At 46.4% G+C, this 72,089-nt stretch overlaps 1 protein-coding gene across 1 annotated transcript; it reads right to left on the bottom strand.

Annotated features, from left to right (window-relative positions):
• Window positions 1-10,538: 10,538 nt before the first annotated feature.
• Window positions 10,539-44,549, bottom strand: CDCP1 (CUB domain containing protein 1; the record flags this gene model as incomplete). The annotated part of the gene is made up of 9 exons (XM_080934753.1): window positions 10,539-10,962; window positions 14,052-14,136; window positions 15,678-16,043; window positions 17,781-18,161; window positions 19,551-19,772; window positions 21,153-21,521; window positions 22,787-23,149; window positions 27,139-27,348; window positions 44,468-44,549. The coding sequence occupies 9 exons, from the start codon at window positions 44,547-44,549 to the stop codon at window positions 10,539-10,541; spliced, it is 2,502 nt and encodes an 833-aa protein (XP_080790879.1).
• Between the last annotated feature and the right edge of the window lie 27,540 nt (window positions 44,550-72,089).

Genomic DNA, 72,089 nt, shown 5'->3' on the forward strand with positions numbered 1-72,089 from the left:
TAGCCAGTTGCTGTACTCCACATTTCTGGAGCTTTGAGTGAGCCAGCTCCTGAGGATAAGAGTATAGGAGACCTAGCCCCACCACTCCTCTCCTGTGTGGTGGTGTGGATGAGGGAGGGATACCCTTCTCCCCCACCTCCCCCTTCACAATCTGTAATGGGAGATGTGGTCCTGGGGTTGTGAGAGCAGCAGAGATGTCCCTGCCCCTTACCAGTTGCAGCACTTGGGAGAGCAGGCCCTGTACCTTGTCTGCTATGTGGTGACATGGGCGTGGGAGAGATGACCGCCCTTCTCACCCCTTGCCACCTACGGCAGGCAGGAGAGTTGTCCCCAAGCCTCACCTGCTGCAGCACTTGGAAGAGCAGGCCCCCCTGCACCTTGCCTGAACTGCACAGTAGAGCTGGCCCTGTTGTAGGTGAACCTGCCTAGAGAGAGTGAGTGTTTAGTCCTCAGGGAGTGGCACTACTTGGAAGGATTTGGAGGTGTGGCCTTAGGGTAGGTGTGGCCTTGTTGGAGGAATTGCGTCACTGGGGGTGGACTTTGAGATTTCAAGAGCCCGAGCCAGGCTCAGTGTCTCTCTCTTCCGGTGGTCTGCAGATCCAGATGTAGAACTTTCAGCTACTTTTCCAGCACAATGTCTGACTGCATGTTACCATGTCCCCTGCCATGATGACAATGAACTAAACCTCTGAAACGTTAATCAAGCTCCAATTAAATGCTTTCTCTTATGAGAGTTGCCAAAGTCATGGTGAACCTTCATGGCAACAGAACTCTGACTAAGGCTGTGCTCTTCTGCGTTAGCCACGTTAGTCTCAGCTGGTTAGGTGTGGTCTTACTGTGACAGGGTTCTAACATTGCATTGGCCTGTTAAACTGGAGATATAGCTCAGTTGGTAGTGTCTGCCCTGTATTTATGAGGCTCTGGGTTCTACTCCCAGCACTGCAAACACAAAGTGAACTATATGTCAGCGTGTACCCATATGTAGTTTGCGTCTTGTTTCCTACTGACCTCATTAATAGCTCAAGGAAGTAGCTCATGGAATGGAGTCAGCCTCACCTTTGGGCCATTCTTGGCAAGTGGATGAGCACTGTTACTGCCTAGAGCTTACAGTTCCCCTCCTGCCCCCCCCCTCCCCGTGCCTTTGCACATCATATGGCGACTTCTCTGTTGTCAGCTTGTAGTTTGGGAGTCTGTGCACAGTGGGTGTCCAGGAAGAGTGACTGGAAAATTGGGAGATTGCACACACAGTGGGTACTCAAGAAAAGCAACTGGAAATTTTGGAGATTGCACACAGTGGGTGTTCAGGAAGAGCAACTGGAAAATTGGGAGAGTGCACACAGTGGGTGTTCAGGAAGAGTGACTGAAAATAACAGAATTGGATCAGATGCCCAGAAAGATAAATGCCCCTCGCTTTAATGCTACCAGCGGTAAAAGGCTTCATGCAAACCAAAGCAGATGCAATGCCATGTTCAATTACTTCTCAGGCCTCGGTGAAGATCTGAAGGGAAAGTTTGTTCAAAAAATCAATGCTGTCAGCAACTGTAGCAAAAGTGCAATTTTTCATTTTAAAAATCAATGCTGCTGACCGGGGGAATGCAAATGAAACTTTTTTCTTTAAATATCTAAAACAGAGGCTTTATTATCTCAGGGGGACCTTGCCATCAATCCATATGCAGATTACTTGATCTAATTGAACACTAGAAGTGACCGGACACTAAAGGCATATGTCAAACTTAGCATCATTGTTGGGAATTTCTGTTTGTCTGTGTTTGTCAAGGAGGCTCTATTTACAGAAGGGTCACGGGGTTGCCTTTGGTGCAGAAGCAAGGGCAGATCACACCCTAGAATTGGAAGAATCATCTCTCCAGCACACACTTCCCAAGTCTCCTCCTTCAGCTGGCCCCGAGACTCCATTATCAGTAAAACGTGTGGTTTGGTCACAAAATAAAGCTTCAGAATTCCTTCTGACTTTAGATTCTTATGTTTTGGTTTTGGTTTTTCAAGATAGGATTTCTCTGTGTAGCCCTGGCTGTCCCGGAAGCTCTGTAGACCAGGCTGGCCTCAAGCTCACAGTGATCCAACTGCATCTGCCTCCCAAGCGCTGGGATTAAAGGTGCGCGCCACCACCATCAGCCGGCCACTTACAGTTTTTCTAACCATGTAAACCGCAGGGCAATGGTTAGCTAATAGCAAATTGTGCATCTTGTTTCCCTTTTCTCCTCTTTATTTTAAATTATGTGCTTATGTGTCTGTCCTTGCATGGCTATGTGCACGTGGTTGCAGGAGCTTGTGAAGGGGCCAGGAGAGGGCAGAAGTTCTAGGGAGCCTTCCTCTCTTTGCCACCCCCGCCCCCTTCTAAACCAGGGATTGAATACAGAGCAGAGCAGGTGCTTTACTGCTGAATTGTGAGCTGTGCTTCTGCTTTGACTTTGTGATCCTCCTGCCTCAGCTTCCACATAAGTATCTGGGATTAAAGGGCAGTAGCGGTAGGCCTGGCTGGTCGTGTGTTTGTTATTGTTCACTTGAGTTTTGGTTGTTCTGGATTCGCCTGCTATGTTCTCCCTAACCCAAGCTGGGTTTGAAGCTATAATGGTCCTTTCTCCTCAGCCTCTCAAGGGCTGGGGTTGCTGGTGTGAGCCACCATCACAATCTGCACTTGCTGCTTTTTGTTTTTCTCTCATTTGTGTAGTCTTGTATTTTTTTGTCAATGTTTGAGTTGTATTATGATATTTATTTATTTATTACAAGAACCAGGGACTTCCTGTGTAACCTGAGCTGGCCTGGAGCTCACAATATTTCTTGCATCAGCATCTAGAATGCTAGAATTACGGGTGTGGCCTAGGCTTTTCTAGGGAGGCCAGCTCTCCTGCATCACGGTCTTTCTCTCTCCCACTGCAGTGTCTCCAACCCTGTTCTTGGCCTTCAGTAACACAGGCCTGTTTCCTAGGGAACGGGATGTCACACAGGTTCATTTGATTATCATTCCTCAGAGTGATTTCCCCAACTTTTCTCTCTTCCCAGATTCTGCTTTATGGCACTTACATAACACAATGCATTACTTATCAATTTGCTTTTTGTATTGCGTCTTTCAATTCTCAACTCCACCAGAAGCCCGAAGCAAGCTTACTGCTTTATCCCCCAGGGCCTAGTGAGCACTCAGTAAATAATCCATTGCCTGACAGGATGAGGGGATGAAGAACTGTAAGCCACAACGACAAATCTACTTCTTGGTCAGGTGCTCATTCTGTCTCTGGGTGACACCTCCTGGGAACCCAAGTTTGCTCAGAAACAAAGGTCAGTAATCAGAACCTTAAGACGGGTGGGGGGTTGTGGGTGGGGAACTGGTGGCTGGGGGGTGGGTGAGGGTCGGGGAAGATGGTGGCTATGAAGAGCCTGAAGAAACCAGTACAGGTAGCTAAACATTGGACAGCTCTTCCTCAGAACAACAGCTTCTTGTCATTTATATAAGCATTAGGGAAGGGAAATAATTTGTCCCCTCTCCTAAAATTGAGTCTTATGTAACTTAGGCTGGACTTGAACTCCTGCCTTAACTTCCCAAGTCTTGGGATTATGGCATTCACAACCTTATGGCTTCCTCATGAGTTATCTGCCCAGCCACAGTACTAACCCCCAGTAAGATTTGGTCATGGATCTGGGTACCTTACAGTTGAGACAAAATGAACCATCTTAGCAACTTAGCAATTGTCTTCAAATGAACATCCAGTTATGGGCCCAAGCAGGGAGCCAGCCACACGTCATTAATGCTTTCTGCAGCTTTTTCTTTGGTGTCTGGAGTAGAAACAGCATCCACCTCTATGGCAACTTTAAAATTTGCTTTAAACTCAGTGGTAACTTTATTTATATTAAGCCACGTGAACAAAACAAGGGTAACGGCTCAGCTCTTTGCTTTGTGACCCTTGTTTCTAAGGTACCTACCTGTTCACTCTAAAGCTCTAAGAACTGAGGCCTCCAGGAGGTCTGAGCTACTGGGCTGAGACTGGCAGCAATGAAACGTGCTAAATATACCATGGAGTGACAGACATGTAGTGTGGTGTAAAGTGACATGTGGTGTAGAGGAAGCCACCATCTTCACCGAGCAGCAGGGTTGGTGGATCCCACCAGCCTCACACTTTCTGGTTGCAAGGATTTGTCCCGAGATCGCCCCTTCCCACTCTTCAGCTTTATAAGTTCCAGAGGAAAGTCAAACCTAAATCATTAGGATGCTAACTGGTAATCTTTTAAAATGACCGACAAAAGGCAGCATTTCCAGTGATTCACTGGAATAATCTAAATGGTGGTGCATCTCTTATTCTAGCTCAGCATCAGCTAACACGATCCATCATGTTGCTAAGAGGTTGAATATGTAGAAAAATACCAAGAAGTCAAGGTTCATTGGAATGTTCCAGCCAGAATCGGGGGCGGGGTGTGTGTGTGTTGGAAATCCTGACAAAGATCCGGTAATATGGTCTTCCTGCCCATTACTCCCAGGATTCTTTCTGTCTCTATAAAAATGTCTTTGTGTCCCGAGCTTCCCTAAGATGACCTTCATGTGGATGATAGCTCTCCGTCCCTGTCCCTGTTCCCAGCCCGAGGTTTTTCAGTGCTTACTGTTGAATATACTGGATTTCCTGCCCATCAACACTTGTCTTGAGGGTATTGACTTTCAGGTGGTAATAGATGTGCATGAGTCTGGTAATAATTTCGGGCACCATTCTTTAGATTTCCTTATACTGTACAGAAGAGATTGGAGGGTGAGAGAGAGGAGATAAATCTAGATGTTTAAACTTCCCTGAGCAGCAGGTGGTTCTAAAAACGTACTCTATTTGGAGCTTCTTGAATTTTTATGTGCTCAAAGCTGAGTGTGAGGTGAAATGAATGTTTATGAATATACTTTGCAAACTAAAAGTATCAAACTTATCCTATAAGCATACAGTTGGTCTGGTTAAGAGCAACTAATTCTAAAAACCATTCTTTTCCTGAAACACCAACTGCTTGGTTGCCTGTTATCTACACAGCCCTGCCTGAGCGGATCTGTGGGCTATGTAGCAGCTGGGTCTTCTAATGTTTCTGGACTAACACCTACCTCCACCTCAAGGACTGTCCACGTCATATTTTAACCAAGACTGGCACTCCTCACTCACCCCTCCCTCTCAGTCACACACACACACACACACACACACACACACACACACACACACACACACACATACACCACACATACACCATACATACAGCACACATACATACACACACACACCCCACACATACATATATACATGCATACACACCACATGTACACACAATACACACATACATACTACACACCTACACACCATATACACAAACACACATACCCACACTGCTAGGACTTCACGCGCGCACACACACACACACACACACACACACACACATATGTATATACACCCACACATACACATTCCTGTGGGACTACACAGTTGACACAGACACACACACACACGCACACACACACACACACGGCTGGAACTTCATACACACATACCATATACCCATACACACACCACACACATACCACAAACACACATACATACATACGTACATACATACACACGCTCCTGGGACTTCACAGTTGTAACACACATACTCCTGGGACTTCTCAGTTCACACACACACACACACACACACACACACACACACACACACACACTTGGGACTTCATAGTTGCCCTGCCCACCAACCATACACTACTGGGACATGACAGTTGCATCTCATCAATACTGAGGTCCTGCAACCCAAATATGAGGCTGGGTTGGAATAACTGAACATATTGTCTTAATCTGTCTTGTTACTTTTTAACAGAATGGTTGACACTGGTTATTTTGTAAAGAAGGGTTTGTTTAACTTGTGGCTCTGAAGGCTGGGGAGCCCCAGGGCATGGCATTTGCTCAGCTTCTGAGGTGTGTGTGTGTGTGTGTGTGTGTGCGCGCGCGTGCATATGGTTGTATATATGTGTGGAGGCCAGAAAGTTCCGGTGGCTTTCCTCAGATGCCCCCTGTCTTTTGAGAAGGTTCCTCCACTGACCTGGAACTTGTCAAGTATGCTAGGCTGGCTTTATCAGTGAGCTACACGGGTTCATCTGTCTACCTTTCCTGTGCTGGAATTATAGGCTTGTGCCACCATGCCCAGTTTTCTTTTGGTGAATGCTAGTTTGGGAGCTGGCAAGATGGCTCATCTGGCAGAAAGCTTGCTGTGCATTTTAAGGATTTGAGTCTGGATCCCTAGAACCTTAATAGAAGCTGTGCACAGGGGCTGGAAAGATGGCTCAGTGGGTTAGAGCATTTACTGCTCTTCAAGAGGAACCTGGTTCAGTTTTCAATGTTCACGTCACTGCTGACAACCATCTGTAACTCACACACATAAATACCCCCACACATAAAATAATCTTAAAAAAATAGAAAGGTAAGCAGGAATATGTGGCTATGATCTCAGCTCTGGGGAGACTGGAGTGCAAAAGTAACTTTTACTCACCTTATGTAATTGTTGTCTCCGAGACTCACTGCCTCACTCTGCTAACCGAGGCCACATCCTGGAAGCTTCTAGACTCTGTACAGCCTTATCTAGGCCTAGAGTGTTTTTAGCCTCTGAGAATAAGCTCACCCTTTCCAGTCCTTTCTGAGCTCTGGCTGGTTCAACCCAACCATTCCGGTTCAAACTCCTCTTCAAGCTGACTGATTAAATCTGGCTTTTTTTCCTCTCTAGGCATCTCCTGAATTGCTCTGCTTGTCCTCATGCTAACTTTGCCAATCTTTTATCTTCTGGCTCCTTCTCATTCTGACTCATCCTGTGTTCACCCGTGTCCAGGCTGTTTTCTCTTCAGCCTGCCTCTGTACAATCGTCCAGGCAAAAACTGCCTCTTAATTGTCTGCCCCTCAATTAGACATCACTTTCAAACATGGGTGCTTTCTTTACCCATGGGTAAACTAACTTTACAGACATGGGTAACTAACTTTACCTTCATTGTTTGGGACTAAAAGTGTGTACTAAGGGCATGTCTGTGTTCCAGCCAGAGAGATCAGAGGTGTGCACTAGGGCTGAGCCACACCACAACTAGAAAAGTTTTTTGTTTTTTGTTTTTCAGTAGATAGCACAGTCTCAGGGTTCACAGATGCCCTGCAACACTGGAGAATCCTGAAGCTTACTTCCCAGTTAGTTTAGCCAGATCGGGAGCTCCGTGTTCAGTGAGAGACCCTGATGTTAGCAACCAGGCATCTCCAACACCTGCCCCAGGGACCCAGTGACATCAGGATGTATCATCACTAGATGCCAAGATGTGACACATTTCCAGTCACCATGAATGAGTGGTGTATCCTCCCCCATGCCTGTGCTCCATCCCTTTGTGAAAGGCCAGTCTTTCTTCTCCCTGCTCTTTTCCCTTCCGTCCTCCCCAGAGGTAACCTCTCTATACCCTCTCTCCAATATACCCCCTCCCCAATATACCTCCCACTTGAGATCTGTCCCATGGTGCAACTTTATGACGTCTATCAATTACTTAAGATTACAATACCTGCCTTAAAAACACCAATGTGGCTGCTGTGGGTGGTTCTACAGCCCTGGCCTGGTTCACTGCCGCTGCCATAGACCTCAAAATGGATGGCAGAATGTAAAACTTTTTTCCTGCTATGTATCTCACAATTCTCTCTCAGTCTCCTAGTATGGGATTAAATGTACTACCATGCCTGGCTAGGTCTCATTGTTATTTCAAACAAAAATAACAGCTCCCCATCCGGCGTGGCATCAGAAGAAGAGATGGCAGCATAAAGCCTGGTTTCCTGTCATCAGACAGGGCAGCCACTTGGCCAATGTGGGGCCTGTGGAAAAAAACTGGCTTTTGAACAAGGGGCACAGACAGCAGCGCTCAACAAATGGACATGCATTTTATTTTGTTTATTTATAAAAGTAAATGAATAAGATGCTGTCTTTCATTAAATAAATACTTTTCATATATGCTTTGCAGATCTACAGACTGGTCCTCCAACCTGTACTGAGGTTACAGCTGATGGACTTTGGCTTGTCCCCATGGAAGAGTCAACCTTTTCCTTCCCTACACAACCACGGGCTCAGCCAATGGGTGCTAAGTCAGCAGAGCCAAGGTAGAGGGGTACTGGGCTGACACACAGAAAGAACCAACATGTGAGACTGACCGTGTCCTCAAGGGTGCTTTGAAGGCAGAAGGCATTGGTGAGAAAGCATACAGGGCCCCTGCTCAGCATGGTGATTCCAGGTGAAGGAAAGAACCACAGCTGTCCCTGGCCCTTCATAGAGGGTCAGCAGCACCTTGGGTAGCTGGGTAGGAGACAACCTTCTCTCCTGGAAGGGAGTCAGAAGAAAACTTTTGGAAAGAAGAGTACATGAACACCCCCCAAGGTATATATGATTAAAAAACAAACCCTCTCCTTGTTGGAGAGAGCTCAAGAGGGCCAGGAGCTCTGTCCCAGAGGCTACATGATCAAGATGATGCGAGGCCTTTCCAAGGCCAACTCCCTGAGCACCATGAATCATCCTCATTTCCTGAACTCTGTACTGTGCTGAGCTGCACTACTGGGGCTTTTCCTCTACGTCATGGCAGGAGGAGTGTCCCATCGTCTCCTCCTTCTGTAAGCGATGGGAGCTCCTCCTCTGCTTTTCATACACCTCAGTGCCAGTCCACGCCATAAGCACATAACCTCAGAGTAAAGCCAACCAGACAAGAGGCGGACTAGGTTGTCCTGGATGTCCTGTTTGAGGATCAGAGCCACCTGTGACCCACTTTAGCTGGGCATCTCTGATCAAGGACATGCCTGTGTGTGTGTGTGTGTGTGTGTGTGTGTGTGTGTGTGTGTGTGTGTGTGTGTATACACATGCATATATATATGTATATATATATATATACATATATATACACGCATATATAGGCTAAATCAAATTCGTTTTAGGCTGGGTCATTTTGTATGAGCTCCCTTGGCAGGAGGTCTGGAGAGACAGAACATCCTCCCCTTCCTCTCAGAGATCCTCACACCTTCCCAGCCAGTGGGTGCTGTGCCTGAAACACGGTAAAGGGATTTTCCCCTGGTGATTAAGTTAAGGCTATGCATATGGGGACTACATTGGATCTGCAAATGAAAGTAGCAAGTGGTTCAATTAGTGACCGGCCATACCAACACAGACAGACTTGCACAGCCATGGATGCTTTTAGATGCTGGGAGAGGCAAGGAAATTCCAGGAGCTTTGGAAGCACAGCTTTAACAACAGTCAGGCTGGTTTGGGAATTCTGATCTCTAGAACTGCATCGATGCTGTGTTTAAGTCAAAGGATGTGCTGCAGTGATACCATGACACCGATGCAGATGTCTACTGTCTGATCTCTCTCTCTCTCTGTGTGTGTGTGTATACACTCACTGTACAGCTGGGTTTCTCTGTGTAGCCCTGGCTGTCCACAACTCACTATATAGTCCAGGTTGGCCTCAAACTCACCAAGATATGCCTGCCTCTGTCTCCCGAGTTCTGGGATTAAAAACATCCTCTACCACCACCCATATTTAGACATTTTTTAAAGGTTCAAATTATTCTCACATTTTCTGTTCACATGTCAAAACATTGCTGTGGCTGGGAGAGCCACACACCACACAGGACAGCTCTGGGAAATCTCTTATTTCTAGGAGTCGGGGATGAGGGGAACCTGTGATCAATTCTGCAGGGGGACAGCCGTTTGCAGTCAAGGAGGACTGGAAAATCTCCTGAGTAGGAGATGCATACGTGTAATTTCTGGTTGGGTAGATCGTCGACCTCCCCGATGGATGCACTGTTATCTAGTGGTCTGCGAAAACCAAAGTACGGCTGTCCAAACCAGTCAGCAGAAGTCATGAGTGCAGGGGTCAAAAGAGCTGCGCGTGTTCTCAAAAGGATCTTACACAGACCGGGGGGCCTTCAACTCACTGCATACTTGATGACTTGAAATTCTGATCCTCCTGGGATTACAGGTGTGACCATCTTGCCGAAGGCTGAAGCCCAGAGCTTTGTGCATGTTAGGCAAGTACTCCACTGCCCTCCCCCCAGCTCCACATCCAACTTTTAAAAAACATACAGGACCACCAAATAAATATGACTACTACAAAACAAAAACAAAAACACATTGTCCTTGTCGTCCACAGGACTCCAGTGAGAGCAGAGTCCTCAAGTGGAGCTCCTGGGAATCAGCTAAGTCTCTGCTTATCACTGGGAATCCAGGAATCCAGGGATCATTGTAGTCCTGACTGGGTGGATCGCGTCTCTCTTCCGTCCCTGTGGGCCAGCCCCAACACAACCTGAGTGCAGGAAGGCCTGAGCTTGAGGCTGGCATCCCCACCAGAAAACCAGGATTTGCTTGTCACTGGAAGCAGTCCACCAGAAAACCAGGATTTGCAAAAGCTACTCTTCCTTCTAGCCGATTACGCTTCCCTCTGACTTCTGGTTGGGCAGTTCTGCAAGTCTCAATGCCTGGTTTGCTGCTATGCATCTCAGCAAAGCCTTTGGAATGGGGCCAAATTACTCTTTAGTCACCATTGGTCCTTGGATGTCAAGTAAGGGGATGCCAGTCTCCCCAACACCTACCTCCCCCTTGTTGGGGTGCGAGAAAGTGTAGGGTTCACTCTCAGACTCAGGAGGGCTACTAGGAGCCAGCTCATCCGCAGTGAACTTTGCAGTTGGGGTCCTGGAGGATATAGGGGGTGGAGTGGGGGGGCGGTTTCCCATGGGGCCCTGGAAGGGCCGGTAGGTGTCCACCTCTGGTTGGATGAAGGAACCACCTGAGTCCTGCAGCAAGTGGCCATACACCATGGTGTCTTCGATGACAGCATACACATGAGAGTCATTATCCTTTCGCCCTTTTTGGAACTTTTGAGCCTGGGGCGCCTGGGTATTGACATCACCATTATAGATACCCACAGCAGGACCCTTGTTCACCTTCTTCCTGTTTGTAGAGAGTAACACAACAGAACGAGGAAACAGATAAGTGACGGCAGGGGTCCTTGGGGTTCTAAGCCCAGCTCACTTTGCCCTTGCAGGCTGTTCTTGTTTGAAAATGAAACTCTATCAGGGGCTACCCTTAAGCAAATAGCCCTTGTCTCAGGCTTTCAAGATGGAGACTGAAGGATGCTAAGTGGAGAGGTGGTTTAAGTGAATTTGTTTTGCCTCTGATAGACTTCAGGGAAACCAACCATGGAGATACTTGGCAATTCCACCCCTCCCTTTTCTTCCCAGTAATAGGGATGCACAAGCCTTTCTAAACCTCATCAGCTCAGCATGCCCAGGCAGACCTTCTAGAACATTCAGTGCTACCCTGTACTAATACCGCTGCTTCTCTTGCACAGAGCAAAGCTGATTAGCTAATTCCAAACAGTTAATGTCCATGACTCAGGAGGAGAGAAGGGCACAAGCCAGCTAATTTTCTACTAGAGTTGAGGACAGAACAGCTCATAATTAGCTGAGTGGCTCTGCCCCATTCTATTGACAGCAGCCACCAGGGGAAAAAGCTAAAGTGCAGACAAAATCCAGGATTCAGGGAAGCCATTAGCTCTGGGTGTGTGGTGTTTTCTGGTACTCAGATGTGGACAATCGTTGGCATGCCTGCCTTGGGCACGCAGCTTTGCCTTCTGTGAACAAAGCAGCAGGGACTTGGACTATAGCTGACTCAAAAGGAGGCTGTCAGTCTGTCAGTCCAATTAGCACAATGGAGTATAGAATGCAAAGGCTAGCAACTCACTAATCCTGGATTCTGCTTTTTTGGGAGGTAAAAATCCATCTGGTGTTGACCAGTTCTTCAGGTTCTGGAATGAGGCATTCAGCAGACATTCCTCCCTCATGTCCTCACAGTGCCTGGCTTTTCCCCTCTACTGATGGATTGTGGGGAAGACTCTGTCTTGCCCCTGGTTTATCCCCAGCACATTATGCAGTCCTAGTGCCAAGGAGACTCTGAATAAACACCTACAGCAGAAACAAGCTCAGCATCAGTATCTCCCCTTGTGCTTACAGAACCCACCCCAATCCACACACACAGCTTTGGGACAGGAGATTCAAACAGGCATGTCAGCCAGCAGCCTTATGTAATTGGAGAGACCACAGAGAGAATGCCCGTGCTGGTAAGTCTCAGGTCAATCTGGAAAAGTTTGGAGAAAGAGGCACAATAGCTGGATTCTTCCTCTCAGTCAAATCCAAATCTTTCAGGGGCTCAGTGTTAAAAGCATGCGTCCCGGCTAGTGAGTGGGACGTGCTGTGTACCCCAGACAAGAAAGCTTGCTTTCTTAGTAGTGGCGTGCAGCTCACAGAAAAAGTCTTCTTGGACTAGGAAGGAGCCAGGCACTCCTCAACAGTTGGAGGTTTTAAGATAGTCCCACTGCACAGCAGGAATTTGCCCAGGGCCATAGTGAATTAGAATAAATAAATAAAAAGTTTGGGGACTGGAGATAGTTGGTAATGTGGCTGCTGTGCGTGATAACCCAAATAATAAATAAAATGCAATAAAATTATAAAACATTTTTAAAAACCGAGGAATGACACCTGATGTCCTCTGGCTTCCACAACATGACCAGAACATACATGTGCACCACACACACCTGCACACTCAATTGTTTTTCTTTCTAGAAGGTGCAAACCGTGATAAAGTAAACAGAGATCTCTCTGATTTTAATCAGACATAGGGTATTTAATGGGGTCTGATGTCAAAGTAGATTTAAAAAGACATTTACCTTTCAAGTAGTTAAACCTGCTGTCAGGCCCTGTCTCCTCTTAGCTCCAGGGCCACCTTCTGGTTTGCATGTCCCACAGACAAGCAAGCACAAAACAGTTTGTTTAAGAAACCAGAGGAGAAAGCAAGCCAGGGCAAAAGGCTTGTTTATCCTCCAGGTAGCAGTGGGAGTGGTTTCCACTAAAAACACTCCTGTTACCATCAACTTCAAATGTAAACACAGGAGACTTGTGCTGGGGCCAGGATGTCACTGTATAGGTGTGTGTGTGTGTGTGTGTGTGTGTGTGTGTGTGTGTGTGTGTGCTCCCTGAGGTGTGCCTCCCCACCTCGTGAAATTTACCCTTAATAAGAATATTTAACATTGATCTTTGTGTGGAACTGGGAGGCAAAAATCTCCAACATCATTGACATATTAAGCTAGATGTGGAGAAGTCTATAATCTTAGCACCCAAGGAGAATAGGAAGTTTAAGGCCAGCAGGGAATATATGAGACCCTGTCTAAATCCATCCACCATCCATCATCCATCCACTATCCATCTACCCATCTATCTTCCATTCATTCACCCATCCATCCATCAATCCATCCACTACCCATCCATCCACCCAGCCATCCCCCATCCACCCATCCATCCATCCACCCACCCATCCATCCATCCACCCATCCATCCACCCATCCATCCATCCATCCATCCATCCATCCATCCATCCACCCATCCATCCATCCATCCATCCATCCATCTACCCACCCACCCATCCATCCATCCATCCATCCACCCATCCATCCATCCATCCATCCATCCATCCATCCATCAATCTATCCATCCATCCCCCATCCATCCATTCATCCATCCATCCATCCATCCACCCAGCCATCCCATCCATCCATCCATCCATCCATCTACCCATCAATCCATCAATCCATTCACTATCCATCCACCCACCCACCCATCCACCCATCCACCCATCCACCCATCCACCCATCCATCCATCCATCCACCCATCCATCCATCCACCCACCCACCCATCCACCCACCCATCCATCCATCCATCCATCCATCCATCCATCCATCCACCCACCCACCCATCCATCCATCCACCCACCCATCCATCAATCCATCCATCCATCCACCCATCCATCCACCCACCCATCCATCCATCCATCCATCTATCCATCCATCCATCCATCCATCCATCCACCCATCCATCCACCCACCCATCCATCCATCCATCTATCCATCCATCCATCCACCCACCCACCGAGTATGATCCAAGGAGGCATCAAATCATCCACAGACAGCTGGAGAGATTCCACTTACTTCTTTTTCACAAAGCAGATGATGAGTCCCAGGGCAAACAGCAGCAGAGCTCCACCTCCTGCTGCACCAATGATGACAGCCAAATCTGTGAGCAGAGACAGGAAGGCAAAGGAAGAGACAGGAGAGTTAGCATGAATAAGGAAGAACTTGATAAGTCTACAGCCCCCAGCTTTTTCCCTTCTGATTAGAGAGGGTTTAAAACTGAAGGTGACTGTGTCAGTTCTGAGCCTCATCTTTAAAGGAACTGTCGGCTGGTGCTTTTCAATGAGAGGAAGCCAGCCAGTGTATTACACGTTTGATTATGTAGAGGCCACCCATGTTGGTCATGCAGAGTTTCCCTGGGTATAAAACTCAGTTGTGCTAAGAGGAAAAACCAAGGCCCCAGGGTTCATGTCTCCAGTTCTATGTTCCGTTTGAGCTGTTTGGCATATGCATGTGAACCACTGTGTTGTCTGAATTTTTGACCCATAGTTATGAGCAAACAAAACAGTTACTAAGTCAGTGGTTCTCAAGCTTCCTAATGCTGTGACCTTTAACATAGTTCCTTATATTGTTGTGACACCCCCAACCATGAATTATTTAGTTGCTACTTCATAACTGTAATTTTGCTACTGTTATGATTCATGACACAAATATCTGATACAAAGAATGTCTGATAGGCCACCCTTGCGGGGGTTGCAACCCATGGGTTGAGAACCACCGGTCTAAGCCAATACAATTTGGAATAGTTTGTATGTAGCACTTAAATACATGAAACAGTTGGAGGTTGGGCACCTACCACCTAATGGCTACTCCTGGCTTCCAACCAAGCTGCCTTAGAGAAGGAAGAACAGAGGAGCAGAGGGGCGATCAGAGACTGAAACATCAGGAGTGAAAGACCAGGTCTTTTCATCTGGGTTGTCTTTTCCCAAACTGCACAATGGGAAAAGTGCACAGATCTGAGAGGGAACACCACACAAGACAGGGATTTAGGATCCCTTGCTTGCTTACAAAGAAATAAAGGGTGAGATTCAAGAGGACACGGTGGTGGCTTTTCTTCCTCTCCCTCCCTTCCCTCTCCAGGTCCTCATATTTTAATCCTCATTTTTGAACCCCCATGATCGTTCAGCCCTCATTTTACAGAGGAAGAGCACAGGAGTGAAGAGAATTCCTACATAGATCCCAGAGTTCAAGAGTGAAGAATTGTAGCAGAAGGATCCGGATGAGTCAAGAGGATGTGGCAGAAGATGGGTTCTGCCCATTGCTTCTAGGCTTCCTTTGGTATCTTGTGCATTTCTCAACACTGAAGAATCATGTAAGCTCAACTGTCTTGAATTATTTTGGCTGGGACCTTCGTGAATGTCAGTATACAGTCAAGATCTGCAAAGTTAATCTGTAGATCAGTCTGTTGATCTGTAATCAACCTGCATAGCCTGCAGATGAACAATAAGTGGGCCCGATAAGCCTAATTCGGAACAGACTCACCCGGACAATGTGTGAACAATAATGAATGCTGTACACTAGCTGACTCGCATGTGGCTAGCTATGACTCAATCTGTTTCCTGACTTGCCTTGAACACTTGCTCCCTGTCCAAGTGCCAATTTGTCTTTCCTTCACCATCTCCAGGAGACTCTGAAACTTCTTACCCACAGTCCTTGGGGTAAGAGTCACCCAGAAGAGCAAATCTAGCTGCTTGCCATTCATGGGGCTGCAATTGGAGATGTTAACCCAGAAGCTGTGATGGTGGAAACTTGGCTTAGGCAGGACTTCCTCCTCCAGGCTGAAGATCTCCTCTGCCCGGGTCTGTTGCTCCTGGATGATCATGAACGCACGCCCCGACTGGCAGGCCAAGCCAAAACGCTCTTTGAAGAAGGTCAGACAAGCCACTTGGTTGCTAGGCACACTGATGTTCCAAGACACTGAGGAGAGGGCAGGCAGACCGTGGTCCCAGTTGGGTGATCTCAGGTAGACCTTGTTTTTTGTGTCTGGGGTCACCGTGAAGATGCCTTCCTCTGCAGGAAAGGGAAGAGATCCAGACAAATGCCTCACTCAACAGAATGAAGAGAAAAATACTGAGCAGTCTATGCCAGCACCACCCAACAGAACTTTCTGGCATAATGGGCGTGTCCTCTATTATGACTGTTCAGTAGGTAGCCATTATTCATGTGAACTTGTTGAGCATTTACTATGTGCTCATGGTGCCAAGCAGTATAGTCAGCATCTACGCTATCCACTGAGGGCTGTGAAGCACAGGTCAAGCCACCAGTCCATATACTGCTGGGCGGTGATAGGACCTATAACGGGAGAGGTCAAGTAGAAGTTAGGCCACTGCAGACATACCCTTAAAGGGGTTTTGGGGAACCTGTCCCTTACCCTATCTTTGCTTTCTGATGACCATGAGGTGAGCAGCCTCTCCCATCACACACTCCTGCTATGATGCACTGCTCCAACACAGACCCCCAACGGTGACTGGATCTACCAAGGATGGCATTCAGTCCAAAACTGTGAGCCAAAGCAAACTTTTCCTGCATGTAAGTTCCTTAGCTCAGCAAAGGAAAGCCAGTACAACAGAAGCTCATATTTTTCATCCACTCAACGTTGATTTTGGTTTACATGATTACATGTGGTTACTGTATTGGTTAGTGAAGGCTAGCTCTCTATGAGACAAGGTGCCCAGGTTCATTTCAAACAAATAAACATCAGAACAGTTTGCCAAATAAGGGTTCTCAGAAATATTCCCAACATGGCAATCCTCCTGCCTCACTCTGCTGTGGCAGTGGGATATATATCTATGTCTGTCTCAGAGAACAACGACAACAAAAATTTTAAAAAGCTGCAGGTTATGGCAGAAACCTAGAATTGAAATGTTGAAGGGGCTTCCAACATGCCCACAGGTCCACTGTATGCTTCAGATGAGATATGAACTAACATTCTGCTCTGAGGAGAATAACCTTGATTTCCAAAGGCTTCCCAAAGGGGATTCCCTGGCAATCCTGGAGACAGTAATCAGGGAAACCTGGATTGACCTTAATCTATCACCAAAGATCCATTTATTTTCCACTATGACTCTGAAAAGTCAGCCTCAAAAAAAGATCTCAGCCAATTTCAAAATGACCTCTCGTGTAACACCGCCACCCCTGACCTCTCGTGTAACACCGCCACCCCTGACCTCTCGTGTAACACCGCCATCCCTGACCTCTCGTATAACACCTCCATCCCTGACCCCTCATGTAACACCGCCATCCCTGACCTCTCGTGTAACACCACCACTGTGCTCTTCATGGTATACTGAACTGTCAAAGCAGAATCATAAATAACCCAGGGCTGGAGAACAGTTTGTCATTTTTTTCCCCAGTTAGCTTCCAAAAAAAGACCAGAACCGATTCTTTGTCTCACTGCCTACCAGCCGTGCCTCTTACTGTCAGAAACAGTTTTTCAGATTTACAGGATCTGGAAATTTCCATGGGAGGTTGGTGGAAATGTCAGGATTAGAACCCAGTGTCCAGCACTTCCTTCCGATGAGGCACAGACTCAGGCAACAACCCTGTCTCTCTAAATTATGATTTTTTTTTTACGATAGATTGTACCTGTAACCTGTGAGCCAAAATGACCCTTCCTTAAGCTGCTGCCCCTTATGCATCTGATCACACAACAGGAAAGTAACTAATACAGGTTTATACAAGATGCAACGAATGTCTAACAAGAATGGCTTCGAGGGTTTAGAGGTGGATGAGCAAGAGAACACTTACCTTTGAAATATGGTATGAAGGACACTGTCAGGTCTTGCTTGGGGACATCTTGCTGAAAGCTGGGAGCATATGTTCGCAGTGTCACGGAGCTATTTTGCTTCACCTGGATCTTCTCGATGGAGCCTCCTGGACAGAAGGAACCAAAGTACAGGTCCTGGCCAGGGGTGGTGGCGGCCACATGGTAACTGAAGCTGGTGTTACAAGGCCTCTCTCGTGTATGCTGCTGTAGCTTCTGGCCTGGCACCAGCATAAGGCTGAGCCTCTCCTTGGGCACCAGTAACTTCCAGGAGAAGTCATGGAGCTGTACGGGCAACTGGAGGATGTCCTTAGGCACCTGCAGGTTGAAGGATTTCCTGTAGCAGTAGCGGTGGTCCAGACAGCCTGGAAGAGAAAGCCGGTGGTGCCCATGTGCAAGGGGGAGGGGGTGGAGCGCACCCTCCTTGGCATGTAGGTTGGCCTAAAGACAGAATCGGGCGCTGCCTGCTTTCCTTTCTGTTTATGACTCTTCACTAGCTTTCCTGTCTACTCTCTATCCTTGCAGCCAAGCTCCCGTGAGAACTCAGGACAGAAAGACTCTTCTTCCTTTGTCTGGGATTCTAAAACACAAGTGTCTACCCCAACATGTCCCCACATTCCTGTGTCATGTTACAGCTGTGAGTGACACTGTGGTCATCTCAGCTTGCATCACACCCCACCACTTCTTAATTGTGTGGCTCCTTGCAACTCCAGCTCCAGGACCCTCAGCTTCCTGTTAGAGATCATGGCGTCTCAGCAGGAGGTGGCTGGGTTTTCTTTTCTTCTTTTCTTTGAATAGGGTTTCTTTATTTCACTCTGGCTGTCCTGAATCTCTCTGTGTAGACCAGGCTGCCCTCGAACTCACCTCTACCTACCTTCGCCTTCCTAGCATTGGGATTAAAAGCATGCACTAGTACATCTGTCTCAGGTGTTCTGTTTTTAAAAGACATGATCTCATATAGTTAGGCTGGCCTGAAACCCTATGTAGCCAGAGATGACCTTGAACTTCTGACTCTCCTGTGTTCACTTCTCAAGTACTAAGATTTCAGCGGTGCGTGCATGGTTTGTGCATTGCTGGGGAGAGCCCAGGGTGCTGGAAATGCTAGGAAATCATTATGCCAACTAAACCTCATGTCCAGTCTTGAATATGAGTTTGGCTGCACTTGTTGAGACTCTCACAAGCCACAGAAGGAGCCATGCTAAGTCCACTTTGTCTTGTCAGGTTCTCATTTTTTCCCCCAGGCTGGGCTTGAACTTGCAGAGCCAAGTCAGAACCTAACGTGTGCTGTGAAAGCATTCTGCCAACTAAGTTACATCTCCATCTCCCAGGAGTCTAGGCTCTTGATGGACAAGGAGTCAGGAAGGACAAGTGGAGACAGGGAGCTGAGCAAAGGGACTTCCCCGGGAGACTGGCAGGTTGGGCAGAGACAAGGAGAGATAGAACCTGCTGTGACCTTCTGCCGGATGAATGTTCAGCGGACACCTGTCTTAACAGGCGTGTCAACACTTGCAGATTCTCTCCCTTGATCCTGCTCACCTTCCCTCAGTGGTCATCTCATACTATCGCAACCCACCTACTAAGCTCCACTAAGGGCAAGATAGTACAGCAGGTGAAGGCACATGCCACCAAACTGATTCCCATAAGTTATCTTCTGACCCCTTGCACGTGTGTGTGTGTGTGTGTGTGTGTGTGTGTGTGTCTGAGGCGAGGGATGGGGAGAACCCATACAGTCAGGGTTTTTGGTAAGGGCATACTTAGGGTTTTCTCCACATTCACCCACAGGCGTGTCAAGTCATCGCACAGGAAGGAAATCTTGTGTTTGGAGCCAGCTGCCAGGGTGACATTGGTACTACAAGTCCGGGACTCTAGACACACGAAGCACCCAGGAACAAACCTGCGGCCATGTCTGACTGGCCGTGGCTCTATGGTGAGCGACATGGCTCGCTCTTGACTCAGGTCCACCACGTAGGTTTTATCTGAAACCACAAAGAGATGAGGTGAGTCACGGAGAGGCAGCTACCATGTGAAGTGACCAAAGTGACACGTCACCTGTTGTGGAATGAGCATGTTCAGAGATGCGTGCACACACACACACATACACACACACACCTCCCCACACCCCCACATGACACCCTACACACATACCACACATACAAACACACTCACACACACATCACAGCCCCCCTACATCACAATGCACACACATGCCCACACATACCACATACACACCCACACATAGCCACACACTCCACACATACCACACATACCCACACATGCCACACACACCACACATACACCTACACACACATATACAACCACACATCCACATGAACCATACACCCCCCATACCACACACACACACACATACCCACACACACATACAACCACACATCCACACGAACCATAACCCCATACCACACACACACACACACACATACACACCACACATCACACACACATACATACATACATGCACACACACCTCATACTCCCATTTCTACCCCCCACATATACCACACACACATAGACACACACATCACACACATACAAATATACATTCACACATGCTTCATACCCCCATACCACCCACCCTCCACCCCCCCCCAAACACCACACACACATACCCCACACATTTTCTCAGTACTTCCTATGCCATTCTCTTCCTCTGAGAAGCTCTGGGTTCTGAGCTTGCTCTACTGTTGTTGAACTGTAAGACTCAAGACAGAGTCTAGTTCCACATGCCTTTGAATTGTCTGGTTTCATTAGAATTACCTAAGACTATGTAATGTTCTATCAGTCCGTTTAGCACAGGGTTTAAAATAAGTGTGTCTAAGGTGGTGGTGGTAGTGGTGGTGTTCAGCCAAGAATTATGATAATTCCTTCCCCACTGCTATCCACTGTTATGGATGATGCTCCCACTGCAGGGTCAAGGCAAGAGAGGTCTTACAAGGCAACTTTTCAATGTCCTCATTGAAAACAGACTAGCTGGGGCTAGAGAGATGGCTGAGAAGTAAGGGCACTTATTCTAAAAGAGGATCTGAGCTCAGTTCTCAGCACCCACACAGACACACACATACACACACAGACACACACACACACACACACACACACAGAACAAAAACAAAAATCAAACCAGCTATGACCCTGAATGCAGGACTGCTTGCTTCTTACTGTGCTGGGGCCAAGGTTCCTGATCAGTGTCTATCTGTGTGACTGTCCCCATGTGTAACACTCACTTCCTGAAACTCCTGCAGTGTCCAAAGTCCATGTATCCTGGCTGCTATATATGCAGAGGAGGTGGCCACCTCACCTAAGCAACACAGGCTACAGGAGCGGGGAGGGCATGGGTTACTCACTGCTTTCATTCTGTGGACGTTGGACCAGGACCTGAAACTGGAGCCGAAGGATTCCTGGGCTCTGGGCATCCTGGTCACAACCTTGTAGGGAGAGGTTGAAGTTCCCAGCCATGTTTCCTGGCTGTTTGTCCTCCAGTCTGAACACCTCTGGGTTGGTGGTGGATCCTGGGATATAGTATTCAACGCGCTCTTCCTTCCTCTCACAGTTGGAGACATTGAAGTTGAGGAAGGACACACTGGCCCTTAGGTGTGCAGGGACAACAAACTGCCAGGTCATAAGCTCATCTTCAGGGAAGCCCCCTGGGTAGTTGGCTGACATCAGGGTTGCTGAGCCTTCACCCTCAAATACTGACTCAATGATGCACAGGCCTGTTGAGACAGATCCAAAACAGGAAGAAAGCAGATGCTGGTACCTGTCCTGGCTGTCCACGGCTGAGGGCAGAAGTTCTGGAGAAATGCAGGCCTCAAGAGTAGGGCTGCATGTAATATTATACTGAGGGTGGTGATTAGGAAGAAGACCCATTAGCAGTGAGTGAGCCAGTGTTTAATAACTGACTGGGATGGGGGGAAACCAGTTTGTTCAGTGTATTCTTATCTCTTTGGGCTTAACATAGTCCTCAGGGCTTAGTTAAAGCTGCCAACTGTGGAACTGAGCAGTGTCTCATGAACATGTGTGTGCGCGTGCACACACACGCACACACCCACACCCACATCACTGAGAGCATTAAGCTATAGCAGAATCAGAAGGAAGTGTTCAGCTTTGAGCATTACCTTTGCTTCTAAGATGATTTACTCAGTTTCTACAATGTTTCTACATGAAACTTTACAAGTTTCTACAATGTCACTTTTTGTAATGCTGAGCTATTGAGCAGGGACTCCTTCAAGACTGATTGTTCTGAAGCAGCATGAGGAAAACCAGCGCAATACGTGACTCACTGACATGTGTAGAGAAGACAGACAGCCAGGTAACAAAGTCAAGCAGTGCTCCGTGAAAGTGGGGCTGTATAGCCAAACCCACGTCACCCCCTGACCCTCCAACGGTTCTCTGTGTAAGAACCCTGGTTGTCCTGGAACTCTCTTGGTAGACTAGACTGGCCTCTAATTCACAGAGATACAACTGCCTCTGTCTCCTGAGTGCTGGGATCAAAGCTGCCACACCCTACTCCTCCACGTCATTTTGTGAAACAAGCATTGTGCGCAAAAGGGACAAAGAAGCTGGGTCTGGCTCTACACATCTGTAATACCAACACTGGAGAGATGGAGGCAGGAAGATCAAGGTCAGTCTTGGTTACACAGTAAACTTGTAGCCAGCCTGGGCAATGTGAGACTGTCTTAAAAAATAAACAGCTTTTGGGGAGTAGTGGCACACACTTTAATCCCCAGGAGACAGATGAAGGTGGATTTCAAGGCTAGCTTGGTCTATCGAGTGAGTTTCAGGACAGGCAAAGGTACAGAGAGAAATGCTGTCTCAAGCAAGCAAGCAGGCAAGCCAGCCAGCCAGCCAGCCAGCCAGCCAGCCAGCCAGCCAGCCAGCCAGCAGGCAAGCAAACTGCTGACATTGCATGTTGAATACCCTGCAACATCCTACATACGTCCATATGACCACACAGTGGGAATAGGAGGTGCATGCTCACGTTTGATAGACGATCGATTGGCAATACTGAAGCCTGAGACGTTCCTGGGGTGGAACCAGGGCAGGTGTAAGGCCATCTTCACACCCTCTTGCATCTTGATCCGGGACACAGTGCCATTACTGCAGAAGGTCCCAATCCTGACCTCCGTGGCATCTATACGGCCACTGATGGAGTGGGTCACCCCATCTGCACAGCTCTCGCCTGGCCCAATCTGCCTCAGGCGAGGGGTTGAAAACTGCAGCTCCAGGCCAATGCTCTTATGAGCTCTGACATCCCAGATGAAGGTCTTGTTGAGGGCGGGCAGTTCTGATGTGGATGGCTGAAGATGAACCTCCCCAAAAGGACACGGGCCTGACATGCAGTCTGTAACAAACACAATTTTGATCAGAGATACTTTAAGGCCCATGCTGCTCTTCCTCCTCAGCCCCGAAAGCAGGCTATTTGGGATTGTGCCCAGGTGTGTTTTCCACCCGTAACTGCTCACTGGTGGCCTTTAGTGCCTTGGCTGGGGAGTTGTTGTGATCAGAGAAGACTAAGGCTTGCCCATGCTCTCATTCTGGGTTGCAGGACTGAGAAGGCCTGGCTCCACTGCCTCAGGTGGTATAACCTGGGCCGACAGTGTGTCACCTCAGGCTGGACTTTAGTAAAAACGATTATCCCATGCTCAGCTTCCTCTGGCTGGGCTGCAGCTTCTGGGGAGTGGGGTGGGGGTGGGGGGTACATTCCCTTGTGATGGTTAATCTAGACTGTCAACCTGACGGAGTCTGGTATCACCATGGAAACAAATCTCTGGGCACGTCTAGGAGAGATTTTCTAGATTAGATTGGTTAAGGGGGGAAGACCCGCCTTGAACTCGACAGCGCGGTCACCTGGATTGGGGTCTTGAACTGAATAGGAAGCAGAAAATGAGCCTAGCCCCAGCATTTATCTTTCTCTGTCTCCTAACTAGAGATACAATGTAAGCATCTGCCTCCTGCTCCTGGTGTCTCTCCACTGTGATGGACAGGATCCCTTGGAACACTGATCCAAGTAAAATCCTTTCTTAAGTTGCTTTAGTAGGGCATTTTGCCACAGCAATGAGATAAGTAATAATATGGACACACACATGCACAGGCACACACACACACACACACACACACACACACACACACACACACACACACACACACCTGTCTTTGTAGTGCAGACACCGAACACTGTTTCCCAGACTCAGTGTGTTTGGTATCTGGTTTAACTGTCCCCAGCTAGCCTTCTAAAGGAGCTACAGAGAGCCTGCTCCTTGGGGTAACTTCCTTCCTGTATTTGGAAATTAATTTCATGGTTTTGAGGGCATGCTGCCAGGCTCCACCTTTTAAGCTTCTTTTCCCTTCTACATCTCATTAACATATTGGGTATAATCGCCTGATTCCCAAAGCAGTGAGCTTCCTGCACTGAGACTCTCCTGACTCTATTAGCACTGCAGAGGAGTCATCTTAAAGCTAATAACTAATTACATCCTTTGATACACTGTGTTTCTTAAGCCTTTTAAAACCTCAGGACTGTTACTATCAAGGAGGACTCAGGGAAGACTGAAATGAAAGAAAGCCTGCAGAGCCACTTTTTGTGCTGTACATAGAGGATGTGAAGGGACAGTGGCCTTTGGCCATGTAATAAGAACCTGTAGATCCTTACTTGTGCTCCACCTAGGTGTTGGAAAGTGTATAGATGGGGTTCAGGAAAATGCTTGCTTTGTGAGCATGAGGACCTGAATTCAAATCACCAGCACCTCAAAAAGGTGGGCATGACATCTGGGCAGTGGTGGCACATGCCTTTGTCCCTGCTCTTGGGAGGCAGAGGCAGGTGGATTTCTGAGTTTTTTTCTATGGGTGAGTTCCAGAACAGCCATGGCTACACAGAGAAACCCTGACTCAAAAAACCAAAAAGGAAAAAATAAAATAAAATAAAACTAGGCATGGCAGTGCATTCCTGTAACCACAGCATTGAGGGGCAAAGAGACAAGTGGACCCAAGTTTCTAAAAGTCAGTGAGAGATCTTGTCTTGAGGCAATAAGAGCAATAAAGGAAGACACCAGTATTTGGTTCTGGCCTCTGCATGTGCATTCATGGGTCTGTGTATGTGCACATTCATGTTCGTGTGTGTGTGTGTGTGTGTGTGTGTGTGTGTGTGTGTGTGTGTTGTTCAAACACTCAAAACCTGTGTGGGGCAATGCATGCCTGCAATCACAGAGCTGACAAGATGGCCAGCCAGCCTAGATAACTAGTGAGTTCCAGATTCAATGAGAAACCCAGTCTTAAAAATCACAGTGGATAACAGTAGAGGAAGACAGACACTGAACATCGATCTCTTCACATGCTTGAGCATGGATGTGCCTGTACACACACACACACACACACACACACACACACACACACACTCAACTCCAAATAGAATTAGGAGAAATCAAGATCAGTGTAAGACCTCTGAGATCATCTGAATCAAACCTCTCATTATTGCAAAGCAACCCTAGAGTTCACTTGGCCACTTCCAGATGCAGCTGACTCAGCACTGAAGTCGGGCTGTCTGTGGTCAGCTTGCATTCATGTCAGGGCTCCGCACAGCCAAACCAATAAAATAGGATCAGATAAAGTGGTGATTAATGTGGATAAAATTAGACTTGTGTGTCAATAAAGATGGTGGCTATTTTAGGACCTCATAGAAACATCATTGTGTGTATGGGGCAGCTCTTAGTTTTCCACTTGTGTGTGTGTGTGTGTGTGTTTGTTTGTTTGTGATTGTTGCTGGGCATGTGGAAGCCAGAGGATAACTTATAGGAATTAATTCTATCTTTCACCATGTGGGTTCCAGGAATCAAACTCAGATCATTGGGCTTGTCAGTAAGTGCCTTTACCCACTGAGCCAGCTTACTGGTCATCTACTCATTTTCCACAGTCCACTGTGGGATCTTAGTCCAAGGCAGAGCTCCTGAGATCCGGTGCCTTAGACCTACCCAGAGCTTGCACTAATCAACTGTTTCTGGTTTGATCCCATACCAAGAATTCAGTCAAGAACCTAGTCTCTAGCCTCAGCTTTGTTAGTACATTCGAAACTGGAAGAGTTGCAGGGGAAGTCAACTGTCCTTTGTCACTAAAAGCTTTAGTTTTTAGGATGAACACAGAGGTGGAAGTGGTTCACTTATAAGTCTCCTGAATTCTGCCCCTTGCAAAAAACTCAAGTATGTCAGACACTTCCTTTCCAGAGAGGGACATGTCATTCAGAAGTGATTCATAGCTCATTTTGCCCAGCAGACCTCTACTTTCATACGCTTGCCTGGAACCACTGCAGAATGAGAACTAAGATGTCAAACTCCATTCAAAGCTTCCAGATGTCTGTTGGGAAAGGCAACAGGGGGCAGGTACTCCAGTCCCAGGTCTGTTTCTATTATTGTTAGCACTGATACTTTCTCACCACCTTGACAAGGTGGAAGCATTCATTTTTCACTACCCATCAGGGGATGCAGGCATCCTAGTGCTGAAGGACCAAGATGGCTCCTTGGTGACTTCTTTCAAAATTAAAGTCATTTTATTGGCTTATTTGGTTACAAAGTAACACATGCTTTGAAAATGACAACAACAAAAAGGGCAGAGATGAAAAGGAGGAGGGTTCTCCTTGACCTTTTTCTAATTCTCTAACTTCAATTCTGCTGTGGTCTGAACATCTGTGTCCTTTCTAAGACCCAAAGGTGAAAACCTAATTCCCAGCATGACATCACTAAGAGATGGTGCATCTGCAGGTAATTAAGTCACAAGGAGGATGGCACTGGTGCCTTTACAGAAAGATTCAAGTTGAAGGGATGTCACCTCTTGTGCCTTTTCCCTGAGCTCCTAGCCTGTAGGACTGGGAGAATACATATCTTGTCTTTGTAAGTTACCCAGCTTCAGGGACTGTGTTAGAGCAGAAAAAAAAAATCCCCTGTTTTTTAGATCTCTTTGAGCATGTGAACCAGAGACTCATAGACCTATGGACCTGTAGTTTATGGATGTCTCTGGGTTCTGTGAAGAGACTTTTGTGGCCAAATGGCTAACCACAAAAGATTATAGGGGAGTGTCCCAGTGCACACTTTTAATCCCAGCACTTGGGAGGCAAAGGCAGGTGAATCTCTTTGATTCCAGGCCGGCCTAGTCTACTTAGTGAACTCCAGGGCAGCTAAATGTATGCAGAAAGAACCTGTTTAAAAAATCCAAGTGCGGGGAGGGGCTGGGACTTAGGGAGCTGTGAATTTAGAATGGACTTCTCTCTAGCACCAGAGCCTGGTACAGCCTGTCACAGAGCAGCAGGAACTGGGCCTCACACAGCAGCCCATGGGGGTAACTCACCAATATTCTTCTCAATCTTCAAGACAAAGTGCTTCTCCGGATTGCTGCAGCTAAAGGTAAAAGACTTTCTTTCTCCAGGTCTGACAGTCAATTCGATCAGATGCTGTCTAGACATGACGATGTGGCAGGGTTTCACAGGAAGGGCTGGCAGCACCAGCTTGATGTGCACGGTAATGCCACTTCCGTAGGGCAGAACAATCTCCGATGCTTCTGAAGGAAAGACAAGAATGATACGAGCTGATATGAGCAAGAGATGAGAGCAGGAAACATGCTGTGGTCCCCTGGCCTGGGAAGGGGGACAGTATGAAGGTAGGGATACCGCCTCTTGTTTTGGCTGTTAACTTGAATAAGGGGGGAAAAGGCTACTCTTACCACACTGCTGATCTCTTGGGCAGTGTGTCTTCAGATCCTCTTTATGTGCAGCATTAGTGGCAAGCAGAGGCATTGTCCTCTCTCTTTTCTTTGTGACAGGGGGTGAGGGTTGGGGTCAGATATGACGACACCACACAGATGCTGTGTGTCCACAGACATTTATCTGTGAAGAGCTGCTGCTGCCTCTTGCCACAGATGCTTCACAAGCATACATTTGTGCCACAGGGGACAGGCAGACATTTGCTAAAATTAGAGGTAAAGCATAGTTGTACGGGTTAGGGCTACAGGATTATCATCTCAACTCCTTAGGAGGCTGAGGCAGGAGGATCAATGTAACCATCTACTTTATACTGGAGCAGTCATGCCTGCTGCCGTGGGCTACATATCTCTTCAACTGTAATCTCAGAAAAACTCTTCCTCAAGATACATCCTGCCAGGTATTTGGTCACAGCTATGAGAAAAGTAACCATTAGAGTCCCACTCAAATACAGCAGCTTTCTCTGGTCAACCTTCTACAGTGATTTTCCTGCTCCACCCAGCTGTCCTGGGCTCTCTGTTCCTCTGATTCCAGTCTCTAGTCCAAGGGCACCTTGCCATCTGCCCAGGTTGCCTCCTCTTGCAACAACCAGCAGGCAAGCTCCCATAGGACAGCAGAACTCACCATCTTGCTCAGCAGTAGCCTCATGACCCGGATGATGCCAGGTGCCCATAGGACACAGAAGTTCTATATAAACAAATTCTATATAAAGATATATTCCCTATGGCCTCATCTTTATCTGCATTTAATTGCTCTCAAACATATGACCATCCCTCTTACTTTGGTGCTGGCTGATAAATCTTCTTAGGGGTAGCCAGGGGTGCGCCCTCGTGCACGCACACACAAACACACACACAGACAGAGACACAGAATCTAAGACAGAAATGAATTTGCTCAAGTGCATTGTCTTGAAATAGTGTGACATTTGAACCTTCCAAGACAAACTTAAAGTCCAAGGAACTTTTTAAGACATGGAGCCGAAACCCATGCTAAGAATTGTGGTGGTCAGTTTTGTATCTGAGCTGTATGTACAACCCTTGCACTGTTTTTATGATTGTAAAAATGTCATCCACAGTGACTGTAAAATCCTCTCTCTAGGCTTGCCCCACCCTTCACAATGACCTCCAACCCTGGGCAGCCAAGTCAAGCTAATTCAACATCAAGGGCAAGCAGGTTGTGAAAGTACCAATTTTCTTCATTAATACTTCTGGTTTTTTTTTTCACCTTTTAGCCAAACCATAATTGAAAATTACTATTACCTCTAATTAGTATCATTTTAATTGTTAACTACAAGGCAGCCAGACTGACAGTTGTGGAGCTGGAGTGGAGAAGCAGGCTACCAGGAGGCCCTGAAGGATGCAAAAACCGATGCAGGTCCTGACTCTGGTGGTGATGGGCTGAATTGTACGGATACTAATACCTATCACTTTGTACTCCAGATGTGAACGGCATTTTATGCTACATCTTAATACATTTTTAAAAAATGTGATGGTTTGTATATGCTCGGCCCAGGGAGTGGCATTGTTAGGAGCTGTGGCCCTGTTGGAGTGGGTGTGTCACTGTGGGCCTGAGCTGTAAGACCCTCATCTTAGCTGCCTGGAAGTCAGTATTCTGCTAGCAGCCTTCAGATGAACATGTAGAACTCTCAGTTCCTCCTGCACCATACCTGCCTGGATGCTGCCATGTTCCCACCTTGATGATAATGGACTGAACCTCTGACCCTGTAAGCCAGCTCTGATTAAATGTTGTCCTTAGAAGAGTTGCCTCGATCATGGTGTCTGTTCACAGCAGTAAAACCCTGACTAAGATAAAAAGTATTCATAAAAAGTCATAAATACATCTAAAATAGACTTTAATGTTTTATAGGGCTATCTTCTCTTAAGGTTTATATAAACATTTCAGATCTCTTTAGATTCAGAGAAAATCAAAACTGAGCTCACCAAAATTTCCTTTTCAGGTAGCTCCTATTTGCAAGCAAGCCAGGACTCAAAGTAATATTGGCAAATTGTGTTTTAGAAATTCAAGCCAGTCATGGTGGCATGTGTCTATAATCCTAGTACTGGGAGGCAGAAGCAAGATGATCTCTGTGAATTCAAGGCCAGCCTGGTCTGCACAGCAAGTTCAGATCAATCAAGGTTATAAAGTGAGAACTTGTCTTAAAGAATTTTTTAAAAAGTTTTTTTAAAAAAGATGCATTTATTTATTATATATAAGTACACTGTACCTGTCTTCAGACAGACCAGAAGAGAGCATTAGATCTCATTACAGATGGTTGTGAGCCACCATGTGGTTGCCGGGATTTGAACTCAGGGCCTCTGGAAGAACAGTCAGTGCTCTTAACCACCGAGCCATCTCTCCAGCCCAAGAATTTTTTAAATTAATTAATTAACAGGAATATACAGAGTCCCTGTCCCAAGAGAGTCAACAGTCTAATTTGTCAATTTAAAAAATAACAACACCCCCAACCTTGGGGAACTTGACATTAAGATCTGTTCATCTGTACCAGAAGATGGGTGTTTTACCTGTTTGTGTCTGCACACCTTGTGTGTGTGAACCTCTGCACTGTCCCAGAAGTTTGTTTTTTTAGCACTTTAGAAGTCACATTTATTTATTTATTTATTTATTTTATTAATTATTTAATTAGTTTTTAATGTGAAGAGCCAATAACTCCCATTTAACTAGTGAGCACAGCAGCCCTTCCTTCACAAAGCACAGCTGTTCACAAAGCTACCACTGTTGTGGGCATTCAGTCTTGTTCGGGTGTAAACAGCCCAGATTTTCACATGAATTCATTATGACCTGATTCCAACAGACCACCACCCAACTGAGTTCCACTCTGGCAAGTTCTACTGCTCAGACACTGTCTTGGTTACGATTTGAGTATGAAACATTCCCAAGGACCCCTGTGGCTTGGCCCCCTGATGGATATTATTTTGGAGGGTTTTGGAAACCTCAGGGAGTGGAATATTCCTGGAGGAAGTGGGAGTATCTCGTCTCTGGTTCTTTCCTATCCATCATGAGATGAAGAAGCCCCTCAGCCCCCCTCCTGCTGCTGTGATGTTTTGTCCAAACACACAAGTCAAGCAACCATGGACTCTGGGATTGTGAGTCAAATAAATATTTCTTCCCTTGAATTGTTTTCCTCCAGTGTTTGAGACATAGCAGTGGGGAAGATTACCAATAAATACATTGTTTTTTTTCTGACACAGACCATTCAACCCTAGCAGTCCTACTCAGCTTCCAAAGGAAATACTGAGCTTTTGTTCAGCATGGCCAATTCTCAGCCACTTTTGCAGGGAGGGAGTTTGATTCACAGGCACAATCAAGGACTCACACAGTTACCATGTGTTTCTGCTGCCTTCATTCTGAATGATCTGTAAGACAACAGGAATGCTGGAGACAACGAGGAGGTTGGGATTCTACCTGGGGGGCTCCTATCTCACTCCAATGCTCCGGAGGCCATTACTTAACCACAGTGAAGGATCATGGTCTGCCATTACTTCATCAGAGGAAAGTATCATGGGAGTACTTGCATACAATCAGAAACCCATTCAATCACAGATTGGTGTCTGAGAACGTTTTGTTCACACAGTTTCTCCTCATACCCACTCAACCATTTATCATTTGCAAGTTGGAAAAACCAACACTCGGAAGTAAAACCTCAGCATTTCCCGCCCACTCCTCTGTTGGCCCGGCACACTGGAACCCTTGATGAAGGTGCTAAAGTGAGGAGAAGAAAGAGACGATTTCTTCGTCTGCATTTCTTTTATCTCTGCAGGAACTGTTTTTACTTCATTGGTGGAAAGTTCAAAAGGTTTGGGACCACAGTCCAGAGAAATGCAGAAAACAACCCCAATACTGGTGTGATTTTGAAGTCCTCTGGGCTGAGAGGAAGCCAAGCCAACCTTCCTGGGAACAGTGATGGAGGCCCAGGTGTGGCCCCGGGGGGAAAGCTTCCGAAGCCCCAGCTCAGCTCCTGAGTCACAGCTCTTTAGCTTCCATTGCTCTACTTCTCCTTATTAGGGAATCCTCACTCATCCCACCTGCCTGTACCTCTCGGGTGGGAATTTCCGATGCAGCCATGACCTCCTGTATTTGTTGAACAGTTTCTAACACTCACACACACACACACACACACACACACACACACACACACACACACTTACACAATTTAAACACTTTTAGATGTGTCAGAACTAGTTTCCTTCATCTTGATGGGGTTTCCTCTGGGGCTCAGCTCACATTCACGTTCTCCATTCAAGAAGGCAGGGTCCAGCCAGGGAGAAGGCTAAGCTTAGGTACCCTCAGGCATGGCGCCCTGGAGGAACACCCAGAATGTCAAAGGAGAAAGACATGGGGTGTTAAGTATGAATCAGCATGGCTGATCAGTTGCATCTTGTGTGGGAGTCAGGAGAGTGATGCTGAGTGTTGCCCTCTTAAAAGACACCACATTGTAGACCATCCACTTCACTCGGTGGGCTCACCAGAGAGTGTTTCCTTCTTCCACGCCTCAGTCCACGTTTCTTGGTTGAATATGAGGTAAGTGAATAATTTGCTTCTAGAACTAGGTTTGCAAAAACACACTTCATTAACAGATAGCTTGCTCAGAGAGTGGAGTGCTATATTAACAGGGTTCAGGGAAGTGCCACCAATATAATCCACCACAGAGGAACACTCACATGATATCAGGAACTTCTCCACCTATACCCCCTACACACACACACACACACACACACACACACACACACACACACACAGCCCCAAAGAATGAAACAGTATAGGCTTATTTATTAGACCCCATTAAAGTCAGTAACCTGAGGCCACCAAGCAAATTCCAAGTACTTCTAGGGGTTAGCCATCATTGTCTGGAGGTGTGTGGGCTTCGCTGGTTGGGACCAGAAAGTCTCCACAGCTGTGTTTTGGGGTGAACAGAGTACATTTAGCATTGGGTTGCTCTGATGCTGGCTCTGTTTGCTTGGGCAAACTGCTTAAGAGTAAGAAGGGAATTGTTTTGAGGCCTGTCTTAAGTCTCCATACAGCACTTACTTAGGAGGGTTTGGGGACTCGATCAACGTTCACCATGTTTTCTGTAGATAGTATTAACAAGGGAACTTCACACTGCCAGTGCCAGCGATGGGTATTAGAGAATGGTATGCAGTACAGTTCAGAGTCAGAATCCTTTCTGACCATGGGGCAGGGCCTGGTTGAGGCTCAGATGGCGCCTTCAGGACAAACCCCTAGCATACTGTCACTCTGTGTCCACACGAGTGCGCATGACGCCTCACATTACGTCAGCCTCCCGGCTCTGTTCATCGTCTTTAAAGGCGTCCCCTACCCGTCGACTCGTGACCCAGACACATGACCTCACTTCTCTGCCTGTGTCAGTTGGACAGACTTGCCTACCTTCCCTACTCAGGGACCACACTACCCAGAGAAGGGGTATGGCTGCCATCCTTAGGAAGTAAATAGAACTTGTCTGCTGCCAAGAGGCCGGGGCTAACAGCAACGTGACCCGTTCTAACAGGACGGGGGAGTGGCTCTCCTACCAATCTCCAGCCTACAGATGAGCACCAAGCTTCAGACAAGCGAAGGAAGTCACCCAGGTTCCTATGACTAAGAAGAGGCAAGGCCAGGCTAACACCAGAGGTATGATACTGGAGCCCAGGGCACACTGAACGAGTCCTCACAGATCTAATTCTGCCCTGGGGATTTCACGCCTGGCCGGGAACTTTCTGATGAGAATGGTAAGGTAGACTGGAATATTCCTGAGAGTAGGAGAATTCCCCAGCCAACACCCATAGATACTCATATCCATTCTCTCTCATCTCTCTCCCCTCTCTCCCTCCCTCCCTCCCTCCCTCTCTCTCTCTCTCTCTCTCTCTCTCCCTCCCTCCCTCCCTCCCTCCCTCCCTCCCTCCCTCCCTCTCTCTCTCTCTCTCTCTCTCTCTCTCTCTCCCTCTCTCTCTCCCTCTCCCTCTCCCTCTCCCCCTCCCCCCCCTTGTATTTAAGATGGGGTGATAAACATTCAGTCAGGCCTCTGGCATGGTCTGGTAGGAAATGTTTCTTCCCAGATTAGAGACCCCCATCTATGCTGGGTATCTGGGCCATGAAACCCCTTGTTTGTTGTCTGGGTAGGATCCAACTGGACCTGACGAGTGATACTAGTCACCCTGCCTTGGTCACTCCCACATTATTCCCAGGGGAAGTTTGGAGACAGCAGGACAAACCTCTCAAGTCTCCTCAAAACTCCACATGGACTCAACCCACACCAGGTGAAGAAGAGAGATCAGAGGGGGAAACTGACCAGAAACATGGCAGACTGGAGGCTAAACAACAAACAGCTCCGCTTCTGACCTCTGTAAACAGATGGTGGTGACTGTTACAGGACCACTTCATGTCATGTCACAGTCCATGACATGTTAGAGAGTCACTCTGTCACACCTCGAAGTATGGGTCGCAGAAGTCGATGGAAACCATAAGGAGTCAGAAGGTGGCTCTAACAGTTACTTCATCAGCTGTTTGACACAGGGGACAGGGGCCACCAGACCTGGCAGAAGATAGCCTTTTAAACAGCAGAACACTTTAGGACTCCTGGTGATTAATAACAGAGCTGTCCAGTGGTTAGTCTCGGGGTTTTATTAATAGTTTCCTGTAGGCCTCAGGCATAAGAATGCCTTGTCTGCCTTTTTAAAAAAAATTTTATTTTGTTTTTTAAAACGTTATGTGCATGTGTGCATGTGATATGTGTGTGTGAATGTGTGTGTGCGTGTGTGTGAACAGGCATGTGTATATGAGTGCAGGTGCTCCAGTTCAGGAGACAGTATCGTGTCCTCTGGAGATGGTTTTGGTAAGCTGTAAGCTGCCTGAAGTGGGGGCTGGGAACTGAATTCTGACTGAGTGCTGCATGCCCTTAACTGCTGAGCCATGTCTCTCTGCCTGATTACTGTTACTCTTAAACAGGTATCTGTTGTCCTACTCACCACACTGGACACTTACAACACCATACTGGGCTCCACACCTACATTTTAACTTGATTTAATTTAATTAATTTTTGAGACGAAGTCTCTCCATGTAGCCCTGGCTGACCTGGAACTCAGTGGGTAGACCAAGCTAGCTTTGAACTCACAGAGATCTACTTGCCTCCCCTTTGCTTCTACACCTGCCCTTCTTGCAGGAAGGAACCTCAGACTTTCCTAAAGATAAGGCTATGCAACAGAAAATTCATTTTAATGTAGCAACGCTACTAACTGCTAGCATTGATTTTTTTTTTAAATTTAAGAACATTTTAGCTGGGTGTGGTGGCTCACACCTGTAATCCCAGCACATGGAAGGTGGAGACGAGTTCAAGGCCAGACTTGGCTATAGTAAGTGTGTGTGTGTGTGTGTGTGTGTGTGTGTGTGTGTGTGTGTTATATTAAAGGCAAAACTCTGGTATTGAAGACAAATCAGTGGTTGCCAGACAGGAATTGATTGTAAAGGGGTCAAGAAGAACTTTCTGATGACTTTTCAATGTAACTCATACTCGATAGCATATGGACAATGAAGCCATTGAGATGGGTGAATTTTTTGCCTTATGCCTCAGTATTTTTTTTAAAGCACCTTTTACATTTAGATGAATAAAACATAAGGCATAAATTTAAATGGAAGGCTTGACCAGCCAAACAGCTCTCTCTTATTCTTACATCTGCTTCTTTTCCCAGAGGCCATTAGTCAGCCGTGGTCTTCCTGAGCCAGTTTCCGTCCAGCTGTTTGTACATCTGCATCACCTCCATTGATTTTCCGTTGCCAGAGGTTGCATGTCGTAGCTGCTGTTCGGGACCTGCGTTTCCTGCCTGGGCATCACTCCACAGTAGTTTATACAGTGTCACCTCATGCTTTCAAAGGCTACCTGGTACTGTGCCAGATACAGCAAAACAGAATCTAGCTACTTGCCTGCTAATAAGGGACTCAGGGGCTGTTTCTAATCTCCAGGCAGTAGTCAAGACCAAGATGCTTACTTAGAGGTCCCACTGGGATATACGTCCCCCAGCTTCCCGGCTCATTGCTGGAACAGGGCACAGGCCTCAGTCTAGAAGATATTAATTCAAGACCTGGCTAAAGGAGGAGGTGGGGATGAAGCACAGAGCCAAGAGTTCAAAGTTTACGCTGCATAAAGCAAGTATGGCAGCACATGTCTGTGATCTTAGCGTTTGGGAGGCAGAGGCTACATAGTGATTCTGAGACCAACCTCAGCTACACAAGACCTTACCCTGTCTAAACAACTCCCCTCCTCAGTTGTTCCACAAAACCAAAGGCTGGAACCCAAGTCTTCATGTGCGTGAGACAAGAGGCTCGGCCACTGAGCAACACTGCCAGCCCCTGTAGCTGGCCCAAGTACTGTTTACTACATAAATCATGTCTTCTTGTTCTGACAAGATAAGAGCTTGCTCCTGAAATTTAACCCAAAGGCTGAAGTGTCTGATAACCTGTAAGCATTCCAGGCTCATTCTGGACTAACAACTTCCTCTCTCACCAGGGAGGGATTAAAGGCCAGGGCTCCAAGGGACAGCCAGCTCTGGTTTCACATGCAGCTTGCTTAGCCCATCCTGGGTCTGCAGTACTCGGTCATAGGAAAACTGCAGTCCTGGGAGGTTTGTGGGGGAAGGGGTATCCCAACTGAGTGTGCTGACTGAACTATTCAGAACCTGCCTGGTCAGTCAGCTGGCTAACAGGAAATTCGTGTGTGAGTAGACACTTGCTTAAATAGTGTTTAAGAATGTGCTCTGTGTGTCATGAGAAACATCTTAGGGCCTCCAATTCAGCAAGTTCACTTCTAGGAATTTCCTGAGAGTCCTCATACATGCCTAAAACGAAACCCCAGTGGCGTGAAGCATGTGTTACAGCGTTGGCTCTCCAATGGTGAACCGGTTAAGATAACCTGAGCTGTCACAGTTCTAAGCTAAGAGGGACCTGCTCTAGGTTAGCAGGGGAATGACTTACACACACCCTCCCAGTGGGACTTTGGCCAGCTTCCAGGTCCGGCTATTTCTATGTTGTCCCTCAGGTCAGTCTTAGGTTAGGTAATCTGCCCAGCTGACCTGGATAATAAGCAGTGGTGTCATGATTTGAACACAGCGTTGCTTACTTGCTGTGTAGATGAGACCTTCCGTCCTGGAGTGAAGACCCAGGAATCTTACCAGACTCCAGAAACTCGGAAAGGTACAACTCCATCAGTTCCCATCCCAAGGCGCAGTAATCATTGCTGGGAGAAACTTTTCCGTTTTCCTGCAACTCGTACGGGGAGCTCCAGAGATGCAGTTTCCACGAGCCATTTCCTGTGCTGGAGTGGGCTTCCCAATGATGCACCTGCCTGAGTCACTCAGGTTCCGGTGAGCAACCTAAATAAACTCACTCGTCTACTAAGCTAGACTTCAGTGGAATCAAATTTCTAGTCTATTGCTGATGTGCTATCTGGGTGCAGAGACATTTGTTCATATCTCCAACTCCAACTGCTGAGCAAGATGGCTTCCATGTGGGACGTTGTCTAAGGATATGGGAAGTATAGCAGTGAGCAGACCCAGAAGCAAACAGCATAGTGACTGAGGAAAGCTGGACATAAGTATCCTCTTTGGTGATAAGTTAGGGTTGTCAGCTGGACCATGGAGAGCCGATGGCCTATTGCTTCAGCCAGAACCCTCCCCAAGATCATCTCTATGACTGTCATCTTGGAGTCTCCAACAGGGTAGACTTCCAGCATGAGAAAAAGCTGTCAGACTACTAAAGAGCAGCTCCCCATTCTGGCTGTTAGGCCAGTTTGCCCAGGAGTCCAGGGCTTGCCTGTTCCATATGGCCAAAGTCCTTCCAGTGTGGGGCTCCATCTCCTGGCCCACGCATATCATGGTGGCTTGGGGCCAAGTGTGTATAAGCTATTCTGGAGCTACATGTGCAATAGGCTGATTTTTGTGCCTCCAGAAGTAAACAGTTCAAGGGTCTATTTAGATGAATGGCAGCTCATGCCTAGAACTATCCTACCCTGTTCTCAACCCCCAACCCAAGCACATGGAGCCAAGAACCAGAGGCTCTCAGTCCCAGGATTTATAATGGAGAGAGCTGGGCCTTGGTTAGATGCTTCCTGGTGCTTGAAGCAGATGAACAAACACAGAGCCATATGCTGAAGATGGGAGGGTCAGAAAGTATAGGGCCCTGGGTTTCCTTATCCCTGCCTAGAGGACAGCCTCTGTTTTGTATTTTTTGTGAACAAGAAATAAACATCTATATCTTGGGAAATGTTTGCCTTGTATGTATAAGAACCTCAGTTTGATTCCCTAGAAAAGAAAGAAAAAGAAAAAAGCCAGGCATGATGGCACATGCTTGTAACCCTAGCACTGGGGAGGCAGGGCTGGGTGTAGATTTCCAGGACTTGCTGGACAGCCACCTTTGCCTACTTTGTGCGTTCCAGGTCAGTAAAAAACCCTGTCTAAAAAAACAAGGTAGAATACGCCTAAGGAATGACACCTGAGGTCGACTCCTGGCCTCCACACACGTGCACAAATGCAAACTGTACCTGTAGAAACTTACGTACTCCCCTCCCCCCATTCACAAAGAGAAATGTGTGAGTCAGGTGCACATTTGCTGTTGTGAGTTTCAGCAGTTCAGGGTGTGCTTTGCCAGAACCATCAGACTTAGCTCAAAGCTAAATGTACATGGTTGGAAATTGTAAGTCACTAGAGCCCCAGGCCTGAGCACAGCTTCTCGGTACACAGTAATATCCTGAAACGGCTCAGAAAAAAAGAGAAACACACAAAGTGTGTTCGTGAAAGACACACAGTACACAGAAGGAGCAACAGATCTGAAGGAGAGAAGAGTGAGTTCAAACAGTCTTTTTAGACACCTGTTAGGGGAGTGAGAAGAATCTCACAGGGACACAGGCATGGGCGTTAGTGCCAGGAGAAGGGACATAGACCATGGGTGTTAGTGTAACAAGAGAGGAAACACAGGCATGGGTGTTAGTGCCAGGAGAAGGGACATAGACCATGGGTGTTAGTGTAACAAGAGAAGAAACACAGGCTATGGGTGTTAGTGTACCAGGAAAAGCGAATTAGACAGCAAATAGCCAGACAACTGGGGTGAAAGAACGTTATGAATGAGGAATGTCCCTCACAGGCACATGTATTTGAGGAAGTATATCACATGGAGATGGGCTGTGAAGATTTATAGCCTGGATCCAAACCCTGTTCCCTCTCTCCCTCTCTCTCTGCTTCCTATGAGCAAATGAAAATGTACTCAGTCAGCTTTCTGGCTCCTGCCACCATCCCTCCCCACCTGCTGCCATGTCTTCCCGGCTATAATGAGGCTGAGCCTTCCATCCCTATCTTGCCCTGTGGACATACATCATTTGGTGGGATACATTCTGATATATGTGACTTTGTTTCACTGTAGCAAGAATGTCACTGAATGTTTCAAAACAAACCTAGAAGGTACAGAGCTATATGTATAAAAACACACACAAGTTCCTGCCCCATTGTTTACCATTGTATCTATCTTATAGGTTACCAACACTACATATTTAATCAATGGTATGTAACTAAACTTTACCAAGTTAGATCAAACATGAGTGACAGTAACAACTTCATCTTCACTGTGATCTCAGGGGCTGGTTACTGGATACATGGCTTATTGTTGAACCAATCCCATTTCTAAAACAGTTTTAAAATTCTTGAATATGAACAACAACAAAAAAAATACCCTACCACCACAACCAGATATAGTGGTTCACATCTGTAATCCTACTACTCAGGAGAAAAAATTAGAAAGATCATTACAAGCTTGAGGCCAGCCTGGGCTACACAGGATCCAAGCCAGGCAGCTATAGTGAGATCTCACTACCAATAACCCAACACACACAAGTATACCCATTGGCAGGTGGTCAGAGGCTGTGAACTGGGAGAGACAGGAGAGTTGCAGATTTCCACCAGGGTGACTTGTTTCAGGTTAGCCCTTCAACCTGGTGTTTCTAAAGTACCAACAGCAACATGGATCACCATAGGTCTTAAAGCAATGGAATAATAGAAAACAGTTGGAAATGTTCCTGCTTTTCTAACATGCTTTAGGAGAGTCTCTAGGATATAGAAAAGGAGTTCTGCTGAGAAGGGTTAAGTCAAGACTAATTCACAAATCAGTCACCTCGCAGAGCACACCTGTAATTCAACACCTGGGAGATAATGGCACAACCTTTAATCTCAGCACCCGGGAGGCAGAGATGGGTAGGTCTCTGTGTTTGAGATCTAAATAGTAAGTTCTAGGACAACAACGGCTACAGAGAGAGAGAGAGAGAGAGAGAGAGAGAGAGAGAGAGAGAGAGAGAGAGAGAGAGAAGAGCACATTCCTAGAACAAATGAAAACATCGTACTAAGTCCTGTGTGTTTTTTTTTTCATTGTTATTGTTGTTTGTTTTAAATCATAAGCAGTTTCCGAGATGCAGACAAGGTTTCAAAGCTGACCAACAGTCATAGGCACCATTTCAGTGTCCCTGTAGCCCAACTGAGGTATCTCAGACAAGTTACTTCACCTCTGCACTGCCTGCCTCTGTGGGAACAGAGGCATCAGGACACAAAGACCCATTCATGTTATTTTTATAGAAAAGAAATGTCCTGGGTTTCAGCACCAATGTTAGGAAAAAGATAAGGAGATTGGGGGGGGGGGGTGAGGTATGGCCTATGAAGGTGCTTCGAGGCATGGGGGCAAGGGGTTTGCCTCTGGGGAACCCATGTTGGGAATCTCTTCCCCCTAAGGGGCCAGCCACATAACGGTATCATACAGAATAGAGTTTATTCAGGGCATGGGAAAAGAAGTTAAGTGGGTAGTAGAGGCAGAGAGAGAGAAGAGGAGTAGAGAAGCAGAGGTCAATCATGAGCATGTGGAGAGAGAGGGGGGAAGGAAATGGGGAGAGGAGGGGGCAAGCAGCCCCTTTAAAGTATCAGGTAACGGGGGTGAAGCATACCTGGCTGTTGCCAGGTAACTGTAGGGTGGGGTTTACAGAATCCCAACAATTCATGCCTCCCCAGTTTATATTTTCTCAGGAGAAAAAAAAACCCTAATTTTTAATTTGTTCAAACATTATGACTTCTATTTCCCCATCAAAATAGACCAACGTCTATTTTAGAAACATATGTTTATAGCTCTAAACAACACTTTAGAAAAAGATGTTCCAGAGTCTGCTTGTGTTTCATGTACCATGGAACCAAGAAGGTCAGGAGCCAGTAGAGAGCCATCTGTGAAGAGCTGCATGTATGACTTGGCAGTCTCCAGCCACCCTTCACATGAGTTGTAAATTACACATATGTATCTTTCTGTTTCACTACATGTTCAGAACCTGTTGGGGTTCTGCATGGCCTAACAACAGATTTAGAACTGCCCCTAACCATGAAGTAATGAGGCTTAGGGCATCAACTTTTTTTTTTTTTTTTTTTTTTTTTTTTTTTTTTTTTTTTTTTTTTTTTACCATGACGGGCTTTCAGCTGTCATTAAGTAGAGATACAGACATAAAGTAGCAAAGTGGCTTTCACAGAAAATGCATTGTAATGCCTTGGCCAGCAATTCTAGAAACTACAAACAATGGCTCTGGCTCGGATGTTGTAAGACATCCTCAGAGTAATACTGATAAAGTTTATTAAAAACAAAAACAAGACTACTGACCCAAATACAAAGAAAGGTTGTGAAGGGATGAGGTGAGACCGGGTTCTCCTTGTCAGGTTGTCTAGAGTGCATTCGGAAGGATGGGTTAATTACAAGGTTGTGGTGAGTGACTTGAAACAATTTGATTGTGGGGATAATCTTAACAGTTTGGAGTTACAATTAAAGGGTGTGAACTTTTTGTAATTAACAAAGCCCAGGGCCTCAGCCACAAGTCCCCACACCAGGGGTCTGGCCACTTCTCCACTGCCTCAAAATGACCTCATTCTTCCTTCTCATCCCCATTAGCACTGCAGGGCAAAAATGAGTTGAGGTTTGTTCTGTAAGTGAATGTGTGTGCATGTGTGTGTGTGTGCGTGCCTGTGTGTGCCTCTGTACGTGAATGTGTGTGTGCATGTGCCTGTGAGTGTGCATGTGGTTGTGTGTGTGTGCCTCCTGTGTGTGTGTGTATGTGAGTGTGAGTGTGTGCATGTGGCTGTGTGTGCATGTGGCTGTGCGTGCGTGTGTGTGTGTGTGTGTGTGTGTGTGTGTGTGTGTGTGTATGTAACCCAGTGTAACCTAGAGTTTGTTATGCAGGATAACCTTGGACTTCTGATCCTCCTGCCTCCACCGTCCCAGTGTTGGGGTGCAGCTGTGCAGCACTGTGCCTCATTCATGCTGTGCTCCCCAGCTCTGCCAACTGAGCCACACTCCCCTGCTCTAGAAAAGTTTTAAGTATCATAGTTATCCTAGAAAAGTGTGAATATTTGTAACCAAAGTGAAACAAACATTATCTGTGAGCAAAGGTGAGCTCTGAGGAGAGCCCATGGATGACACGAAGCCCTGTCTCCTCTGACTCACCCTAGGGAAATTTGTGGGGTGTGGCAGAGGGCTGTGGGATTCCACCTCCTACTAGTAACACATTCCAGACAACAGCCAGGGTCCTCATTTGAATTTGTGTCAGTTACAGTTTTGGGACGTGGACTCTGGAACCCGGTGGCTCTGGAAAGCAATCAGCACGGTGTTTCAAAAAGTTATTATTCTAATCATTGGGATCCAAGTCTGCTTTTCCAATCACAAGCTCTACAGTGACACCATGTCCATTCCCACCCTCTGAGCCCCTCGTGGGGCCCTGCTCCCTAGGTCACAGATGGAGAAAGGGAGTTGGGTAATTTCCTGTTATTTACACAGCTCAGCTAGCTCAGAGCTTCCTGGAAGATGGACCCGAGGGGAGCTCCTGGAAACTAAATGACAACCTCCTGTGTCTGGGGGAATAAGATGTGACATATGAGGTGAAGCTCTTTGAAAACTCACATCTGTGCTGAAAGTCCTGCAGACTGACGGGCGCTGTTTTGACTTTCTAATTGTGCAGAGTTGGAAAGTTGCATGTTGAGAGTTAAAAATATCTGGAAAATCTTTTAGTTCTCTTAATAACCATTTATCACCCATCTCTGCATCTGACCCACCATCTTTCTTACTGTCTTATATTAACTTAGGAGACCATTAGCTTCTACAAATCCAAAAGCCTAGAATGTTATCAGATGCCCAGGAACTTCAACCTTGGCTGTAACCCACCTAAGTGATGTCCCCTCCAATGTATATAGTAAATGCCTTGATGTTCTTTTGTTCTGTGACTATGAAAGTTCATGTAACCACTTCAAGAATCCACGTTTCCAGACTAAGGTCCCTTCTACTGGTCTAAGAACAAAAACTCTATTTCTCCTGTGGTGTAGACAGACAGCAGCCCATTCAGAGCAGACCGAAAGTCTTGACGTCAGCGATTACTGGACTTACACCATATTCCCACTGGACACGTTTCCGACTATTACCACAGAGAGTCAGAAACACCTCAAAACAATCCCTAGAGTGTCACCTGCCCCCAAGAGTGCTGGCACACCCTCCCCATGCTCTCTCTCACGAGCACATATATTTTTCTCTTATTTTTTTTTTTTACTCTTAAGATGTTTTTAAGACAAAATTTAATATATTTGGGCCTGTAAAGAACTCACAATGAGGCTGAAAATGACCTTGAATTCCTGACTCTCCTGCCTCCACTCCAGAAGCTAAGATCACAAGTATGAACCACTATGCTGATTTATAAAGTGCTTGGAATTGAACCCAGGGCTTTGTGCATGCTAGGCAGACATTCTATAAACGGGACTACACACTCGGCCCCTTAAATGGATTGAAAACTCACTCCCAAGAACGTGGTGGCCCACATCGGTAATGAATTCCAGGAGTATGGGGTGGGAGCATGGATATTAGTACGTTCAAGGCCAGACCGGGAGATCCTACCTCAGAAAAACAGAAACCAAACTCTAGCAACAACCAAACACGTACCACACACTGTGTCTGTGTGTGCAGTTTTACGGGAGGTCTTAAGTTTTCCTGTTTACTATGTAGCTATGTCAACTAATGTTGGAAAAAGAAACCAGGAAGTTGTCCTGTCGCAACATTTTAAATTTACTCTTTAATTTATGCTAATTTATCTACCAGTCCAGCACAAACACCCCTTAGACATTGATATTACAGACCCCCATTACGATTTGGACAGTGCTGTTTGTAAACATAAAAACCTGTGCGAGTCTGAGAAAGAACCTCACATCAAGCACATACTCGAAGAAAGCTAGTCTTATTTGCGGCATTCTACTTCTAGGGCCCGCAGTTCAGGTTTTTTCCTCTGGGGTCAGGGTAACCTCTGCTCCCAACCTAAACTACTCGAAATTCACAGACTCCACGGAACTACACTCCAATCTTCCACCAGGGAAGAGGTGGAGCACCTGTGGGGTCTCTGCAGCTAGATGCCCGCTGTTGTCCACTCGTTCAGAGATTATCCACTTGAAGCTGTTCTTTCTAGTTACTAAGGATCCTAGGCCTTAGGATAAGAGGGCAGGCAAAGAGGTACCCCAGTGGGAAGTCAAACCACCCTCTTCTTGCACTCACTTCTCTGGCCCAGGTGCAGAGGAGGCCCGAAGAGGAACGCTTTCCCCACGCCCCAATCGAGTGTCCCTAAGAATCTCAGCCAGTCCCCATAGCACAATGCGCTACCTTGAGAACGTCCCCATAAGGCTTGTTCCGCGCGCTTATTTGTTTCCTGGGCCAGCGGAGCTCACTCAGGTCCAGAACACTCCCACGTGCCGCGGCCTGAGCACAGGGCGAGTCGTCCCGGGGACCTCGTTCCACCGTCCACAGACTGTGCTACCAGGTCAGGATCGCGCAACAGAACACGCGCCACCTCCAGGTACCTCCCTGGCCACAGGTTGCCCTTACCTGTCCCGCGCAGCAGGCGCACTGTGCCCAGCAGCAGGGTCCCCAGCAGTGCGACTGGAAACCCGCAGGCCGAGCGGGCCATGACTGGGGAAGGGGGGGCGCCTCGGTCTCCCTAGGGCACCACTGTGGCCTGTGTCCGCGAAGGGCCTCAGCGGCGCCGAAACGCGGCTGCGCCCCGCCCTGCCCGCCGCTCACCTGCGCGCAGGACCCCGCCCCGCCCGCTCAGCAAGAGCGAGGGTGACCCACGCTTCCTCTGTGGCCTCCTCCTCTTCCTGCCTCAGCTCAGGTAGTACCTACCCTCCCTTGCCGGGTGGCCTTGAGGCAAGTTTGTCCCCGCCTTCCCAGGCTTCAGTTCCTTTCTCAAAGTCCAAAAGACTTTGCTGACAGCCATCTCCTCCTCCCTCTGTTGTCTAGGTGTGCTGGTTGAGAAGGGAAGTCTTCCTGTCATCGATCCCCAACCTTTTGGCTTTCTCTGTTGCTGGACAGGGGCCTAAGCCCACTCTAGCTTCTCCCCTGCAGTGCTCAGGGCTTATTAGCTTTTTCCAGTGTCAGACAAGATCGGCTTTCCTATTTGGGCAAGGAGCCCAAAGTTGCCAAAGCAAGGCAGCGTTAGGACAGATGTGATGGCCCAGGGCAGCAACATGCCAAGTTGCTGGGTTGTTCTTTACTGAAGTGAGGGCTTCACAGATTCTGGGGAAGGGGCTAGTACTGAGATACTCCAGAAACCCTGCGTTGTGTGAGTGCACGAGTTGGGGAGTGTGCACAGCCCTGTTGAGCTGGCGGTGGGCTGTGAGAAGGATTCAGATCAGAAGCTGGTCTCTCCTGCCCGTGTTGCTGGCAGCCAATTTCTTCTCAGATATAGCTTGGGCTACTTACCTCTGGTTTCAGAGATCCTGGAGGTCTCCTTCCATCCTCTAGGCCCGTGGTTCTCAACCTTTCTAATGCTGCAACCCTTTAATGCATTTCCTCATGTTGTGGTGACCCTCCCCCCACCTACCATGAAATTATTCACTACTACTTCATAACTATAATTTTGCTTCTGATATGAATCATAATGTAAATATCTTTGTTTTCTGATGGTTTGGGGGAATCTCTATAAAAAGGTCACTTGAGGTGCTGGAGAGATGGCTCAGCAGTTAAGAGCACTGACTGCTCTTCCAGAGGTCCTGAGTTCAAATCCCAGCAACCACATGGTGGCTCACGACCATCTGTAATGGAATCTGATGCCCTCTTCTGGTGTGTCTGAAGACAGCGACAGTGCACTCATATAAATAAAATAAATCTTTTAAAAGAAAAAAAAGGTCACTTGACCCTTTAAAGAGGTCGCAACCCACCTCTGCTCTAGGCTGTACCATGTCCTGAATCACAAGGAGTGATGGCAGATGGTCCGGGACCTTGTGCTGGCAGCCGGATTTCAGCCCAAAGGATTCCGTGGCCCTATGAGTTTACTGTGTCCACGGGCCAAGGTTTCTCAGAAGCCCATGATGCAGTTATCAATCAAGGTGTGACCCCAACTTCTCTTTGGCTTCTGGAAAAGCTGAGCTTGTCATACCTCTGCAATCTCAATAGTCAATAGAGATGTGAAGTTGCTTCTCCAGAGCTTCATCCCTTCCCTCTCAGTCTTCACTGAAGAAAGAAGTAAACACTCTCCAGTTCTGAGCATCCCAAGAAAGACCTTAACACAGCTCCATCTACAGAAGGGCCTATAAACTGGAACTCGGGGAGAGGGGATCTCAGACTTCAGGCTCTAAATTCCCTTACCTCACAGCAATTCTTGGTTCTCTGCTGAATTAATAGAAAGAACCCTTTTTATTATTGTTTTTTTTTTTTTCAGTTTTGATTTGAGTCAGTGTCTCTCTATGAGGCCCTAGCAGGCTGGGACCTCACTATGTCGACAAGGCTGCTCTCAACTCAACAGAGATTCGCCTGTCTTTGCCTTCTAAGCGCTAGGACTAAAGGTGTGCACTACCATGTCCATCGAGAAAAAGAAATCTTGAAGAAAAAGTCAAACTTTTAAAAAAATACTTACAGCTGGGCATGATGGGTACACATCATTAATCCCATCACTTGGGGAGCAGAAACAGGCAGGTCTCTGCATCTGAGGCAAATCTGGTCTACAGAGCAAGTTCCAGGACAGCCAGTACAACACAGAGAAACCCTGTTTTGAAAAATCAAAATAAATAAATAAATAAGTTTATTGTGGCCAAAACATGAGACATCTTTTCCTTATTGTTAAGGCCTAGGTAAAATGTTAAGGCCCAGGCAACTGTTACCTGCTTACCTGGCATTTTGTGTTATTAATATTATAAGGAAACTTTCTCATGTCCAGGTTGGTTATATATTCTGTTACATTCTGCACCCTTGGAAACCGAATATGATAGAAGTCAGTAGAACTGCTTTGTATTGTTACTCACAATAAGCTCGGACCCAAACCAACCACCCAGCAGCATTTCTGGCACCTGAGTGTATACGCTTTTATGGTATTTGCTTCTATAAGCTGCCCCTGGGATGGACACCAACTTAAGAGAGAGACCTGCACCCATATAGGAAACTATTTGGAATAGGACTTCCATTTTGAGTAGGGGTTGAGTAAAGTTTAAGTTCCCAAGACCTCCCTGGGATGACATCCTACTTGGCAGAGGGAGATATGCACATGGGTAACTGGCATCCTGATTGGCAAGTTAAGACCTGAATGTTAGACAAGTTGAATACCCCAATCACTGGGAGCACGGTAAGTTCCTACGGAAATCTCCTATCCCTAAGTCCTGATTGGCAGAATAACTTGGCACAGATGTGGATCTCAGGCTTAAAAAGCCATGTGGGATCTTAATTCAATGTCACAATTAGCTTCCGAGTCTGATCTATGGCCTTGACTGATCAGTCTTGGGGCGTGGCATTTAATAAACCATCCTTATTTGTCTGAGATTGGCGTTTGAGTGGTTTGTGCCCTTAAGCAGACTTGCATATCACTAAACAAACACAGTGTTTCTCAGGGAAAGTAACAAGAGGAAGAGAACCATCAAAAATGCTTCTTGACAAGTTGAGCCTAAAGAACAAATTATTTTATTTACAAGTCATTTCTCCAACATTTGCTTACCTGACTTCCACAGCTGAGACAATTGACACCAACTTTCTGAAAAACAAGTCATTCCCAGATGTGAAGATTGTTTATGGTCCAGACAATAGCAGCAAAGTTGAGATGAGGAAAGCCATGTGTCTGGGGCCCAAACTGTACCACTAGTCAGCATCTCCTGAGATGACATTCTGGTTCTTGCAAAAAAAGTAGCAGCCAGCTATGAGCATGTCATCTTCACATGGAGGAACGGGAAGAGTCAAGAAAATTTAGGCAGCTAGACTTGCATGCTGCAGAAGAAAAATGGCGAACTGAGATGTGAGTTTTAAAATGGATCCTGTGGGTCTGTCAAGATAGCCCAGTAGGTAAAGGTACTTGCCACCGGTTCTGGTGCTGAGTTTGATCTCCAGGCCCAAGATGGTGGAAACAGAGAACCGATTCCTCTTTCTCAGGAACAGCTGTCTTCTGACCTCCATATATGTGCAGTAACATGTGCAACACACAAAATAAATAGACACATATGCAATCTTTTTTTAAAAAAAAAAAACTTAAAATAGGCTCTGTGAATGGCTGGCTCATGTGGAGGCTGATGCAGGAGGATCACAGGTTTGAGGGCAACCTGGACTATCCATGGTGAGACACCATCTCAAATAAGAAAACGAAGTCATAGAACAGGATAAAATATCTCACCTCTTTTTGACTTCTGAAACTCTTCTACAAAGGCTAAAAGAACAGAGATTTTAAAAGCACAGAAGTTTACACAACTTGAGAAGAAAGACAGCAGCAAAATTGATCCTAGAGGCTGAAAAGAGAACAAACAGGCTGTAAATCAGCCTTGGGAGCAGAAAGTAGACCCCCAGTCTAGCAAGGGGGAAGTTTATGACAGGATTTACACTGTGAAATCCTCAAAAGAAAAGAAAAGAGGGGGAGCCCACTCAGGAAATGGCAGCTCCAGTTCCGGAACTGGGGTTGAGAAGGTGTTTTTAGCTATTGCTGCTAAAATAAGGGAGGCTGGCAGAGAGCTTCAGAGAAGTCCTATAGTTAGCGGCTAGAGCCGTTGCCTGCCTTCTTCCTGGCTGAGCAACTGCTTCTGGAAACACAGAATTCTCGAGATCTGTGCTCAGAGCTGCTGGCAAAGCTGAGGGCCTGGAAGAAGTGTTCTAAAGATAGATTCAGAAGATGTATACATCTAGAATGCTGGGAGTCTGGGGCCTGCCAACTGCTCATTCTCCCTGCTGGATCTTTTTGCAATCTGAACAGGCTACTGACCCACCCTCAGTGAGCTGGCCAGTACGTCCCACTACGCTCTTAGTTCATTTATCTACCCACAATGCAGCTCTCACTTCTAAATTCTGACCACATCTGCCAATTGAGGAAAACAAACTTTGAAAATTGACTGTTTAAACAAGAAAACATAGCACAGTGGGAAAGACTGTATAGGAGAAAATGAAAGAGCAAATCCAGACAAAAATGGTCGCTAACTCCCTAAAAAAGGTATAGGCAATATTGTAGCTATGAAACAGAAATAGGTTGTAATAAACAGCTTAGGGAAATTTGTTTAGTTTAGTTTTGTTCTTGTGTTTGTTTTTCAAGGCAGGGTTTTTATGTGAAGACCTGGCTTTTCTAGAACTCAATCTGTAGACCAAGTTGGCTCCAAACTTAGAGATCTACCAGCCTCTGCCTCTCAAGTGCTAGGATTAAGGGCATGTGCCATCACCACCACCCAGCTAAACTTTTCTTTTTTTCTGTCTAGGAGGATTTAAAATTCAGCAGTAGTACATGTTTTTAAAAACAAGTAGAGATTCTGAATGCTTGGCTCAGTGGTAGAGGGCTTGCTCAGCACACAGAAAGCCAGAGGGAAGAATATTGAGCTGGGACTCATGAGCTCCAGTAGGTTCCCTGGAAAAGAGCAGATAAAACAAGAGGCCACCAACAGTGACTTTCGACCCCTCCCAGGCAAGAGTTTCCAGATTTGAGATCCTATGGAATGTCCTGAACAACAAATATGGACTCCCATTAAGACTCTCTCTCCCATGGTGAGACTTCAGAAACCACTAACGAACAGACTCTACAACATCCAGGGACAAGAAATGGGTCTTTCCAAAAAGAGCAAGCATGAAGATAGCTTGAACAACTCCAGAAGCTGGAGCACAGTGCTTTCAAAAACCCGAAAGAAACTAACTTTCTAAAATTATAGGCCCAGCAAAACTACCAGAAGCAATAAGACAGAAAATGAATAGATGGGTAGGGGTGTGTGTCCCATACACTTTTTCATAGGGAAACACTCAGGGACGCATTCCATTAAAATATGAATATGTGAGGGCTGGAAAGATGGCTTAGTGAGGACAGATGCTTGTTGCCAAGCCAGACAAGCTGAGTTGGAGCTCTAAGATCCACATGATGGAGGAAAAGAACCAATTCCCCAAAGTTGTCTTCCTACCTCTGCAGGTCTACCATGGTCTACTTGTGCCTGCACACACATACAAATTAGTAAGTGAGATACATTTTATTAAAAAAAAAGAAAAGAAAGAAAGAAACACTGGTAGAATGGACACTAGTTTCTACAAGTTAACTGATCAGCTTAAGAAAACATATAAAGCTACAAAATTTAAAGTCAGATATAAAAAGTGCTTATTTAGAATAAGGAAAGAAGTCCTAAAAAATTACAAACTTGGAAACATTTTTAAGAGATCACAACGGCTCCAAATTGTTTCCAAATCCAGGAAAGTAACATGCTTTTACCAGTAATTGCCTTTTATTTCAGGTCATTTTGAAAGGTACATTGTATTTATTTAATTTGTACCTGAATGTGCCTGTGACAGTTTGCTGTGGAGGTTGGCAAATAATTGGTCTTTTTCTACCATGGGTAGAAAAATGGGTCTGAGAAATTGAACTCAGATTGACAGGCTTTTGTTTGTTTGTTGTTTTGGTTTGGTTTTTGTTTTGTTTTGAGACACAGTATTTCAGTGCCCTGGCTGTCCTGGAAGTAGCTCTGTAGATCAGACTGGCCTTGAACTTATGGAGATCCACCTATTTCTGCCTCCCCAAGTGCTAGGATTCAAGGCATGCACCATCATGCCTGGCTCAAGTTGTGAGGTTTAATGGTAAGAGTCTTCTCTCTTTGAGCCACCCCACTGGCTATTTTACATTTTTTTTTCCTAAACAAGTTTTACTATGCAGCCTTGGCTGTCCTGGAACTTGCTATGTACAGCAGGCTGGCCTCAAACTCAGAGAACCCCCCTTGCCTCTGTTTCTAAAAAACTCATTGACTAGCCGTTTCTGGCTCTGCTCAGTTTGGGTTGCATTCATCTTCCTGAACTACCCACAGACTTCCGATGCTGACCAGGTTTAAGCAAGTCATAAGGGATGCCTCTCTGGGCTTGTTCTTGTGAGTCATCCCAGTGGGTAGACTCATTGAAGCCATTGCTACAGTAGTAGGTCAAATGACAATTGAACTATAACGTGGCTGTGAATTAGGTAAATACGTCTTGCCAAACCTCAGTGAAATGTATCTTCAGGAATTTAACATTCCCTTAGTCAGGTCTCAAAGCTCCTGAGGCCATTTAATGATACTATGTTTTATAGAAACTGTGTGATGGTATAGAGGAAGAAGAGGTAGGGAGGGAGGGAGGGAGAGAGACAGAGAGGGGGGGAGAGAAACCTTGCCTTTCCTTGATTTTTCTTTCTTTTCCCCTTCTTCTCCTCCTCCCCCTTCCTCCTCCTCCCCCTCTTTCTCCTCCTCTCTTAGACAGAGTCTTTCACTGGCTCCAAGTAAATTAGGCTGGCTGGTAGTGAGTCCAAGGGATGTGCTTGTCTTTGCCTGTCCAGCAGTGGGATTGCACATGGATGCCACCATACCTGGTTTTTATTTAGATTTGCCTATGTTCAGAGGCTGGAACTTTATGCTTGCAAGGTATGTTCTTTACTGACTGAGATCTCTCTTTTAAAGCTTCGGGTCACTTTTTATTTTTAGATACACTTGTTTTATTTAATTTTATGTGTGCCTGAGTGTATGTCTGTGCACTATGTATGTATAGGAGACTGCTATCAGAAGACCTGGCTGATCCCCTAGTTAGAGATACAGACACTTGTGAGCCACTGTGTGGAAGCTAGGGACTGAACCCTGATCCTCTACAAAAGCAGTAAGTGGTCTTGAAAACTGAACCATGACTCAGCCCTGCCTCCACCTTTTTGTTTTTGAGACACTATAGCTAAGACTGGCCTGGGATTCACTTTGCCTCAAACTCATGCAGTCTTCCTACCTACACAGTACCTGTTGGACTGGTTGGAGACAGCTAGGCCAGGACTTAATCCAACTGGAACAGAGAGGAGAGGGGATACCAGTCTGAGTCCGGCCAAAGCTTCTTTGAATGAAACGGTTCAATTTGGTTAGCAGAGGGAGATTATTTTAGGGCACATATAGTTCTTAATGTTGCAAATACCCAGTGTGATTTAAAAGAAATTGGTCACAGTTTGGGTGAAGACCCCTTTGTGAACCCAACACAGAGGAGTTTGTTGCCTCTCAAGCCTTAATTTTGCAGGTAATTTGCTCTAGGGGAGCCACCTAGAGCACTTTTAATCTTAGGATGAGTAATACAGGTCAAGAATGCACTGTCACAGGCTGGAGGCTGCATGAACTCATGCATGTGACTCAGGAACTCGACAGCAAACAGGGAGTCACCCCTGAGTGACCCAAAGCCCAGACAGGCACGCTACTCTATGAATTACAACATCCAAGAGGTCAGTGTACCAAGCCAGGGGCAGAACAGGGAGCACAGAGCTAGAGACAGCTCCTTCCTAAGCTTGAGCAACCGGCTCTCTCAGTCACCTGCCTGTGGGGGAAAGAGGGCCAGGCCTGTTAGTTCTGAGACCACTGAGACCTGGGATATGACCCAGAGCCTTGTCAGGCCCCAGCTTGCTGCTGTGTGTGGAAGGAAGATAACTGTTGAGTGAATTTAGGGTTTCCAGGGATTTCCCTCCTGGCTGAGATGGTCTCACCCAGTTATGACCTTACTGAGGGACATGGCTCTGGAGAAGGTCTATGGCAAGGTTGGGTCACAGAGCAGGTGACCTTGAGAAGAACCCAGGTGTTCCTCCAGTAGTCCTCAAGCTTGCTTCCCTAAAACAGATCGGTCCCAGCTGGGCTGGCACATCTGGCTGGCCAGCATCCCGCGCCTACCCCACCCTCTCATCATTTGCAACCTCCAATGACAGCACTGCGAAGCCTGGCTTCTAAACTGGCTCTGCTATGACTTTTCTCCCCAGACTGGCCAGAGACCCCCATTGCCTGTGTCAGCTCAGTGTGGAGGCTGGTGACAAGAATGTACCCGACATCAGAATGAGCAGGGATGAGAGAAGATGGTAGGGTGAGGTGGTAGGACTTCCTCCTGGGAGCTGGGAAGGGTAGGACTGAGGGCAGTGGAGTTAACACAGACGAAGCTACCTTGGCCAGGAATGCCCTCCTATCCCACACTGAACAAAGTCTATGTCTTTGGATGGCTTGGATGTGTTCCTCGAAGAAGCCTCCGTGCTATCTCACGCACACTGCCTATGTGTCCTGCCATGGGGCTAGCAGTGTGGTGACCCCACACTTACCTTTGCAGCTCTGACAATTCTGGGCAACACAATCTAGGCCAGCTAGGTCTTGCTTTTCCCTCTCTTGCTTAATTTTTTTCTCTATCAACAAAAAATTTGAATAGATCTGTTTCTATGTTTTATACCCTGTTTGTTTCAAAGCTTATCGGGCGTGTGACTTTCAGGGAGGCATGGCTGTAAGTATAGTTTGGGTGTGGGGGAAAGCTTAGCAAAACTTGTCAGGGGCAAGTGCAGTGATAACTAGCCCAGTTCTAACAAGGGTTCAACTGTTATGTCTACAGAACCGTTTCAGGGTTTTTGTTTTGTTGTTGTTGTTGTTGGTGGTGGTGGTTTTATGTTTATGTTTGTGTTTTTTTTTTTTATTGTTGAGACAGAGTTTGACTGTCCTGGAACAATCTTTGTAGACCAGGCTGGCCTTGAAATTTCAGAGATCCGCCTGCCTCTGCCTCCTAAGTGCTGGGTTTAGAAGTGTGCACCGCCATGACCTTCTCCTCACTTTGTTTTTTGGGGAGAACTGACTGGGTGTGTTTTAGGACAATATTTAGTCCAGACTGGCCTTGAATTAATGGTGATCCTCCTGCCTCAGTCTCCACCAAGCACCACCATATCTGGTTGTCTGGTGTTTTTCTCTTGGCTCTGGCTAAATGACGTTTCCAGTTTATCTTACCAGAGCACAAACTATGTTTACAGCTTAGCTGTTACTGGATGCCAGTATGGTGTTTACTGGGAATCTCTGTCTTCCCCATGGCAGTTGTGGGGAGGAATTTGCCACACCCCTCTACTGCTGGATTTCTCTTTTTAATAACCGGGAAAAGTGTTGGGGCAAGCATAGAACACTTGGGAAGACACCCTATCTTCATTTTCACGTTTCTTTCCTAAAACCAATCTTTTTTTTTTTTTTAAGAATATTTATTTTATGCATATAAGTACACTGTCTTTAGACACACCAGAAGAGGGCATCAGATCCCATTACAGATGGTTGTGAGCCACCATGCGGTTGCTAGGAATTGAACTCAGGACCTCTGGACGAGAGCAGCCAATGCTCTTAACCGCTGAGCCATCTCTCCAGCCCTCCTAAAACCAATCTTGTTAGAATAAATGAATGCATTTCTTTATGACATTCCCTCTCTCCCTTTTCCCCTTTGAAAAAAAATTTTAAATTGCATTTGTTTATTTTTCTCTTTGTACATGAGCATGAGTGTACCATGGAACACACACACACACACACACACACACACACACACACACACACACACACATATGAAGATGGGAGGGGAGTAGTTCCTCATTAACTCAGCGAAAAGCCTGTGATTGGTCGAAATAGAAGCTGTGCTGTGATTGGTCCAAATTCAAGCCTTTATTTGCATGCTACCTCACCTTCCCAGGTGTTCAGCTCACTTTCTGGAAACAGCTGTGTTGCTGCTGAACTAGCCTGCCTCCATCTTGGGCTTAAAGCCATTCTATAGTAAAGACAGACTAGGTTTATTTCTGTTTATGATCAAACCCCTGTTTCTCAAGGATTGGGCTGTGCTTCAACTGTAAGCTTATCTACAAATAGTTCTGTACTGCCTGTTTTACAAAATGACAACCATAGCTTTGTTTTTAAAAGTTAACGTAACCATCTTGCAACCCTACCTTTGTTTCAAAAGGTTGTTATGACTACCTTGTTATGTTCTATTTCTGTAACCCTGCCTATTTTGTCCCCCAAATCCCCCATTTGGAAACCCCCTCTCCTGAACTGTAAAAACCTCACATCCAATGCTAACCTCTTGAACCCTGCCTTAGGGAAAGACAGATCATGTATATGAATTTTAAAAAGCTATTTTTAATTAATTGCTTGCTTTAATTAATCTGGCCATAATTATTTGGGTTGGTGGTCTCTCTCCTTGAGTCTTTGGGATTAACTCCTCCCCCCTTACCTCTGAATCACTAAAGCCAATAAGAGGCTTCTCCTGAATGTTTTTTTGTTTGTTTGTTTTGTTTCTTTTTTTGTTTTTTCCTGCTTGAGATCTTTATCACAGGTAGAGTTGACTGAGCTGCTAACACAAAGGAGACAGCAGTGATGGGACAACAGTGGTATCTGTGGTAGAGGTGAAAGGGTTCTGAAGAGCTCCAGAGAGTGACTGGAGGCAGAAGCAGGTGGGGGAGGCTGCAAAGATAAGGAAGACCAGCCGAAGCAGCCACAAGTAGGGAGCTGTGACTGAGGAATGTGGAGGGTGTGGGTTAGCTGAGGAAGCCCAGAGTGAATGTGTGTGGCTAACAGGGTCACAGCCTCAGATCCATTGGAAAATAGTAAAGCCTTCTCAGGGGTTCTTGTGTAAATGTTAATAGTTTGGGTAAACAAAGCAAAAATGTCCACCATAGCTTTCTACCCCCAGATATTTACGACCTAAAGATAGGGCTCCTCTACAGGGACTGCTCCTACTGAGATTAGCCGGGTCTGTCTTCTTGATCTAGTTGTATGCTTTGCTTCCAAGGTCCTGTGGTTTCTCTATCCGAGAGCTTGGACCACTCAACCATAGCTGTTTCTGTGTCTGTGTGTCCTTGTTCTCTTGCTACCCCTTAAGAGCTAGCTGACAGTCCTGATATCCAAGAATAAGTCCTGTTAGCTCTGGCTACTGTTAAGAGATAGGGTCTCCACATCCAGCCTTATTAGAACCAAAGTGCTGGCCATGCCTGTCACCACCATGGCCAGCTGCTGCCGCAAGTCCTGGTTGCTGTGTGTGGGGCCTCTGAGTCTGTGAGTTTAGCCTGTGGGCCCTCAGCACTCAAAGGCTGAGATGTCAATCAAGGGAGCCGCCTATTTCAGGCCCCAGAGACTGAATGGCCTTCCCAGCCTGTTCTTCCTCTTGTCCCCTGCATGGCTGCTGGGTAGGACTTTATGTCCACTGGTGGTCTCCCCATGGCTCTCTAGCACTTTGTTATTCAGGACATCTGCTTCATCTTTCTTCTGAGAGTTCCCGTGAGCATAAAGGTTCTGTCACCAAAGATGAATCCTGATGGGTAAAGTGACATCTATGTTTGGTTTCAGGGTATTTTACATACCGCAGCAGACCTGGCCTCCAGGTTCTCCCAGCATCCCTCAGTCTTTACCTGGTATACCCTGCCCCTAACCCTGAACTTTCCAACTCAGGGGCTGGGGGCTGCTCTTCTCCCTGAGGCACTTTTTTTGTATAATTCAGACATTTTGGTGTCCTTGTGCACTCTCTTCCTCCCCCCCCCTCCCTTTCTCCCCCTCTCTTCTTCCCTCCCTCTCTCTCTCCCCTCTACCTCTCTCTTTCCCTCCCCTCTCTTCTTCTCCCTCCCTCTCTTCTTTACTCTCTGTGCACCTTCTCTTTCTTTCTCTCTCTTCCCTCTCTCCTCTCTCTCCCTTTCCATTGCAACTTCCTTGGCCCCCTTCCTTGGGAACAGTGAACTCACCTGCCCTAGAGCAAGCTTCTCAAAAAACCTGCATTTAATATAATCCAATCTGGTTTGAACTGGCTCATCTCACCGGCAGAGAAATGATTTATCAATCTAGAAATTATGAACCTGCTGCTTCTAACCTTCCCTGAAAGACTGGGTGGCTCTGCTACGGTCTGACCAGAGCTGGGGACCCTGCACCCCAGGGGTGAGGTAAGGAGGCTCTTGTGCAGAGTCCAGCTCAAGCCTTGGGGTCTCAGGTTCTGTCCTTGAGCAAGCCCAGTCCCAGTGGTAACTGCCAGGCTGCAGTGAGAAGCCAGGCAATATGAGACAAGGGCAAAAGAAGGTCCCGAAAAGAAGCCTGTGCTAAGTGAAAGATCAAGATGGAGTGTTCCAAAGATCCTGATGCTTCCCTCTCAAATCTGCTCTGTTCCCATCCTATTCCCTTCCTGTCTCCTTCCTGTCCCTTTCGCCCTCTCTTCCCAGCCTGCTTTTCCATATTCATTTCTGATCTATGGGTTTTGGAAAGGCTATGGGGCAGCTGAATTTTCTCCTCCTACCTGTTAGAATTCGGGCCTGCTGTTTAAGATCAGGGTCACTGTTAAAAGGCTTTATCCCACAATGAAGAGATCAGACTGTCCCTTCAGCTCTCCCTCTCTGTCTTTCTCTGTCTCTGTCTCTGCCCCTGTTTCTCTCTCTCTGGGACATTTAGGAAGCAGTCTTATGTTACCTGACTTTTCTGTGTTCTTTGTTATGCAGGCCATGTTAAACTAAATCACATAATGTAAAACATGTAGCCCCTGCCCTGCCCCCCCCCCAAGCCTCCCAGGCCCATAAAGGTCAATTATTTCCTTTGTTCTTGTGATTTTACACTTAAGATTTTCTCTGAAGAGGCTCTTTTGGTCTCACCCCATCCCTCTCAAGGCTGTCTTTTTTCCTATCTCTTATTCTAATAAAGTTCCACTCTAGATTTTACAAGCAAGCCTTGCCTTCCCTTTAAAGTTTCTGCCAGGTATGGCCTCTGTGTGTGCATGTGCATGCTCGAGGGCGTGTGTGTACACATGTGCAGTATGTATGTGCATATGTGTGCACATATGTGTGCATGTGTGTACGTGTGTATGTGCATGTATGGCATGGGTGTGTGCACACTCTGGCATCTTGAGGCATGATTATGGTTTTGAAATCCTTTCTTCTAATAACCCTTATTTCTAAAGAAAAAATTGTAGGATGATGTCATTATACAACAAAGTAGTCGAGCCTGTCATTGGCTGAGAAGGAAAGGTAGGCAGGGAAAAGTCGAGGAAAGTGGAAGAGGAGGAGAAATCGGGAGATTCGAGAGGAAGCAGCATGGAAACAGACGTAGATGCTTCTCTCAGTGAATCTCTAGATAGATAAGGTTGTTACGATAATTTCTAAGGGTTTCCATGGGACTATTTATCTTATCTAGTTGGGCAGTTTATATCTTTGTTCACTGGTTGTATGCTTATTGTGTAGAGGGATTGTGGATTGAGAACTTAGCATATAAGCCTGTTTGATAAGTTAATGATTGTGGAGTCATGTTTTTACCGGGTGGTGGAGAAAAGTGAGTGAAAACAACACATTGGGGCGGTCATAGGCCACTTGGGACAGAAGCAACGGGGGCCGGTAGAGGTGGCATTGAGCCACTAAAATATAGATATCCCACAATGCCACGTGTCCCTACAGGAGGCAGCACTAGCGCAAGATAAAAGGTTGCTATAATTTTATATTTAACACTACAGCTTTCCTTTCCTGGACTGAAGGATGCTGCTCTTCTGCTGCTGCTGTGACCCCACACCGGCATCATTTACCCAGTGACATCAGTGTGTAAAGGTAAAACACAGAAGTCAGCATTCGCTCCCTGTCAGTCCACAGTGGCCTCTTCACTGCTTTCCTCAAGCCTGGGGCTGTATTTTATTTTATTTTATTTACCCATCTCTCATTCAATCATCCTTCTTTCTTTTTTTAGTGTTTGTGTTTTTGTTTTTCTGCCCCACTCCCACCCCCGAAGGGTATTTTGGCTGTCTCTTTGGTGGTGGTTTTGCTTTTTAGCATAGGAAGTGTCTTAGGGTTTTATTGCTGTGAACAGACACCATGACCAATGCAAGTTTTATAAAGGACAACATTTAATTGGGGCTGACTTACAGGTTCACAGGTTCAGTCCAGTACCATCAAGGTGGGAGCATGGCATCATCCAGGTAGTCATGGTTCAGGAGAAGCTGAGAGTTCTACATCTTCATTCAAAGGAAGCCAGAAACAGACTGAGCACCCTTAAGCAGCTAGGAGGAAGGTCTCCAAGCTCAGCTCCCAGTGACACACTTCCTCCAACAAGGTCACACCTTCTAATAGTGCCACCCCCTGGGCCAAGCTTATGCAAACCATCACAGGAAGCTTGTCCTTACCCTTCCCTCTGCACATGTAGGAAGCAGCACCACCTGGTTTGATGGACTTTGGGGAGCCCATGCTCTGCACACCCCAGCTGCCTCAGGTGGGGCAGCTAGCAGGTGGCAACTTAAGAGAGCCTAGTGGAGTATATTGAGAAATCTGTTTACAGGGTGCGGGCAGGTTTAAGGAAATAACCAGGAGGTCTGCTGTAACAGAGCTTACACCATCTAATTGGAAACTTTTGACACCCTTTTTTTGTTTTGTTTTGTTTTGTTTTAACCTGGATCCTATTAAATATTAAATCATTTACATGTTAATGAGACAAATGTATTTGTTTTTCACAAAATACAACCCAAAGGTTATATTAATTCAATACTTACATGCTGAGGAATGATGGCAGGAAAATATGAAGTCTTTGTTTTCCATAATGAAACCATTGCACTTTGAAAGAAGAAACCTTTGCATGCTCAGCCAAACAGTGTAACCCTAGCGTAGGATAACCTCACAACTGAGCAGAGCTGCTCTGGCAATCTTCACTGGCCCATATGGGATGAGGGCCTGTCCCCTGCAAAGCGTGCATGCTGCATGTCCAGAACCACAGCTGTAGAGAGTTGACCTTGGGAGGTGCCCCCAGAATTCCTTGTTTTGATGACTCATAAACTTTTAAATTAATTTTGGTCTATTTATGTTCAGAAATCTTTTAGGGTTCCCAATCCCCCCAGCTCCCCACCCCATACCCCTAACACACTATTACCCCATATGTGTATGGGTCACAACCTGCAGTTTAAGAAGCTTTGATCTAGGCTATGTGACTTCCCTGAAGACACACAGTGAAAGTTGAAGCTTTCTCAAGGAGTGAGCCAGTTGCCTGGGCTCCTGACTAAGACTCTGTTCTCTGGGTTTCTTCCAATGTTGAAAAATTAAAGCAACCAACCAGAGGTGGTGGCTTATATCTTTAACCCCAGCACTGTGGAAGTAGAGGCAGGTGCCTCTCTGAGTTTGAGGCCAGCCTGGTCCACTACAGATCAACTTCCAGGACAGCCATGGAGAAACCCTGTCTCTGAAAACTAAAAAAAAAAAAAAAAAGTTTTATTTCTGTTTACTCAAAGCACACATTGTTTTGTAAACTATGACTTTTCATTTTGTCTATGGTAACCCTTTTTAAAAGCAAAAGTTTGGAGTCTATTTAAGGGTCTTCAAAAAAGATAATGGGAAACAGCATCTACTCTAAGGAAATTATGCTCTTCTTGGTCCAGTGTTCATGAAATGGAAAACACTTAGCTGCTACATGAAAAAAAAAAAGACGTCCTCTAATTTACTTAGAGTATCATCAAAATTACTTTAATTCACTGTGTACTAAAACTAACAGACACAAATCTTCCGTGACTCCCCAAATTAAAACTAAGTGGAAAGGGAATAACACATGCATGTTGCTGACCACCTTGGAACAGGTGAAATGTGGGTGATTTTTACTTTCTTCATACAGCATTCCTAACATCTAATGCTTCCATAACAAGAACAGCATTTTCTTCAACAATCAATGACAATGCACAGCTACAGTTTCCTGTGTGGGCTAAAGACTCTATGGTTCGGAGCACTGGCTGCTTTTCCAGAGGATCTGGGTTCTATTCCTGGCACCCACATGGTAGCTCACAGTTGTCTAACTCCAGTCCCTGGGGATCCGACACCTTTACATAGACAAACATGCAGGCAAAACATCAGTGCACATAGGTTAAAAATAAATGAAACATTAAAAAAGCACCACTGATAATTTCACGGGGGACTCCTCTTTAGAACCCTTCCTATATATGTGGCTTCAGACCCATTATTTCTCTTAAGTATTTGTCCCCCCAAAAGTAATATATTCTCAGAAAAACATGCAGGCAGGTAGATGTTTTCTGCAGAGAAAAACACCTCAAGGTTTAACAGTGTAATGGTTCAACAGTCTAGAGATTCAACAGACAGGTGGTCCAGTGCTTGCCTGAATTCAGGAAGCCCTGGGTTCCATTTCTAATGTCACTGGGCATGTAATTCAGCACTTAAGAGGTGGAGACAGGAGGATCGAAGTTCAGGGTCATCTCTTCCTACTTAGTGGGTTTATAGACCAACTTGGGTTACCTGAGACCCTGTCTCAATAAAAAGATTAATGAAAAGTACCTCAGCAAACCAGTGCTACCAAAGATAACTCAGAAAGAAAACTTCAACAAAATGTATGTGCTGAAGGAGAAACTCATTGATCTACAACTGACCGTAAAGTACTACTTAAATTGGGTTTCAAACACCTGTGATAGATTTTTGTTTCGAGAAGTGATGAACCTAATAATTATCACTAGCAGGGTGGGAGTGTTAGCATTCTTACCCTCTTCCCTTTGTCCCTTCTCTCCCCACATGCTCATGGCCAGCTTCTACTTCTCTTTTCTCTTCTCTTCTCTTCTCTTCTCTTCTCTTCTCTCCTCTCCTCTCCTCTCCTCTCCTCTCCTCTCTGCCTGACCACTCCCCTCCCTTCCCCTCCTCTTCCTCCCTCCCTCCCTCCTCCCTCCCTCCCCCCTCCCTCCCCCCTCTACCTTTCTCTGCCTCTATTACCCTCTTGACTCCCTTCCCATTCCCTGGATAAACTATACGGTTGTGTGGTTGTGTGGCTGGTCCCTTAGGGGGGAAGGTATGCCTCAGCATGAGCCCGCTGAGGTACCCCCTTCCCCCATACCTCAATACACCTCCATAGAACATATCCCCCCTCTCTTTAAACACATCAGGGAGAGTAAGTTTTTTCTTGGTTTTTTGAGAAACAGACTCTTAACATACTTATCTTCTTTCTGTGGTTTTGTTTTAGTTAATTTTGTTTTGAGAGAGTATCATTTTGTGGCCCACTGTGACCTCTAACACCTCAACCCCTTAGTACTGGGATGACAGGATTCTATCACCATGCCTGGTCTGCATCTATTAATTTTATTTATTTCATTATCATCATCATCATCATCATCATTATTTAAGCATTTGAGACAAGGTCTTGCTACCTGGCTAGCCTGGTGCTTACCACATAGCTGAAGCTATTCTTGAACTTGCAGTAATCCTTCTGCCTCAGCCTCGCTTTTATAATTTTGAAAACAACAATTACTCACAGGGAAGTTGTCTCTAAGTCACAGTGCATCAGGGAAGGCTGCTGTTAGCAGTAGAACAAGAAGGAATGTTTGTGTATTGTTGTGGCAAAACACCTGACAAAAACAGCTCAAGAAATGAAGTAGAGGGGCTAGAGACATGGTTAAGAGCACTGTCTGCTCTTCCAGAGGACCTCATTCCCAGCTCCCACATGGCAGCTTACAACTGTCTGTAACTCCAGGATCTGATCCCCTCTCACAGATATACATGGGGGCAAAATACCAATGCACATAAGTAAATAAACTTATAAAAAAAGGAAGGAAGTGATTATTTTGGCTCAAGTTGGAGGGGATGTGTTCCACTGTGGCATGGAAGGCAGCGGAAAGAAAGAGTATGAGGCAACTGGTCAGGCTGCATTTAAGATGGGGAAGCAGAGAAGGTGAAGGGTGGTGTTCAGTTTGCTTTCTCATCTTATTCAGTCGAGACCCCATGGTGTGGTGTGTGGTAAGACTGCCCACATTTACGGTGAGTCTTTCCATCTCAAGAAGCTGGAACTCAAACTCTGATCACTATGCCTGTGAGCAAGTTCTTCATTTGCTGAGCTAGTTCACAGACAGGACCCTCATTCCAGGCATCTGGCCTGTTTTAAGGTGTTTTCCCCATTCAAGGTCCTTTCTGCCTACTTACCATTGCATACATATGTCAGCTGACTTTGGAAACAATCTCTGAGATACAGGTACTTTTCTTTCTCCAGTCTCCATCAAGCTGATGTCTGAGACCAACAGCATGTGTAAGGATACCCAGAGCAGTCAAAGCTGCCACACCACACATTCGGGGGCTGGCATGGCGTAAGCCACATGTAGCTTCTCCTTGAATAGTGCTTTATGTAACTCTCCCTTCCACCCTCCCAGAATCCCTTTCCTTGGGCTACACGGAGATCAGCTTGCTATATGATCCATTAGAACTTCCTGCTCGTGGGGAAGTCCCCACCTCTGCATACAACTCTTCTCTGGCTTGTGGGCACTTGAAATCCACCCTTAGAAAGCTCCTCCTTTATGCAGATGTAAGACAGCATTTTCTCTGTCATCCAAAGCCCTTTTGGTCTTTCCAGACATCTTCCAGAAAACCATTCATCTGGGGAGAGAGGAACAATGAATAAACTTGTCATTTTCAGCGAGGAAGCTCTTGGCTTGAATCAGCCGGGACTGCTAACTCCAGGCACTACATTACTGCCTCTCAAGCATTCTGCTGTCTCAGATGTGATGCAGTTACTGAATCTGCATCTGTGACAATCAAGTGGGCAGACCCTGCACTGTGTCCCAAGGCCCTGTCCACATTAAGTTATCCCAGTCTCCACACCCCAGGAGGGTGCCTGGGTCATGGGATTTTACAGCAGGAGAAGAGATAGATACTGTGGGTTTCCGCTTGACAGCTTGGTATGACCACACCATCTTCACCCTTGATAGCCCCCAACTGAGTACCCTGGTCATTTTCCCCATGAGGTTTCAAGCACACTGTAAGTGAAAACAAAACAAACAAAAACCATGAAGTGGACAAGTGTCCCGCGCTACCGTCTCGCCAGCAAGAACGCACTCGGAACACCAGGATCCTTCTGCAGCAAAACCTTTATTGCATCTTGAAGAGGAAGACCCCGGGCAGGAAAAGGCACCCTAATTTATACCCCCCAAGGGTGGCGTGTCGCTGTGTGATTGGCTGCCCGCCAGTGGTCTGATCGTGACGCCCCGGGATGGGCGGTGACTTGGCTCGCACCACTCTTTGCGCACGCACCCAGTGGTTATTTACTACACTTTAGCTGATTCATGGCACCTGAAACCAGCGCCATCTTGTAAGGGCGCAGCCTTTGGCCCTCAACAGACAAGGAACTCCACATTCCAGTCTCTGGTGCCATTGTCACCAGCGAGGTGCCTGACATCTTCCATATTCGCTTAAGAGAAACCAGGTCTACTTCAGCTTGAGTGAAGTCACTTTTGCCCCAGATACCTTATAGGACTTGATCAATTAATTGGTCTTGCCTTGGTTCCTGTGGGGCCTTGAGGCAATATCAGGTCTCCTCCACTGTCAGCCACTTCTAAGCTACAGGTATGCCTCTGGTTTGGAATGTATAGGGCCACAGTCAAAATGGGACAAGTGTATCTGTTTCTGGGTTAAAAGGGGAAACTCTTCCAGCCAGCGAAGCAGCGAGGGCCCAGGTCCATCAAACTTTATGGCTTGGAGGCAGACCCTGGCTCCAGCCCCTCGTTTGCGGTGGCATGCCCACACTGCCAGCGTGCGGACTGAGATTAGAACACTAATGTTGACAGCTGAAGCCCCGCCCACCAATGTCTTCTGCTTCTCAGGACATCTCAGTTTCTATTTCTCAGGGATGCTTCAACACCTGTGGTACCTGCCTCTCATGATCTTACATCCGAGGGAGGGAGTTTGGCAGGGCTGTGTTTGCTAAGAGACATCATCAGAGCATGTCTGTGTAGGTCTAAGTCACACTGTCCCTAATAGCCCTCTAGGGGCTTCAACTTGACAGGCCCATACCACCTTGGTTGAGGATCTTCTTGCATTCAGTTCAGCAGATCCTCAGATTTCCACAGTGTTTATAAGACTGGGAAGTGGTCAGAGAAGTTTCTTATGATGCAACAATACAGGTGTCCTGTGGTAGCGATGGTGGGGCATCTGCTACTTCTGGAGTGGCCTTGTTGGGAAAGTGGGGTGGTGTGAGTGGGCTCCTCAAAGGTCTCCAACTCCAGGAAGCACACCTGGCAGCGGCTCAAACCCTGCTCTTAATCTGCTCCAGGAACTACGAGGTCATCCTTCAAACATTTTGCTGTCTCAGATGTGATGCAGTTAGTCAATCCGCATCTATGAGAAATCAAGTGGGAAGACTGTGTCCTAAAGCCACCATGGGTTAAAAGGCCATGTTTCTTAGAGTTTTGTCATGCCAAACAAACACACAAACAAACAAAACAACAACAAACACGAGACCTTGGGGAGAACAGGGGCTTCTTTGGCTTCAAGATTCACCCTGTTATTAGAGTACTTAGGATCAGAGCCTGGAGTCTTGGCTCAGCCATTTGTCATCAGTATGTCAGTGAAAGAGACAAGTAATAGAGGCAGAGGAAGATCTGTTCAGTGTGGCTGCACGGGGAAGAGGAGCAAGCAGGCTGCTGACCACATGACCCCCTCAACCAAGACCATCTTCAGAGTCCTGATGTGAAGTTTAGGTTTAAAAGGAAGGCCAGAACCCAAAAAGCTAAACATTTCTGCTTAAGGTATGGTCTTGCCCATGGCTGTGTGACCAGCTGTAAAACTGTATGAAATCTCCTCCTGAGATTTTTCCCTAGCATGAGACGCCTGGGTAAAATTTTAATTCCCTGGGGTGCATTATCTCATTAGCTTGATAGTGTAACACACCCTTTCCCCCTGTCTTTCTTTACAACCTAGTGGCTCTCCTGAGCTTTCTGGTCAGCACCGTCCTACCTACTCTTGAAGTCAGGGCTACCACATAGCAGACAGATGAAGCCACAAACAGTCCTCAAAGTAATTATGCCCCAAACTGTGCATGTGCAAAAAAAATTGTATATTCAAGGCTCATGTTTATGTGGGCATCTGGGCTGCACGTTAGTTAAATCTAATGAACCTGAATAGGTCAGAGTCACATTCAGGGCCTTGCTTCTTCTCGGCTTGGCTTGATGACACCCATGCATTTTTTCCCTAATTATATCTTTGTCTAATCTTTCTGTGGCATGCCAGTCTTGAGGGCCATAGAAATACATGAGGAGTCAAGAGCAGGGTAGGGGGCATGCCTAACTTGGAAACATTGAGTTTTGTACTGGCTGGTTTTTGTGTGTCAACTTAACACAAGCTGGAATTATCACAGAGAAAGGACCCTCAGTTGAGGAAAAGCCTTCATGAGATCCAGCTGTAAGGCATTTTCTCAAGTAGTGATCAAAGGGGAGGGCCCAGCCCATTGTGGAATGGTAGACCTAGGTTCTATAAGAAAGCAGGATGAGCAAGCCAGGAGAAGCAAGCCAGTAAGTAACATCCCTCCATGACTTCTGCATCAGCTACTGCTTCCTGACCTGCTTGAGTTCCAGTCCTGACTTTCTTTGATGAAGAACAACAGTGTGGAAAGTGTAAGACGAATAAACCCTTTCCTTCCCAACTTGATGTTTTGTGCAGAAATAGAAACCCTGACTAAGACAAGTGTCATAGAGTTGGCATAGCCTAGAAGCAGCCTCCTCTCTGGCTGCTCAAACTTACATCAGGAAGGAAAAGAAATTACCTTTTGTAGACTCTGACTTGGAATGTAGTTCTCAAGTGTGAGGACAATCTGAATCAATTCTCTGATTCTAGGGCATGCAATGATTCACGGGGACACAAGAGAACACCCAGCTCCCTGCTTTCTGCTCCTAAAGACCCAGTTTCTAAGGATGCTGGGTAGTACATTGCCCAAAGAGCCCCTTTCCTGACCTGAGAACAACTTTAGTGTCTGTACTTTTGCGGGGGCATGTGAGCTGTGGGCTTGTGGGCAGTGAAGCTAGAGCTAACCTTAAAGGAGTTGGCCTGGTGGATATGGTAGAGAGGAATGCAGAAGTGAGGGACTGACACCAGCCCTGAGTGCTGGGCTGGGTGTGGATGGAGCACAAGGCAGCAGGTGAGTCAGCAGGGGGCAATGTGCAGACTCACCCACGTCTCAGTTTCTCTCAGGGTGGAGGGTTGCCACAGAGGCTGAGGGAAATAGAAAGAAAAAGATAGACAAAGCAGCTTAGTGGGAAGCCTGTAGGAACAGGCAAGAGAGGCAAGCCTGGATGTTGTGGGCAGGTCCCTGGCCAGCCTCCCAGGTGCTCTGGCTCCTGAGGCTCTCCTTGTTGCCAGCTTCCATCTGCCCCCAAGAAATGAAGATCAGGAACTTGGGACTCTATTGTGTATGGGTTGGAGGTTGGGGGTGGGAAGGTTGGTGGGTAAGGAGGCCCGTCTTTAGGAAACTAAGTCACAGACACAAAAGTACTCTTTAAAAGCTATAATCTTCTCCTTCCTTTTTCTTTTTTCTTTTAAACAGACAAACAAAAACAGTGACCCATCCTGAGCGAATCCCTGCAGAAGTGACCAAGGGCTGTAATTACTTTCAAGCCCTATAGCCCCGGTTAGTTCAGCTCACAAGTTGGCCCATGTCCACAGTAGCACCTATGTATTGTTCTTGTTTATAGGGAAGAAATAAATGGGAACACAAAGAGACTTGGCAGTTATAGCAAGAGTGAGGATCCCAGGAAAGCTCTCTCCTAGGCTGAGGCTCATTAAGTTTTTTTTGTTTTGTTTTGTTTTGTTTTTAATGATACTTGCTAGTCTACTAAGTTTTGCATTTTTGTTTGTCTGGGGGAACTGCTTCCTGAATCTTGTACAGGAGACACATCCACTTTCTGACAGCTCAACCACAGGTTTCTCAAAGGAGCCTGATAACCTGTGTTTTAATAATGTAGGTATATTCTTAAACGGTAAAGAGAAAATGCGTCTCTGTGAATGTGGGAAAAAATATGATGTCAGCCAGGATGGGTAAGAGGTTGGGTTCATGGCTGCTCCCAGGGGAAACCGTGTGTCTGTGTGTGTGTGTGTGTGTGTGTGTGTGTGTGTGTCTGTGTGTGTGCATGGGGGGGTTAGTCATCAGGCTTGCTGACAAGCCTGACAGCATTTCAGTTTGATTCTAGGACCCATGTGGGAGACAGAACCTATTCCAGCAGATTGTCCTTGGACCTCATAGGCATTCACGTGCCCCTTCCCAGATAAAATAGTTGCATATCAAATAATTACATATAAAAGCAACACGAGGAAGGGTTTATTCTGGCTCATAGGTTGAGGGTGCCATCCTCATGTCCTGAAGGCATGGCAGGTATAGGAGGTCACACTGCCTCCCAATCCGGGAGGACTGAATAAAAAAGAGAAAGTGAACCAGCCGAGCTCTGGAATCCATCTCTGTCTTCTGTCTGACATCAAACTTCTTATTCTTGGTCATCTTGGTCACATCCATGGTAGTTTATTGTGGATATCTTGTCTGGAGATCTCCGTGCTGAGTGGGAACCAGAAGACAACCTGTCAAGTAAGGAAGGCAAGAGTCTGAAATCATCGGTTATACGGTCGGCTCAGTCCACGTGCTCCTCTGTAGAAAAGCATTTTCTCTTTCTCTCGTTCACTTATACCTTCATCATTTCCCAGTTTCTACTTTTTATTTTTACTACTTTTTGAATTAAGTTAGCATACAAAATGATGGGTCTCGTTATGATATTTTCATATAGAGGTCATGACCCCTTGTCTTTTTAAAAATATTTATTTATGCTTGTGTATGAATGTGTATACGAGGTGTATGTGAGCTTTTGGAAGATTCCTCTGTTCCCATTTCCCATCTCACCACTGGAGTGCTGGGGTTACAGACATATATCCCTGAGTCTGGTGTCTGACTTTAAGTGCATTTCATGGCCGTCTTTACCATGTTTCTTCTCCTTCCCTTACTAGGCATTTTTCACAGCCATTATCGCACAAGTTTTGTTACCCTTTCTTTTTTTCCAGCATCTTCTCCTCCTAAGATCTGTTTGTCCCGTCTCATGGTCCCCTTTGTAGTCTTATGGCTCCTCCCCCCAAGTTGTGCATATGAGAGAAAACATGCAGAACTTGTCTTTCTGAGCCTGGCTTATTTCAGTTAACAGGAACAAAAGAGGGCACACATCACAGGTGCTCCGGGTATCTATGAACCCTATCTTGTGAGTTCTGGGGGACACTCCCAGGGTTCAGTGTCTGTTATAGAGAGGAGGCTTTACAGACCTCGGGGATGAAGAGCTGTGTGGTTAGGTCTTGAGGTACTCTCTGGGCCATACCACAGGAACTGTTCCAGCCTTTCCCTTATGTGCTGGACAGTGTGACCAGCAAAGCATGCTCTGCCTGAAAGGAAAAGTCACTGAAAGGAAAAGTCACAGAGCAACAATGTTGTAAAAAGATGACGTCCCGGGCTTTGGCCACCAATGTTAGGGAAAGGATGAAGAGGGTGGGGGCATATGGCCCATGGAGGTGTGGTGAGGGCCTGGGGGCAAGGGAGATGCCTCTGGGGGACCCATGTTGGGAATCCCTTCCCCCTGAAGGAACAGCCACACAACGGTATAGTACAGAATAGAGTTTATTCAGGTCATGGGAGAGTTAAGAGGGTGGTAGAGGCAGAGAGAGAGAGAGAGAGAGAGAGAGAGAGAGAAGAGGCCGGCCATGAGCACTTGGAGGGAGAGGGGAGAAGGGAGGGAAGGAGAAGAGGAGGAGTGGGGGTGGGAGAGTAAGAGCAAGAGAGAGGAGGAGGCAAGTAGCCCCTTTTATAGTGTCAGGTCACTGGGGCGGAGCATAGGTAATTGACTGTAGGGTTTACAGAATCCCAACACTGCCAGTCAGCCAAATTTCTCTCTTTCACTTTGGGTCCTATGCCTCACACACACCTGGCATGACCTGCTTCTCTCCCTAAGTGTCCTTCCTCACCGATGCTGGTAGCTGTGGATTTAAGCACCTGGAGTTCAGAGAGGTCTATTTTGTGAGTGAAAATCAAGCATGTGCTAATTTCCAATCTGAATTGTTTTCTTTAAACAATCTTGTGCAAGCTGAGTGTTGGGGTGTACACCTGTCATGTCAGCACTTAGGAGGCAGACGTAGGAAGATCAGGACCCCAAGGCCTGCCTGAGTTACACAAGACCGTTTCAAAAACAACAGCAAAACCAAACCCCAAAAGACTTCAGTTTGAACTGAACTCCAAAGAAGCAACATATAATTCACCATCCCAGGCAGGTATCTTGAGAGTGAGAGGAGAGGCTCAAACGCAGACACAGGGGCAACTGGCACAAACTGGTACATGTGCCCCTTCGGTGGGCTGGCTCGTACTTTGTATTGCATAGCAGCCTTTAATTCCCCATTGGCTTGGCTGATTTAATTAATTTCCCGTTTCCTCTGTTGGTGAGACAAGAGGACGACCAGAATCTGAAACCCCAGCCTGGCCCTGAGAATCAGATCTGCATTCTTCACTTGGAATTTGATCTCTTTCCAGATTATTATGTTTTTAAAAGGTGTGTGTGTGTGTGTGTGTGTGTGTGTGTGTGTGTTTGTGTGTGTTCAGCTCAGATTCTGCTTTGTGTGACTGTAAAAAAAAGCCACAAAAAGCAAAACAAACAAACAAACAAACAAAAAACCCTGGATGTTCCGTATAGCCACAGCTGTCCTTTCAGACTCCCTGTGTCTTGATAGAAATACCCTTTGCTCTTTGCTGGTTTGGGGCCATAGTGTAAAGACAACCCAGTCTACAGGATATCTTTTTAATGATTTATTTAATTATTTTATGCATATGAGTACACTGTCTCTGTCTTCAGACACACCAGAAGAGGATGTCAGATCCCATTACAGATGGTTGGTGAGCCCCCATGTGGCTGCTGAGAATCGAACACAGGACCTCTGGAAGATCAGTCAGTGCTCTTAACTGCTGAGCCATCTCTCCAGCCACTATATGATATAACTTTAAATGTAATTTTAAAGGCAACAGGCTTGCAAATTGCCTTGCCTTGTGTGTTACCAGGATGGGTGCATTGTCTGCTGATCAGTGAAACTTACGATGATGCATGCGGTACGCACTGGAACTCTTCCTATCTCCGAAAAGCTTTAATTGCTGAAGGCTTTGTACTCTGGTTTCTTCCTTTTCTCGAGATAAGGTCCCTTGTAGCCCAGGCTGGCCTCAAACTTGCAGTGTAGCTGAGGATGATGTTGAATTTTTGACCCTCCTGCCTTGACTCCCAAGCACTGGGATCACAATGTGGGACACTCTTGTGCAATGTTCCCCTCCTAGGTTAAAACACCTTTTCTCCAGAGAAATTCTTTATGCAGCGACATAATTCATAGCAGCTTCAGGAAGTTCCTGAAACTGACTAGGTTCTCTAGGCCCTTTCCTCTCAGAGTTAAGCAATAAAGTTGCCAACAAGACTGAGACCAGACCCACTGAGCTCCCTGGAAGAGGTCTAGGACTAGAGTTACTTGGAAAGGATACGTTCACACTTGTGTTGCCTTCAGGCTGTGTAGTGTGTGTGTTGAAGGTTCCAAGCCATTGTGAGCTACCACTGTGCTGGGATGGGCTTTGGTGATGCAGCTGTAAGTAACCCCAATAAAACTAATTGGCTCACCAGGTTGGACTTGGTGGTATCCATACTTTGATCTGTCCTGGGCTCCCTATCTTGGCTGAGTAGATAGGAGCTCCAGGAAAAGTTTTGTAATGTACCTGCTACCACTCCCTGTTCTATTAGAACTCAGAGCTTCTTGCATGCCAAGCAAGAGTTCTATCAACTGAGCTATACAATCCCAGCCTCACCTCCTTTTCATTAAACAACAGCAACAACAACAACCAAATAAGCAAGCAAAACATCCAAGACTAAGGCCTCACAATGTAGCTCTGGCTGTCCTGAAATTATCCAGACCAGATTGGCCTCAGTGTTACAGAGGTCCACCTGTCTCTGCCTTCCAAACACTGGCATTAAAGGTGTGTCCAGTAGTCCTCCTCTCCCTGCCTAATTTTTTTTTTTTTTTTTTTTTTTTTTTTGCGACATGGTTGTTTTTGTAACTTATGTTGTAGCCATCTTCCTGCCTCTGCCTCTTAAATTCTAGTATCACAGACTTGTAACACCAAGCCCAGCTGTTTTGTTAGTTTTTGGTTTTGCTTTTGTTTTGTTTCTTCTTGACAGTGTCATACTTTGTAGCTGAGTCTGCTCTGGAACTCACCCTGTAGCCAAGGATGACCATAGATTAGTGTGAGCCTCTCGTCTCCATCTCCTAAGAGCTAGGATGATAGTCACAAACCACCATGCTCAGATTGAAACACAGCTTAAAAAGCCCTTAATTCTTAGCTCCTCAAAGATACAGTGTATACCATGGGTGGGTATAGGCTGTTGGCTGAGTGGTTCAGTTAGAAGTGTTTCTGGTGGGTTGAGCAGGGTGAGGTGTAAAAGCCACTCTGTAAGCTCCCAGCATCTCATTGGCTGTTGTAAA

The sequence above is a fragment of the Micromys minutus genome, assembly GCF_963924665.1.
Source record: "Micromys minutus genome assembly, chromosome: 21".
Taxonomy (NCBI): domain Eukaryota; kingdom Metazoa; phylum Chordata; class Mammalia; order Rodentia; family Muridae; genus Micromys; species Micromys minutus.